General features: G+C 41.5%; 4 protein-coding genes, 1 non-coding gene and 1 pseudogene across 10 annotated transcripts in view; 2 read left to right on the top strand and 4 right to left on the bottom strand.

Moving 5' to 3' along the window:
* LOC133054761 (zinc finger protein 577-like) overlaps positions 1 to 3,232 on the bottom strand; it is an 11,505-nt pseudogene extending 8,273 nt beyond the window's left edge.
* Positions 3,233 to 5,599: 2,367 nt separating this feature from the next.
* On the bottom strand, positions 5,600 to 11,330 carry LOC133055149 (zinc finger protein 350-like). The gene is given in 2 exon segments (XM_061140601.1): positions 5,600 to 8,923; positions 11,304 to 11,330. Coding segments are annotated over 2 exon segments (735 nt in total). The 3' UTR covers positions 5,600 to 8,215.
* Positions 11,331 to 16,726: 5,396 nt separating this feature from the next.
* On the bottom strand, positions 16,727 to 16,798 carry TRNAC-GCA (transfer RNA cysteine (anticodon GCA)). Its single transcript has one exon. It is a non-coding gene; the product is annotated as a tRNA-Cys (tRNA).
* A 1,847-nt stretch (positions 16,799 to 18,645) lies between these two features.
* LOC133054756 (zinc finger protein 84-like) lies at positions 18,646 to 20,454 on the bottom strand. The gene has a single exon (XM_061140054.1). The coding sequence runs from the start codon at positions 19,873 to 19,875 to the stop codon at positions 18,790 to 18,792; it is 1,086 nt and encodes a 361-aa protein (XP_060996037.1). The 5' UTR covers positions 19,876 to 20,454; the 3' UTR covers positions 18,646 to 18,789.
* A 10,730-nt stretch (positions 20,455 to 31,184) lies between these two features.
* LOC133054745 (zinc finger protein 432-like) lies at positions 31,185 to 59,447 on the top strand. 5 transcript variants are annotated; one of them, XM_061140020.1, is made up of 6 exons: positions 31,185 to 31,340; positions 31,794 to 31,910; positions 33,629 to 33,849; positions 35,516 to 35,642; positions 35,921 to 36,013; positions 40,727 to 42,827. In XM_061140020.1, the coding sequence occupies exons 3-6, from the start codon at positions 33,835 to 33,837 to the stop codon at positions 42,418 to 42,420; spliced, it is 1,929 nt and encodes a 642-aa protein (XP_060996003.1). In that variant the 5' UTR covers positions 31,185 to 31,340; positions 31,794 to 31,910; positions 33,629 to 33,834; the 3' UTR covers positions 42,421 to 42,827. The 5 variants fall into 5 exon arrangements, with proteins under 5 accessions (XP_060996003.1, XP_060996004.1, XP_060996001.1 ...); XM_061140018.1 differs by lacking the exons at positions 31,185 to 31,340; positions 31,794 to 31,910; positions 33,629 to 33,849; ... (1 more) ...; positions 35,921 to 36,013; positions 40,727 to 42,827 and adding exons at positions 48,243 to 48,290; positions 50,975 to 51,163; positions 52,892 to 53,018; positions 54,964 to 55,059; positions 55,677 to 59,446; XM_061140017.1 differs by lacking the exons at positions 31,185 to 31,340; positions 31,794 to 31,910; positions 33,629 to 33,849; ... (1 more) ...; positions 35,921 to 36,013; positions 40,727 to 42,827 and adding exons at positions 48,266 to 48,393; positions 50,975 to 51,163; positions 52,892 to 53,018; positions 54,964 to 55,059; positions 55,677 to 59,446.
* Positions 59,448 to 63,186: 3,739 nt separating this feature from the next.
* ZNF614 (zinc finger protein 614) overlaps positions 63,187 to 71,512 on the top strand; it is a 20,635-nt gene continuing 12,309 nt past the window's right edge. For both annotated transcript variants that reach the window (XM_061140044.1, XM_061140042.1), the window contains exon 1: positions 63,187 to 63,324. The gene's annotated coding sequence lies outside the window, so the exon portion shown is untranslated. The remainder of the gene's footprint in view (positions 63,325 to 71,512) is intronic.

Raw genomic sequence — 71,512 nt, forward strand, 5'->3', positions numbered from 1 at the left:
CAATCCACGGTCCAGAAAGATTCCACATGCCTTGGGGCAACTAAGCCCAGGCACACCAACTTCTGAGCCCGTGTACCTAGAGTTCATGCTCTGCGACAAGAGAAGCCACCTCAGTGAGAAACCCCGTGCACCACAACTAGAGGGCAGATTCTACTTGCCACACCAGAGAAAGCCCATGTGCAGCAATGAAGACCCAGTGCAGCCATAGATAAACACAATTTTAAAAATTGAAAAAAAAAAAAAAAAAAAAAGAACAGCATAATCAAACTCCACACATCCATCCATCGTGTGACTTCAACAATTATCAACTCAAATCTAATTTGTTTTATCTACACCCCCACCACCACTGGATTATTCTGAAGCAAATCCAAGACACTTTTTGATTTCTAGGTGCAAAAATATTTGGCAAAATATAAGCAAACAGAATTCAGTCCCATGTTAAAAGAACAAATCATTATGAACAGGTATGGTTTCTTCCAGGAATATAAAATATTGAGAAATCTTGCAACATAAAGAAAATTTTAAAGAGAGAGAGAAATTATCAATGAAAATAAAATTAAAAAGCCTTTTGAGGGGACTGTAATGTACAGCATGGTGATTATAGTTAAATACTGTATTATAACCTGGATTCGACCCCTGAGTTGGGCAGGACAACCCATTCCAGTATTCTGGCCTGGAGAATCCCCATGGAGAGCAGAGCCTGGTGGGCTACAGTCTATGGGTTCACAAAAAGTCAGACATGACTGAGCAACTAAGCACATACACTTGAAAGTTAACAAAAAAAAAAGTAGATTTTCAGTGTTCTCACCACTAAGAAGAAATGGTAATTATGTCACATGATGCAGATGTTGGCTAACTTATGGTGGTGATCATTTTGTAATACGTAAGTGTATTAAATAAACACAACTGTACACCTTTAAACTTACAGAATGTTCTATGTCAATAACATCTCAATAAAGTGGGTGGGAAGGCTTTAGGAAAGATTAATAACTTGATAAAGTGCAGGTACCATTTATTCAGACTATTAAATACTACGCTTTGTACTCAAAGAACTTTTGCTCATTTCATCTTTCTAACAGCTATGAAAATGGGAATTATGACAGCTTTTTTCACAATTGATGAAGCCTGACTCAGAGATTAACCTACCCAAGTCAGAGGGAGAAGCAGGTTTTTCTTACTCCAGTCCATAAACTTGCCACCTGGCCAACTCTATTTGCAGATGACAAAGATGCTCAACTAGAAAACATAAAGAAATCAATTTGAAGGAATCAATTAGTAATATCATGAGTGGAATGAGGTGACAAAATAAGTATATCTTTTATATTTTTACTCTTGTGCATTACATAAAATTAGAAGACACAAAAAAGAGGGAGCGGGGTCATACGGGAAAAAAATGACACTATTTACAGTTACAACAAAAGTATAACCCGTTTACAAACAAACATAATAAAACATGTCCAAAACACATATAGAAAAATCACAGCTCGTCAAAGAAACAAAAAAACTTGAGTTAAAAGGAATCCATTTATACGTTCCTAAAAGTGTAGTACCTACATCTGTATCGCTTCTTCTCAAATTAAAATACCCACTTGATGGAACATAACTGCAATAGTTTTTTGTTTTTTGGCTTTTTTTAAGTTTTTTAAAAGGAAATAAAACTTTCAAATGGTTATGATAGGACATTAGATTAAAAGGTATAAAATCATACCAATACCTACACACCTGATCCCAACGCCAAAAATGAAATATACTAAACTTTAACAAGAGTTGTTTTCTGGAGGAGTGTTTAAAGCGTGTTAGTTGCTCAGTTGTGTCTGACTCTTTGCCAACCCATGGACTGTAGCCTGCCAGGCTCCTCTGTCCATGGGAGTTGCCAAGCAAGAATACTGGAAAGTGAAAGTTGCTCAGTTGTGCCGAACTCTTTGCGACAGTCCATGGAATTCTCCAGGCCAGAATACTGGAGTGGGTAGCCTTCCCCTTCTCCAGGGGATCTTCCCAACCCAGGGATCGAACCCAGGTCTCCCATATTGCAGGCGGATTCTTTACCAGCTGACCCATAAGGGAAGCCCAAGAATACTGGAGTGGGTTGCCGTTCCCTTCTCCAAGGGATTTTTCCCACCCAGGAATCGAACCTCGGTCTCCTGCATTGGCAGGTAGACACTTTACTGCTGAGTACCAGGGAAGCCCTGATTTTAGGATGAACCTGAAAACGTATTTTCAACAGGAATATATAATAAACATGGATGCAAGACCAGAAACTCCACATCTAAAATTAAACATGCAATAAGCTCCCCAAACGCTGTCCCTAACGCGGACACGAGTTCCAATCCCCCAACCAGACACCCCAAATGTTACTCTCCAGAAAAGACCTCCCAATTTGTCCTGCTGTTAATCATGTTCAAGACACAGCAAAGCCAAACAAACTGAAAGGTTGGAGTCTGGAACAGAGAAAGGTTTATATCAAGGCCTTGCAATGAGACAAGACGGCTCTTGCCCTAAAAAGCCCTTAACTCCCTGAAGGGATCTGGCAAAGCACTTTTAAAAGCCAGGTGAGGGATGGGGTTCTCAGGATCTAAGATCAGCTTGTGCACAATTCTTTAATTGGCTAATAGTGAGGTAGCAGGGTGGTTTTACAGGGGTTAATGGTATCAGTCCTTAGGCTGCAGGAGGCCTGGGGTTCTGTGCTCTACCTCACTGAATAGCTTATTAATATCTTTTCTTTGTTGGAGAGGGGTAGGTTTTTTTCTTTTTAACCTCTGCAAAACAACTCATGAAACGTACATTAAATACTACTATCTAGGTACTTCAGAGAGGAACTGAAGCAGAGGATATGAGGGAAGGCCTCTGCCAGGAAGGCCTGGTGGCGTCCAGCTAGGTTACAGATCCAACACAGTAACCCGTGTGCTCCCCCACCAGGGAAAACTCTCAACACGAATCCCCGGGTTGGTCCACAAACACAAAAGGCAGCAGGCTGCAAGACCACTCGCTTCACCCCAACGCCTACCCCTACGCAATCTGGAACAACAACAACAAACACCCTAAGCCGCTCTCCCTGGCCCTGAAACACGCCCAGAACTCAACACTGACCTGATGGATGCCTTCTGTCTTCACCGCTGGAGGCAAATCACGGAACAGCTGTTTTAAAACCAGGCGACCACCCTCTGAAGCAGACACGACCCCGCGAAGATGAAAGGATGGCGGCCGACGAGGTTCACAAGCAGAGGTTCCAGAGACCCGGATCCTGGCTTCTCGCGAGCCTTCGATGACGCAATATTTCCGCGCCGGGTTCGCGGCTCTTTACCTGTAGTAGCCGTTTTTCCATCTAGTTCGGTTTGACAGATGAGGGCTTCGTTTTTCTTCCTTTCGTGGGAAGGTGTAAAATGGTGAGAAGCTATCGAAAAGGACTTATTTCACCCTATTTTCATCCCACCTGACCCATTGGGCCATGACTTTGCAAAAGTCACTTTTGCTATTCGCCAGGGGCGCTGCACAAACGCTTAGCTTCTCAGAAACTCAAGGGTACCTGGATCTCTGCAGGCTGGACAGGGATGTTCGCGGACTTGAAGGCCATTTGATTTAAAAGATAAGGAGAAGCTAAGAAGCGCGACCGTCTCAAAGAAATCCAACAGGGAGGGATCCCAAACCAAACCTAGCAACAATTGAAGGAGAACCGAGTAGTGTTCTAGGAATGCGGACTGGAGAGGGTGTTGTAGGGTTTAGAGAACCGTTCAGGAGGGCACAGATCTGAGAGTGGGTAAAACGGCGGGATTATACAGCTCTTCTTCTTCTTCTTCTTCTTTTTTAATACAGCTCTAATAATGAGTGGTGTGGAGGGAAATGGGGAACACTTTTGATCAGGGGCAAAGCCAGCGGAGAAGCGTGGTTCCCCCTTCCACGGTGGGACTAGCCAAAGATGGGGTAAGATTTTACTTGCACAAAGGTGAGAAATACTTGAATCAAAAGCTCTGAGGGAAGTTATTCTGTTGAGTATTGTGACGCAACTGATGAAGCACCGCTCCCAAAGTCAGGAAGGTCAGAAAAGGAAATGGCAACCCCCTCCAGGATTCTTGCCTGTGAAATCCCATGGACAGAGGCACCTGGAGGGCTACAGTCCGTGGGGTCGCGAAAGTCGGACACGACGTAGGGACTAAACAACAACCCTGTAATCATACAACTTGGTTCAGAGAACGTTCGAGCTAAAGGGGTTACTTATTTATTTATTGACCCAGCAGATGTTTATAAAATGCATACTCGGTGGCAAACAGGGATCTGGGGTGCTGGAAATATAAAAGGTATAAATGCAGGAAAAATAGCATGGTTCTTTTGAGCTGTACATTCTGTTACTGACCAGGGTCCTTGGACTCTAACCAATAGAAATTGGTAAGAGGCCAGATAAATTCAGGCAAGGCTAAAAAAAAAAAAAAAAAAAAATTCAGGCAAGGCTTTATTGGGCCCAGTGCTGTAGCAGGAGGACGTGAAAACAAGTAACAAGTACCCTTTCTTGCTAGGGAACAGTGGTGAGCTGGTGCATTAAATGGTGTGAGGGTAGGGCAGGTCCAGGGGAGGGGTGGCTTGGGTGATCTGCCCATTCCTTTTAGGGCTGTTTGCAGGGAGCACACATAGGATCCTGCTTTTGCTCACAGTACCTCAGAAGTAGCGGTTGGGTTTGGGTCTTTGTGTGTCTTGTTCATAATTTGCCCCTATTGCCTATGCCAGGCAGTTATTTTTAGTCTCTTATAGTTCCTCTGTATTCTGGATGGGCCCTTTGTCCAGGTGCAGGCACTGTAGCAAAGTGTCCTGGGTCCCAGCCTGTCTCAGTACTGGTGTGCAGAATGTAAAAGGAAAGTTGTTGGTTTGTCTTCCTCATTATAGTGAGAGTTTTGATTCTCACCTACAACATGATCTACAGTGCCTGGAGGGCAGAGCAGTGAACCAAAGACATTAGCCTTAAGATTTAATGGAATTTGTTTCTCTAGCTTTTGGACTTGCTTGGGACCAGTCACTCGTTTTTCCTTATGATTTATCTGTCTTATGATGGAAGTATGTTTTGTACCTCTGTCCCACCATTGTATTTTTGAAGAACATAACTTACCTGGTTTCACGGGTCCAAAGATGGAGAGGAACTTTTCCTCAGGGTGAATAGTACATCATGTCTCACCTATATTTGGCTGAGATGAGACTTTGGATATAGACTTTTTTTAGGGTATTTGTTTTTGGCTGTGTTGGGTCTTCCTGGCTGGGCAGGGGCTTTATCTAGTTGCAGTATGTGGGCTCAGTAGTTGTGGCACACAGGCTTAGTTGCCATAGGCATGTGGAATCTTCCTGGACCAAGGGTCAAACCCATTTCCCTTGCATTGGCAGGTGGATTCTTAACCACTGAACCACAAGGGAAGTCCTGGATTAGAGTTAATCCAGGGGGCTATTGGGATGCTATTGGGATGAAATGTATGTATTTTGCATGCAAGAGGGGCGTGAATGGAGGGGACAGGGCCAATGGTGGAATTTTAAGGACTAAATGTTTGTGTCCCCTCAGATTCACATGCTGAAGCCCTGAAACCCACTGTGGCTCTATTTGGAGATGGGACTCCTAACGTAAGTAATTCAGGTTAAATGAAGTTGTAAGGGTAGGGCTCTGCTCTAGTTGTATCTGCTGGAACTTTGACCTTGGACTTTTAGTCTCTGGAACTATGAGAAAATTAACTTCTGTTTAAGCCACCTACGCTGGTATTTCAGTATGGCAGCCAGAGCAGTGTAATACAGGAATGTTTATGTATGACCTAAGATCTTCATATATTCCACATTAAAACCCTTAAGAAAACAATTGAGATGTTCACTCCAAGTGAGTCTTAATTTTTCACATCATGTGTTAGTTTTCAAAAAACATTTACAGTGCCATTAAGATATCTCATCTACTTACATGCCTCTACTGCTGGCTTCTCCCTAAGGGACCTGACATAATGCCCTTCCTCAAACCCAGTTTTCTAGCAGTAGACTTGGCCTGAGCCTTACGCCAGTCACTACTAACATTACTTCTAGCTACAGCTCAATGATTATAGAGATTCGGAAAACATTTGCCAGATTGGTTAAAGGCCTGTAGTATTCTAGTCTAGAACCAGATTCAGCCCACTCTTGCAGGGCTCCTCAACTCATTCCCAATCTGATTCAGTCTCTCCAGCTCTGTGGAGAATGAGGTAACAGGCCAAAGTTGATTCTATGAAATCTACTTCTTTCTTCCTTGTGTGACTCCCAAACATGTTAGACTCAAGAGTGCCTGAGTTAGGAGGAAATGGAACCATCCACCTTTTTTCCTGACATCTGTTTCCATCCCATCAGTGAGGCAAAAGATAGGGTTAGGAAACTATGTCCAGAAGGAAGAATGCAGCTGAGTTAACCAGTGTAGACTTTCATACTCCCAGGATTCGAGAATAATCTGGATAATCAGAGAAGGGGAGAGCTAGGAGAGAAGCAATCTTAATTTGTGTTCAGATTGCCCATCTTTTCATGTTTTAAGGAAAAAAAACCCAACAAACCAAGGTCTGTGTTGCAGTGTATTTTATTATCTAATTTATAGGTTTAAATTACTAATTGGCTTTGGGCTTTCAGTTCACCTTGCAAACCTTCATTTCACTACCTTTTCAAGTCTAGAAAATCTTAAAAATCACATTTAAGGTGACCTTTGTTGTATAATGCTTGGTCTTAGTTGAAGTTAAGCTCGTCCAAGGACATTAAATTGCATTTATGACCTTAATATTCATTTTTCTTATTAGAGAATTCAATTGCCTGAAATATTTAAATAAATTTAGAGTCAAAGAAATGTAGCAGCTAATTATCATATACTGGGTGGGTGTTGAAGATAATTTTTTTTTCAGTTGGGAGAAATGAATGAATATAAGAAATGAATATAACCTGTGATGTGAGGTAGATTATCTCCTTAAAATTTTGGAAACATAAGCATAGTAACCAGGCTCCCTGGTTGCTCAGACAGGAAAGAATCTGCCAGCAATACAGGAGACCCTAATTCGATCCCTGGGTCAAACCCGTGGCAAATGGAATGGCAACCTACTCCAGTATTCTTGCCTGGAGAATTCCATGGGCAGAGGAGCCTGACAGGTACAGTCCATGGGGTCACAAAGAGTCAGACATGACTGAGTGACTAACATTTTCACTTTTAAGCATAGTAACTAAGAATATGGTTCCAGGTTTCCTGTCCAAAAATGTACATCAGGTATATTATGTAATGCATTAAAGTGGGAAATGGTACATAAAGCTCTCAAATACCCCTCATTTTCACAGGCTTTGCCTCACAAGAACTAATTAAGATATTTGTCAAGTAGTATGCTCACAGTGTTTTGTGTATGATTTCACCAGCTGATGGATGAGGCAGAATGTACCACTGAAAACCTTGCCATGTTCACTGCCTTCCAACAGTTTCTCTCTAGTATGTAATGATATCTATTGAGGGCAAGGGTTTTACCACTGTCATATTTTTTACCCACTATAAGCTCACCTATGACAAATGGTAATCACTGATGATAGGGTCATTCTTCCCAAACACAGCTTTTCTAACTTCTGCATTCACAGGCTTCCTGTTTACATATAACCATGCAATCAGCTATACATTATGGCCCAAGGCTTTTCCAAATAGAAGGTACCACTTTTTTCCTATGTATTTTCATGACATAAAATAAGATGTAATTGACCACTCAAGGCATAACCACATTCATGGCATCCATAAACCTTTCTCTCCTGCACAAGCTCTCTGTTATGTCCTGAGGGTGCACATCTGGCAGCTGGCTGTTCCATCAGGACTACATTCCTACCTGCTGGGAGTCCACTGATGTGTAATGATGTCTGAAGGGTCACAGAAGGCATCTGCACAGTCACTATATTAACAGGGTTTTTCCCCTGCAAGAGTTCTCTAGTATCTAAGAAGCTGTGACCCTTTGTGAAAGGGTATTCCACCTTCACGGAATCTACTTGTTTCTCTCTTGTGTATGTCCTTTTGTGTTTAACCAGACATGACATGTGGGAGAAAGCTCTCCCACACTCGTTGCATCCATAGGGCCTCTCTCCCATGTGAGTTCTCCAATGGACAATGAGCATTGTCTTTGTGGTGAAGGCTTTCCTACAGTCACTGCACACATAAGGTTTCTCTCTTGTGTGAATTTTCTGGGGTTTAATGAGTCCTGATTTCTGCGAACAAGATTTTCCATGGTCAGTACATACAAAGGAAGTCTTTCCTGTATGGAATCGCTGATGTGCTGAGGCATGTCTTCTGGCTGAAGGCCTTACCACATTCAGTGCATCCATAGGGTTTCTCCCCAGTGTGAGTTAGTTGATGTATGAGGAGATTGCCGTTCTGTATGAAACCTTTCCCACACTCACTGCATATATAAGATTTTGCTCCTGTATGGATATTCTGATGCAGAATGAGCTGTGATTTTCTGGAGGTAGCTTTCCCACACTCACTGCGTACATGGGGTTTTTCTCCTCTTTTGTGTTGTTGGTGTGTAGTGAGCTCTGCCTTCCCAAAGACAGCTTTGCCACATTCAGTACATTGGTAGGCCTTCTCTCCTGTATGAGTTCTCTGGTGCTCAGTTAGCCTGAACTTTCAGTAGAATGCATTCCCACATATACTGCATATAGGGGGTTTATTTCCTGTATGTGTCTTCTGATGTTCAGTAAGCTGAAATTTACTGAGGAAGGCTCTTCCACACTCACAACACTCACGGGGTTTCTTTCCTTTGTAAGTTCAAGGATGTTCAGTGAACTTGAACTTCTTAAAGAATGTTTTCCCACACAGACTACATCCATGGGGTTTCTTTCCTGTGTGAATTCTTTTATGTTCATTGAGCTGAGACTTCTTGAGGAAGACTTTCCCGTATTCAGTACATTCATGGGCATTCTCTGTTTTGTGTATTTCCTATTGTTCAATTTCAGTATGAGTTTGTTCATGATGAGCATGGAGCAAGGATCTCCCACCCCCATTAAATTCAGCAGGTTCCTTTTTGTTGCAGCTTCTATTCTGGTTAGTTACGTCTAAATATGATTTCAGAGTTTTCCTGTGTAAATCAAATACATCATGATTTGGCCTTAAAGGAAAACAACTTCTGCTCTGATGAATAATATTCCCAAATACATTCTCTTCTTAACACCAGCATATTTTGGTTTTGCCATTGCAACTGCACATGATCCACTTCCTTAATGTCTAGGAAAGAGAACGATGAACACTTTACGAGCATCAGATGGAATAAAACTATTTCAAAAATATCTTGGGGTGAGCTGGCTCTTTAATGAAAAACCCAAGATATGAAATATAAAAGAAATTCCAAGTATAACAGTACCTTATCTTTAAAAAACTTTTCAAAATTAGAGTTAAATATATTTAAGATATATTTTACTGTTTTAATGGTTTTGGGGGGGGCTGGGCCATGCAGGATCTTAGTTCCCTGACCAGGGGTTGAACCCATGCTCCCTGCAGTGGGAGCAGAGTCCTACCACTGGACCACTAGGGAAGTCCCTTAACCATTTTTAAGTGTACTGTTCTGTGGCATTAAGTATAATCACAATGTTGTACAACTGTCAGCAATTTTCATTGCTAGTTTTTTGGGGTTTTTTTCCATCTTCCCCAACTGAAAAACTCTGCATCCATTAAGCACTAATTCCTATCTCTTGGAAATGGTTAAAAACACAATAATATAAAACACCAAACGACCCAAAAGATGTCAGCCATCAGTGTAAAATAGAGTAAATTCACCATGAATAAATATAGATTTGTCTGCTTTATAAATAAGGCCCTGGGGACAGTTAAATACCATCATTGTTAGCATCACCTCACAGAGGCTGGTGGGACACCCAATTTCAAAATGGTGAAAGACATTCATTCAACACATCCTTATTAAATGGCTACTCCATAAACCAGACATGGTGCTGGTGTTGTAGAAACACAAAAAAATTCTTTACTTAAACTGAAGCCATATTCTGCAGGTAGAAAGGGAAAGAGAATAAACAAGATAAGGAATAAAGTAGGCAGTTCAAACATGACAGTGGTTTGAAGAAGCAAAGGAAGTAACAAGATGTAGAAGAAGTGATTTATTTGGAAGGATAAGACTCACTAATGAGATTTAATGATTTTGTTTAGGCTCCCTAGCCTAATGAACTGAGAATGAGAAATTTTAGACAGATCTTCTCTAATGAAACAAAGAACAGGAACAGCAAAGGTGTTAAACACAGGAGCACAGAGGGTAAAGAGGGGCTTTCCAGGTGGTGCTTGTGGTAAAGAACCTGTCTGCCAATGCAGGAGATGCAGGAGATGCACGTTCGATCCCTGGGTCAGGAAGATGCCCTGGAGAAGGAAATGGCACCCCACTCCAGTATTCTTGCCTGGAGAATCTCATGGACAGAAGGGGCTGGCAAGCTACAGTCCATAGGTTTGCAAAGAGCTGGAAATGACTGAAGTGACACATGCACACACACAGAAGGTAAGGAAGAGTCAAGGTAATGTCAGGATTTAAGATGTACAGAAGTACAACAGAATCTCAACTTCAGAAAGGATGTTAGGGATTTTCTTGGAGGGAAGATGGTTCTAGTGTCTCACACAAAAAGTGTGAACTTATTGGGAGTTGCCATGGAGACAGGTAAAATATATGGTAGCAGCAGGTGTATTAGACATTGTTACGGGACATGTCAACTGGGAGCCTCCACAGAGAACAAGGGCTTAACACATTTAAATAAAGTAAGGTTTTATAGTCTATGAGAGCAGAGGATGACAACAGAACCTTTGAAGCAGCTCAGAGTGGGAAAAAAGAAAAACAAACATAAATACATGTTAAGAGACCATGTCACCATGAGAAGAAAGGCTTCTGAGGTGTGGCTGGATGTCATAAGGGGAAATATTTTCCAGTGGGGCAGGAACATGTATGAGTCAAAAGATAATGATGAATTCAAAGTTTCATCTTAGAAGCGAGATGCAGAAGAAGGAGTTTCATAGCAAGAGACATGAAAGGAACATAAACTCACACTCTGACAAACAATAAAGTATGGGAAGATTTGAAAATCCAAGCAAGACTGTGGGGGGTGACGGGGGAATGTTGACATCTAAGGAGAAATAAACAGGGATTCTTTCCAAGAAGAGATAAAGGGGTATATTTTCCTTTAAATTCCCACACAGAAAAAGAGCTCTCATATGGAGAGAGGGATAAATGGAGGCTGTTTCTGTGTCCTCCCCACTGGGATGCCTTCTCTAAAGAACTGGAAGGTGATTTCCACAGCCTTGCCTGTCTTGCTTCTTCTCTCTCACCTACCTGGATGGGGGTGACTGGGAACTTCATTGTCTAAGGTCCATGGTGGTTCTTCTCATTCCAACTTGGAGAGTCCATCAGGTTTGCTAACTTGATAGCCTGTTCATGGGAAATGGCAGAAGACTCAGGCTCATCAGATGTCACCATGGATCTGTGATGCTGAGAACAGTACACTTTTTAGGGACTACACAATTTGTATGTTTGTAAATTAAAGGCTTTTCTCTAAAATGAGAAGAGAGTATACCTTCTCATCTGGGACAAGAGAAGAGACCAAAAATCTACCACTTCAGAGCACAACAGACACAACAAAGCTTTCAGAAGCCAAAGAAAGAAAAGGCACTGTCCAAGGGACCCAGGGCAGCCATCCTCACCCACGGACACAAGGTTGCCGTAGTTCTCCAGTGTCACATCCCAGTACAGGGCCTTCTGAGCAGGGGCCAGGAGCTGCCACTCTTCCCACGTGAAGGCCACGGCCACATCCTCCAGCGTCAGCTATCTCTGTAACAACACAGTTCTCTGTAATATGAGTGTTTCTCTTACTACTAAAATGGAGGGTGTGAAATAATAGAGGTCTCTGTCCTTGGTTGTTGGCTCCGAGATCCTAAAACCCTTGTAGTCTCCTAAGTGGTAAAAGCACTAGGAACATCTTTTGTTCTAATATTTGTTCTTCAACTTCAGCCCTAATCTGACACTGACAACTCAGTTAGCATCAGGCTCCACAGACTAAAGGGCTCAGTCTCACAAGACTGCCTTCAGTTCAGACACCAGTCCAAAGTCCCAGGGTCCCTGCATCTGTGTCCAGCTTGGATACAATTCAGGGGTTCCCATAATTTCCCTGCTAAGGTTGGATAAATTGCTAGAACAACTGACAGAACTGAGGACAATGTTATGCTTATCTTTATAGTTTATTATCAAGGATATAGGGCTTCCCGTGTGTGGCTCAGCTGGTAAAGAATCCGCCTGCAATGTGGGAGACCTGGGTTCAATCCCTGGGTTGGTAAGATCCCCTGGAAAAGGGAAAGGCTACCCACTCCAGGATTCTAGCCTGGAGAATTCCATGGACTGTATAGTTCATGGGGTTGCAAAGAGTTGGACATGACTGAGCAACTTTGACTTTCACTTTCATCAAGGATATAAATGAACACCTACATGAAAAGGTACAGACAGCCAAGTGTAAAAGGGCCCTGAGTGCAAGAACCTCTTTCCCCATCAAGTTGGGATGAGTCACCCTCCCAGCATGGGGATCGGCCCACCTCCTTGGAAGCTTTCTGAACCGTGTTGGATTTTTATGGTGGTTCCATTACACAGGAATGATTGATTAAACCCCTGCCTACTAGTGACAGAGCTCAGTCTCCAGTTCCTTTCCTGTCTACTGAGATCAGAGGGTAGAGCTGAACATTCCAGTCAAGGCTTGGTCTTTCTGGAATCAGCTCCCATCTTAAAGTTGTCTAGGGACCTGTCCTGAATCACCTCATTAGCATACACTCACAGATGGTTCAGAAGGGCTTGTTATAAATTAAAAAAAGGACACTCCTCTATTTCTCAGGAAATTCCAGATGTTTTAGAAACTCTCCCAAGAACCAGAGACAAAGACCAAGTATGTACAAAGACTGAATTTGTGACAGTAAGTCCTTTTTGTAATTAAAGGCAATACAGGGGCTTCCCTCATGGCTGAACAGGTAAAGAATCCACCTGCAATGCAGGAGACACAGGTTGTTGACTGCAAGTTCATGTGCCAGATATAGAGTGAGGCCAGACAAACCAAAATGTTGGAATTTGGAGCAGAGAGAGCTTTACTGCAGGGCCAAGGAAGGAGAATGGTGGCTTGTGCTAAAAAAAAAAACCAAAAAACCTGAACTCCCTGATGGTTTTGAGGGGAGAGTTTTTGTCCCCCCCCCCCCCCTTTTAAAGTATTTATTTAATTTGGGTGCGTCAGGCTTTAGTTGAGGCACGTGGGATCTTCATTGCAGCATGGGAGCTTAGTCACCACGCTTAGTTGAAGCATGTGGCCTCTTAGTTCCCTGACCAGGGATTGAACTTGCATCCCCCACGTTGGAAGGGAGACTCTTAACCACTGGCCCACCAGTGATGTCCCTGTTTGTTTTTAATTAATTAAGTAATTTTGGGCTGCACTGGGCCCTTGTTGCTATGTGCCGGCCTTCTCTAGTTGCAGAGTGAGGGCAGCTCTTCACTGCAGTGCACCAGCTTCTCATTACGGTGGCTTCTCTTGTTGCGGAGCACCGGCTCTAGGCGCAAGGGCTTCAGTAGTTGAAGCTTGCCGGCTCAGTAGTCGCGGCATGTAGGTATGTGGAGATCCTCCCAGACCAAGGATTGAACCTGTGTTCAGGCAGGAGGATTCTTATCCACTAGACCACCAGCGAACTCTGGGGAAGAGTTTTTAAAAGCAAAATTCGGGACGGGGGTCGGGGCGGGGAGCTACAGGATATGTGACTTTCTTCTGTTGGGTTGATGGTGAGGTAATGGATAGTGTTCCAGGAAAGTTGTGCTCAGCCAAAAGCTGAAAGGTATATTGTTATGTATATCCTTGGAGGAAGAACCAGGACCCCGCTTTATTGCTGCAATATTATTTCTTGACTGCTTTTCTGTTGTTACTGAGTTCCCTTACTTCCTTAATTAGAAAAACTATTTGAATCTGCCCTTTTAAACTCATGGAAAGTCAAGGAGCCCGAAGCATTTTTCCTATGAACAGGAGGCTCCACAGGGTTCTGGTAGGTCTCAAAATACACACAACCATTCTTTCTGGGACAACATCATTAAGGCCTTAGCACTTCTGCTTTCATCTAAGATTATTGGGGGACAATTCTGAGGCATCTTTGTTCTGTTTTGTCATTTTTAATGTTCAGGCCCTTCTCTCTGTTCACCCCTCACCCTATCTCTGCATCTTAGTCCAAGCTTCTTCCAGCTGTAGCAGCAGTGGGCTGTGGTTGCCCGAGAAGGGGGGAGCAGCAGATTGGTCACATCCCGGGTCCTGGGAGCGAGTGAGCCATAGTAAGGTGAAAGTGAGTTTATTCAGAGAAATACACATGCCCTAGGCAAGTGAGAGCAGCCTGGGGGTAGAGGGTTGTTAGTTTTTATGGGCTGAATAATTTCATAAGCTAACAAGTGGGAGGATTATTTAAACTATTTGTGGAGAAAAGCAGTTTTCAGGAATTGGGCCACCACCCACTTTTTGGTCTTTTATGGTCAACCTTGAAACTGTCCTGGCACTGGTGGGTGTGTTATTTAGCATGTTAATGTACTACAATGAGTGTATAATGAGGGTCAAGGTCTATGGGAAGTCGCATAGGCTAGTTGAAGCCTTGTAGGTTCTAACCTGTTTATGTCATATCTTCAATGGCTGTTGTCATTCTTGTAATGGCTGTGTTGTAGGAAGGGGGACCCCTTCCAGGGCCCGAAATTGGGCTCTTGTCTAGCCCAGTTTCGGAAGTGAATTGTCCGAGGAGACACATGTGCTGACAAAGCAAGAGATTTTATTGGAAAGGGCACCCCGGGGGAGAGCAGGAGGGTCAGGGAACCCAGGAGAACTGCCCTGCTGCGTGGCTTGCAGTCTCAGTTTTATGGTGATGGGATTAGTTTCCGGGTGGTCTTTGGCCAATCATTCTAATTCAGAGTCTTTCCTGGTGGTGCACGCATCGCTCAGGCAAGATGGATGCTAGCGAGAGGGATTCTGGGAAGTGGACGGACACGCAGTGTCTTCTTTCGACCGTTCCCGAACTCTTCCGGTTAGTGGTGGCTTATTAGTTCCGTATTCCTTATTAGGATCTCCTGTCATAAAACAACTCATGCAAATTGTTACTATGGTGCCTGGTCAGGATGGGTGGTTTCAATCAGCATGCTTCCCCTAACAGCTGTGCCTTGCCGCCTTCCATCCTGTCACACTTTGGCAGAGACAAATCAAGTGTTCCTTACAAATTTTTAGGACACTGTAAGTCAGTCAGCTGTCACTTTACAGATATGTCCCCCAAAGCTATTAAAACTATCCTATCCAGCAGGAATTGCTATAATTTTTAAGATTAAGAAGTAAAATCTGAGAATTGGCTGTCCAAAAAATGGGCCTGCTTTCAGTTAAAAATGCAGTTTAGTGTCTTTTCATGTTAATTGGCTATTCAGAATCATGTCTTCTGTGGATATTTACCTATTGATTTTTACTCTGTTGTCATTTTCCTATTGATCTGTTGACTGAAAGGCACACAAAATAACAGTTGTGAGCTTAAAGTTTTATTCAGGTTCTTGCTAAGGACCACAGCCACCCAGTTAGTGTAAGCATATGGGTTAGGGAGAGTCCTCAAAGAAAGAGAACCAGGTGTGGCTTTCTTGACATGAGAGAACCCATTTTAGCCTAAGCTGTTTTGTCATCTAAGCCTGGCCATAATTCTTGCCCTTAAAGAGTCTCTGTAATCAATGATCTTAAGGGAAGAAAGGGGCTTCCCAGGTAACTCAGTGGTAAAGAATCCACCTGCCAATGCAGGAGCCACAGGAGATGTGGGTTCGATCCCTGAGTCAGGAAGATCACCTGGAGAAGGGAATGGCAGCCCACTCCATTGTTCTTGCCTGGAGAATTCGATGTAGCCTGGTGGGCTACAGCCCGTGGAGTCGCAGAGAACTGGATGCCACTAAGCAGCTAAACTTTCACTTTCACCAGGTGAAGGACCAAATTGACGATCTTGACCCTCTGACTTCAATCTACTAAAGCTGGACACTCAACTTTTGCCCAGTTTTATATTGAATTCTCTGTTCAAGCCCCTTCATGAACATGCATGTGCCCTTAGCTTAAAACTTCTTCACTTTTGCGGTTCCCAGGAGGCACTGCTTTGGGAAAGATCCCTGGTGTTCTTACTTGCTGCAAGTAATAAACCCTTCCTTCTTCCATTCTTTGGCTTGGTTGTGCCTATTGGCTTGACACCCACCAAGAGGTGAACCCAATTTTGGGATGACATTAGCTCTGAGGAAATTGCTTTGAAAAGGTAAGGGGGAAGCCCATTTATATATGCTTTCTGGATAGGAAATACATGCAGTTAGGCATACATCTTGGTAAAAGATTTACTGCTAATCATAAAAGAAAAAAAAATGTCTCAAGTTAATCTTTTTAAGGCTTATCTCTGTATGCGAAGATGCTAGAATCCAGTGTCACTAAAAAATTCTTCCTGAGATATACATCTAACTGTCTGTAAGGCTGTCTATTCACTTGCATTCTAAGCACAGAATGCCTGTTGTTTTCTATTTAAATTCCTCTCAGTGCACTGTCAGTAACTGCAGTGGGTTACAACCTAAGTGTAAGTGTTAGTTGCTCAGTCATGCCCGACTCTTTGCGACCCCATGGACTGCAGCCCACCAGGCTCCTCTGTCCATGAGATGTTCCAGGCAAGGATACTGGAGTGGGTTGCCATTTCCTTCTCCAGGGGATCTTCCCAACCCAGGGATTGAACCTGGGTCTCCTGCACTGCAGGCAGATGCTTTACCAACTGAGCTACAAGGGAAAAGAAAAGAAAAGTGAAGTCGCTCAGTCTTGTCCAACTCTTTGCGACCCTGTGGACTGTAGCCTACAAGGCTCCTCCGTCCATGGGATTCTCCAGGCAAGAATACTGGAGTGGGTTGCCATTTCCTTCTCCAGGGGATCTTCCCAAACCAGGGATCGAACTGGAGTCTCCTGCATTGCAGGCAGATGCTTTACCCTCTGAGCCACCAGGGAAGCCCCCTGTCAAAACTGGACAATGAGCAACCCTCTTTGTCTTAATGATCCTAATTTTTCTGTACCCACAGATTCATAAGAGGTTTTTATATACTCTAAGTTTTCATCTTTTTCAGTTAAGTATTGAGACATAGTTTCCCAGTCTGTGTATTGTTCTTTAAGGTTTGTGTTTTTTGTGTGTGTGTTTTTTTTTGTGTGTGTGTGTGTTTTATTTTAATGTAAAATGTGCTTGAAAAGGAAACCAGAGTCAAGCTCCTTGTAACTTAAGAGTTTAATTCCCATTTAAGAAAAAAAAATTGAGATTTTGCATTACATTCTAGAAAGGGATTAATAAAAACATCTCTAAAGTTTGGTTTATGCTCTTTCAAAAGGAAGTGCATCTTGTGCTGTATGGGGGAAATAGGAAATATTTTATTTGTCCTTAGGAACAAACCACACATCCAATCAGGCAATACCGGGACTCAAGCTAATATTTAATTTTATCTTATGACACCAGGGACTTTATCTCAAACTGTTCAGAATTCAAAGAGGGTATATAAAACCTATGAATAGTCATCATCTTCAAACCCTAAATATCTGGCTGGTTTAGAAGAATATTATAAAGATGATGATTTCTACTGTATTTCATCCAATTTAAGATACCTTTGGTTGTATGATACACTAATATTTTATGTACCCAGTTCTCCATTTAAATATGTCAAGCAATCAACTTTGTGCTGCATTTTAACTTAAGCGTTATTAATACACAGGACAATTTTTCCATCTTCGGATCAATGCAAACAAAAGTTTTACTCAAGAAAGACTCAGAAATTTCCAGGCCCACTTACTAATAAAGCATACAGTGGGGCATGGTAGAGGTGGCAAGATATTGAGTCAAAAGATTTTTTTACTAAAATAATGAACCATGTAGTTCAGTTATAATTCATGTAGCATTATGATGATACAAAGACTCAGTGCAGATATTCTGTGGTAAAATTTTGTGACATTTAAGCACATGAACTAGGGAGTCACAATCGTTAATGCTCACACACACAATTCCCAAATACAAAAATCATGTTATTATTAAAATAGGTACACAACACTTACATATTTTCACATGGTTCTAATATAATTTTTGCTTTGTTTTCTAACTACTGTATTTATTTACATATTTAATAATTTCTATAATGCTGTGTATTATGTCAAAATTACAGGAAATTAATTCCCTCATAAATGATACCAAGAAAGCATGACTTGTGCCCTAAATGTCAATTCTCTGTAGCTGAATTTCATACTGACAACATCCCCACCATTAATACATACACAGAAGTTCCTATTTGTTCCTTCTAGCCTACATTCAATTGACATTTATCGGGAAAGGTATTTCCTCCTGTCTAGCGTTCTATGCAATACCATTGTCTGATAAAAGTAACATAGTATGAATCTGAAAAGCGCCCAAATCTGCTTCAGTTTTAAGGTTTCACTCCTACACGTAGGAGTGAAATTACTCTGGAGTATAATGAGCTATTTCCTTTTAGTGACAACTTTTGGATATTGACTTTCTTCATGACTTCTCTCAATGAGTTTCCTGATGTAAAACGAGGCTAAATTTGTGGGAGAAAGTTTTCCAGCACTCACTGCATCTGTAAGGTTTCTCACCGTGTGAGTTCTTTGATGTATAATAAGATGTGACTTCTGGGCAAAAGATTTCTGACACTCATGGCATTCGTGGGTTTTTCTCCCATATGTGTTTTCTGATGTAAAACAAGGTTAAACTTCATAGGGAAAGTTTTCCCACATTCACTGCATCCATAGGGTTTCTCTCTTGTATGGATTCTGATGAATGATGAGGCTAAACTTGTGAGAGAAAGTTTTCCCACATTCGTGGCATTGATAAGGCTTCTCTCCAGAGTGAATTCTCTGGTGAATAAGGAGATACGACTTCCGGCTGAAGGCTTTGTGGCATTCACTGCACTCGTAGGGTTTCTCTCCTGTGTGAGACCTCTGATGAATAGTGAGATGTGACTTCTGGGTGAAAGCTTTCTGACACAGATGGCATTCATAGGGTTTCTCACCTGTATGAGTTCTTTGGTGCAGGATGAGACTAAATTTGATGGAGAATGTTTTTCCACATTCATTGCATCCATAGGGCTTCTCTCCTGTATGAGTTCTCCAGTGAGTGTTGAGGAATGACTTTACACTAAAGCCTTTTCCACATTCACTGCAATTATAAGGTTTCTCTCCTGTGTGAGTTCTCTGATGTCTGATGAGCCCAGATCTCTGGATGAAGGCTTTCCCACATTCACTGCATCCATAAGGTTCTCCCCCTGTATGTGTTTTTTGATGTAAAATGAGGCTAAATTTAAGGGGAAATGTCTTTCCGCATTCATGGCAACCATAGGGTTTCTCTCCCGTGTGAGATCTCTGATGAATAATGAGCTGTGACTTATTGATGAAGCTTTTCTGACATTCATCACATCTGTAGGACTTCTCTCCTGTATGTGTTCTTCGATGTAATGTGACTTGTGACTTATCACTGAAGCCTTTCTGACATACGCAGCACTCAAACCATTTCTCTCCTGTGTGAGTTCTCTGGTGCTTATTAAGGCATGACTTATCAGTAAAAGCTTTCCCGCATTTGTTGCACTCATAGGGCTTCTCTCTTCTGTGGGTTCTCTGGTGTAAAATGAGATGGGACTTCCGGCTGAAGGCTTTCTGACACCTACTGCACCCATAGGGTTTCTCTCCAGTGTGTGTTCTCTGATGCTTAATGAGGTCTGACTTCTGGGAAAAGGCTTTCACACAGTCAATGCAGCTGTAGTGTTTCTCTGCCATTTGAGTTTTCCAGTGTTTAATAAGCTGTGACTTATGGCTGAAAGCTTTCATGTGTTCACTATATTTGTCGTATTTTTGTCTATTAAGAATTTTCTCATGCTTAGTATAAAGAAATAACTTGTCATATTGATTAAATACAACTTCATTTCTTGCATAGCTTTTATTCTGAGTAATACACTTTAGATTAGGTTTCAAGTATTTCCCAAGTATGTCAGGTGTATGAGATACTTGTGCTAAAGAAACTTCAAGGTTTAAGCTCAGAGAAGATACTTTTCCAAATGCATTATCTCTGTGGTGACTCTCTGTAGCTTCCAGGTTGCCATGGTTTACTTCATGTCAGTCTCTGTAATTATCAACTTGCCAGGTGTCTTCTAGAAACAGACCAATGAATCCACAATAACCATGTAACAGAAGGAAGAGAATCTCAGCAAAGGCCAAAGAGAAAAAAGGAAGGGAGACTGTGAGTATATACCTAAAGTCTGTGACATTTATAAGTAAAAGGAGATTTAAAGATGAAAAGAAAAAAGGAATAAACTACAAGTATCTTCCCAGGTGGTGATAGTGGTACAGAACTTGCCTGCCAATGCAGGAGCTGCAGGTTCGATCCCTGGGTCCGGGAGATCCCCTGGAGAAGGGCATGGCGACCAACTTCAGTATTCTTGCCTGGAGAATCCCATGGACAGAGGGGCCTGGCGGGCTACAGTTCATAGGGTCACAAAGAGTTGGACATGACTGAAGCAACTTAGCATGCACGCACAAGAGGCATGAGAGATACACAGAAGGAGAAGAATGGAGAATTTATGCATGCTTGAATATATAAGAAAAGAGAGCTATTAATACAAACATGGATTAAGGAGATGGAGACAAGGAGAAGGCAAGTACACTGAGGATAACAGAGAGAAAGATTAATTAGGAAAGCAAGTTCCAAGATGGACTAGAGAGGGATCTGATCAGAATATCTAAAATAAAGAAATATGTGTTGGTTTTTTTTTAAACCAGGTAAAAGAGACCTAATACAGGTTTCCCAGTTGGCTCAGTGGTGAAGAATCTGCCTGCCAATGCAGGAGACCTAATATGAGAGAGATTAAAATGTGAAATCACAGCACTTTCACTGCCAAGGGCCCGGGTTGGATCCCTGGTGGTCAGGGAACTAAGATTCTGCAAGCCATGCTGCATGGCCAAAAAAAAAAAGAAAAAAGGAGTCAATGTTCATGTTACATGGGAACTCAGGTCAGCTGTTCTGAGTCATATTGAGAGCTTAAAAATTTCAAGATTTCTCCAGATATTTTTGAGGTGCCTCCCTCTCTCTGGCCAACAAAGATTGATACTTTCATTTATCCCATGGGGCTGGTTTTTCACTCACCGGGATGAATCTGACTCTGGATTTTTTCCTGTTATCCATGGTGCTTCTTGTTGCAACTGGTAGAATGCATGTGCTTTGGTAACATGATACCCTACTCAAGAGGAATTACAGAGGACCCACAGACCCAAATACAAGTCCTCTGTAGGATAGGGTTATATTTAAGGGGTTGAACAAATTCCAACTTGGCCAAGTAAAGGACTTTTGCTTTGGAAGTGGGAAAGGAAACTAAGAGGCCAGAAGGTACTAAAATCTATCATGTATGAAACTCAAGTCTAGAAAAGTAAGACAGTTGTAAGACTCCGCCCCTTTCATCCCGGAGAAAGAAAAGGCAATCCACTGCCTACAGTACTCAGAATGCTCTTCTTACCCACTGATTCTAAGTTGATATAATTTTCCAGCATCACATCTTGATACAAGTTCTTCTGAAGGGGGTCCAGTAGCTGCCACTCCTCCCAGGTGAAAACCACAGCCACATCCTTGAATGACACCAAGCCCTGTAATAGAACATTCCTATTCATTCTAAAAGAATTATCATTGGTTACTACTATGAAGATAAATAGGAATGTCTCATAAGTTTTCCTGTAAGTTTTCCCATGATGAGCTATTTGACTGCTTTCTGTGTAACAAGTTCTGCATTTTACTTTGTAGGAAAAGCCAATTTTTTTAAAATTTAAAATAGCCTATTTTTTGTGCTTCTATTCAATCATTCTGAGACTCACAGGTTCATCCATTCACAAAAGAGGAAGAGAACATCCTTAAATCTTTAATCTGGAAACCACCTACAGCCTATGTGTATGCACCTACGACAGACAATGTTTTAAGCATTCCTTTGTAAGGAAGACTCTCCTTTACTCTGAAGGAACACACTAGCTTACAGAGAGAATATAACACATTGCTCTCTTGAGTCCTGTGAGGTCTTCTAGAGAATCACTGAGTTTGAGTCATGGACCCTCAACTCAAATTCATACAAATACACATTTACATATGTGAATACTGATACAGGAAGTCAGAAGAATATACATAAAAGTTTTTGGATTATTTATCTTGCAGGTAAAGAAAAAGGACTGATGGGGAACATATGGGTTTAACTCTACAAACTTTTGGACTATATGAAACTTTGAGAATATCTTAAGCTTCACTAATATTATCAATGTGACTTATGTTAGAGGTCTTGGGCCACATTGCAGCAACTTGACTTCTGAAGCTGTCCACGGGCTGGACACCAATGTCAGCCATTGATGTAGTCAGCCTTGCCTATGTGACCCACAGCAAATAAAAAGCCTCAATACTAATTAGCAATACCGGAGATGTGTTGTTGGGCTTCCCAGGTGGCGCTAGTGGTAAAGAACCAAAGAACCCGCCTGCCAATGAAGGATATGTAAGAGGTGCGGGTTCGATCCCCAGGTCAGGAAGATCCCCTGGAGAAGGGCACAGCCCACTCCAGTATTCTTGCCTGGAGAATCCGATGGACAGAGGAGTCTGGCGGGCTATAGCCCATGGGGTTGTAAGGAGTCGGACACAACTGAAGCGACTGGGCACACACACAAGATGTGTTCTTACACATCACCGCTGGGAAAAGGAAACAAAATCCACAGGGGTTCCTTGAGACAACAGGAAGCTTCTGCCAGGTGTCTCCTAGACCTGGCCTTACGCACCTTTCTCTGTTGCTGATTTTATCTGTATCCTTTTATTGTAATAAATCATAACCATGAGAATAAACGCATTGCTGAGTACTGTTGAGCTCTTATAGCAAATCACTGAACCTGAGGATGGTCTTTGAAACCCAAAAAGATACACACCATCACCATAGGGCCCATAGGGCCCATATGGCCCACTGAACTGTTCATTAGATCTAAAATTTTATATATATATATATATAAAATCTTTCTGCATTTTTGAAGCATAAAGTAGTACATTGTACATATCTGTAAGCTAGTATATTTGCATCACCATTTGTAATATTTAAGAAATTCTCACTCTTTATAGAACAAATGTATTATGTATCCAAAAAGCACTCCAGGATACTTAATTTTTTTTTTCAAAATGTGTAATGTGTTGCTCCTACATAAGCTCTCTAGAAACATCCATAACTCATGGGACACATGTAAACACTCAGAGATCCATCCTAGAATTCAGTGTCCCACAAAAACAGTGTGTGGACAGAATATTTATACCCACTGAATCCATGAGGATTATAAATGTGTACCACTAGATTTTGGGCTAACAAGACAACAATAGATAATTGGAAAAACGGGATACCACAGACGTTTGCACTTTTTTTTTTTTGGTGCACTGTGAGGAATGGTGGGATGTTAGTTCACCAACCAGGGGTCAAACCCATGCCCCCTGCAGTGGAAGCACAGTCTTAACCACTGGACTGCCAGGACTGGAGCACAGAACTCCCATGTGCTCGATTTTACTAAACATTTAGAGCCTCACATGGAGAAGAAAATGGCAACCCACTCCAGTATTCTTGCCTGGAGAATCCCGTGGAGCCTGGTGGGCTGCTGCCCATGGGGTCACACAAGGTCAGACATGACTGAAGTGACTTAGCATGCATGCATGCATTGGAGAAGGAAATGGCAACCCACTGAAGTATTCTTGCCTGGAGAATCCCAGGGACAGAGAAGCCTGGTGGGCTGCCATCTATGGGGTCGCACAGAGTCGGACATGACTGAAGCGACTTAGCAGCAGCAGCAGAGCCTCACAGGCTATAATCTATGTTCTAACTTCAAATAATTTGTATAAACATGATTTATAAATTCTTGTTGTAACCTTACTATGAAGTTGATCTTTTGTCTCAGTACTTTTTTCTGAAATCAGACATTCATCTTTTCATGCTGTGTCTGGTATAGAGTAGCCTTCATAAATACTGAATAAACATTTTCTCTTAATATATGTATTATTTAACCTCCTAAAATCCACTAGAAAGCCAAAAAGAAAATAAATCTGCAGAAAACTACTCACTTGGGACTTGGGCATTTTCTGGAGCCCTAGGTTCAGCCAGCAACTCTAACATCTGCTCTGTTGTTGATTCTGCCCACCTCCCTGCAGCTCCAGTACAAAGTCTCTGGTGAAGGATGTCAGGTTGTTCCTGGCACCTTCAGTTCCTTCCCTCACTGGAACTATTTCATCCCAGGAAATTCCTGGGGGATTACAGAAATTCACTCCTGTGACAAACTGTAACTGGGAGCATAACATTTTTCTGAGCTGTATGAGTTTTTATTTGAATGTGGTGGTGGGTTAACGTGATAGTTTAAAGAGAAAAAAAGTACCATATACTACCTGATGGTCTGTTTTACAAGAAAGAAACACAAGCAACAAAGCTATCTTCATTAAATTATGTAATTGTGCTAAAACTTTATTCAAAACTAAATTTACATTTAGAGAAGGGTGATTATAAAGAAATTTTTTTAAAACTAAATTTTTAAAAGGCTAAAATTCAGAGAAACAGTATATATATGTGTATATGTGTGTGTGTGCTAAGTTGCTTCAGTCATGTCCAACTCTTTGTGACCCTATGGACTATCGCCTGTCAGGCTGCTCTGTCCATGGAATTCTCTAGGCAAGAATACTGGAGTGGGTTGCCATGCCCTCCTCCAGGGGATCTTCCTGGCCCAGGGATCAAACCCAAGTCTCTTATGTCTCCTGCATTGGAAGGTGAGTTCTTTATCACTAGAGCCATCTGGGAAGCATGTGTGCGTGTAAGCGTGTGTGTGTGTAAGCATGTATGTGTGTACTGGAATAGTGCTTGCTAACCTCTCTTGGGTACTTACGATGTGCTAGGTATTCTAAGTATTTGAATAGTTAGTACTGGTAGTTTTTTAACCAAATGGGAAAAGTATCATAGGTTGAGAAATGCCCAAGTTCGCATAGTAAGTGGCAGAATATGGATAACAACCTAGGTCTGCCCAAATCTGAAGTCTGTATTCTTTCCTCTGAGTTAAACTTATCTGCAGGTGTTCTGCCTGCTCACCTGGAAAACCTAAAAGGATCAGTTTAAACACATTAGTAATAAAAGGAGTTCAGTAAGGCTATGGAAGAGAAAAAAAAGTTAATTACTTTTATACCTATAAAATAAAAATAACTGAAGGTTCAAAAGAAAAGAGAAGCTATTTGCAATGGCAGCAAACATAGATAAGATCTAGGCATAAACTTAACAAGCAGTGTCCAGACTTTTGTAAGAATATTTCAAAGTCATGTCTATCCAAATTATTGCAAAGAATATAACTTCAGTCAACACTGCAAGGAGATTCACATTGTAGAATACTACGCAGTTATCAATAAGACTTTGTACCAAAGTCAGTAATCTGGAACAATTTTACCATATAAGGTTAATTTTCTTTTTTTGAAGGTTTTGAAGTTTCTTTAGAAAGGCAAATTATAAGCTATTTATGCACTGTTATCACATTTTTGTAATGAGTCCTAAAAAAATTGCAAAAGGAAACATATCAAAATTTTAACAATGTGTATTTCTGGTTACCAAGATTTTGGATGTAGGAAAGTCCTCTCAAGCATCAGAAGGATGAAAAAAGGGAGGATCCCAGAGAAATATGCAGTAAGTTTGAAAATTAGAGGGGCAGATACCACATCCTTCAGAATAAGCATTTTACCTTAGATTTTATGTAAATCTTGGTCATTACAAAGCACTGTGAAGACAGCGAGAGGAGAAGGTGATTTACAGGACAGAGGAAAGCAGGTTTTTATGAAGGCAGTAATGTAGTTTACGAGAAGTCAATGGGCTTTAAAACACCAAAGTCCTCTAAAATGCAGAGACCTCTCAAGTTCCAGCTCCCATAAATTTCTTAGGTATCAGTGCCTAACAACATCATCCCCAAAGTATGGACCACATGGCTATTTCATAGTTCATGACTGCTAATAGATTATCATTCATTTATCCAGACTCAAACACCTATATCCCCATGACTCTCAGTGACCACTTGGGGACGCAAAGACAGGAAACAGAGCTGCCCCAAGCACTAACCTCCTTCCAAGGCCACCCAGAAGGAAGCGCCGACCGCTGAGCCCCCGGCTACGCACATCCCACATATTCACCAAGCCAGGACACCAAAAACACTCAACTGCCAACTAAGGACGTCGGAATCACAGACCTGCCATTGTGGACACATCCATTAGTGAACCTCCCAAAAGACATCTCAATCACTGACTTATGCCCAAAGACTCCCCAGTCCCTGACCTTCCTCCAGGAAAGCTCCAATCGCTGACATCCCTCTAAGGCTGTCCTAAGAACCGATCTTCCTCCAGAAGACGTTTTCAGGCTCTGACACACTCTCAAAGAAACCTCAATTCCTGACTTCCTTCAACACCTCCTGTCATTCACCCCCAATCAATAACATTCCCCCAAAGGATGCCCCAAATCACCGACCTATCCCCTAAGTGCATCCCAATCGGTGACTACCCCCTAAACCATGCCAAACACTCGTTTGCCTCCAAGACCGCACAGTCACTGACCTCTCCCATAAATGCTAACCCCAAGCCACCCCAAATCTGACTCCACGCCACTCCAATACCCTGACCCTTCCCCAGGGCTGTCTCATTCCTGACCATTCTGATCCCTCATTAACGGAATACATCCCCTGCCCAACAGGGCTTGCTCCTCCTAAAGACTCCCCATAGGCCGCCCTTACCTCTAAGTTCATATCTCCACAAAGCTCAACCTGATTCTGCTCCCAGAAAGCGAAACTGAGACCCCTTAATAGATTCTTCACGCACCGCTGGGTGGGTAGAAATAGGCACAGTCCATCACTTTCTTCAGAGTCACAAGCCCGGCTGCCCCACCTCGCAGGTCAAGTTTATCCTCTGTAGCACCCGAGTCTGCAGGCTGACAACCGTCACCCCGGGCCGTCCTTCCACCAACGAAAATTCCGTTTAGCTTTCGCGTCCTTTAGACAAAGATACTATGACAAGAGTATGGCGGCGCCCTGATAGCTACGATATATGGGACCCGCCATCTTGGAAGGCCATCCGTACAACCAGTTTACCTGCCCTACAAAATTTGCGTTACGCCAATCGCTAGCGTTGCAAAGGGGAATGCGCGTGCTCTAGTCCATCTCAGCGGGATACTGGTGTCCTTCTGGTAAGGCACACTAAACCCAAACATGTACGCCTTCGCTTTGCCGCTGCTACGTGCGAGTTACAAACGTCACAGTGGGCGCAGCCATATTTAAAAAGGTGCGCATTTTCGTACCGCAAAAGGAGTCTTGCTTTAGGGAGCTGGGTGCAGGTGGAGCGATTTCGGGGAACGGTACCGGGTTTGGAAGAAGCCAAGGTGGTAGAGGAAAGCAGCATGCCTCTGTGGACACACAGGAAACACATTTAGTTGAAGGAAAAGGTCTTCAGTCAAAGTTGGGGGTGGAAGTTTGATGACATCGCTAGGGTGAATGGTGAAAGGGTTGCTGGGAGGGTTGAGCTAATAGGGAGGGGTTTTGTTCTGACTAAGATGGAAGGTAGTGAAATGGGAAGGAATAGAAGATCAGAAACTGTGGGTAGAGAATCCGTCTGCAATGCAGGAGACCGCGTTCGATCCCCGGTTCGACCCCTGGAAAAGAGAATGACTACCCACTCCAGTATTCTTGCCCGGAGAATCCCATGGATAGAGGAGCGAGAGTGGGGCACTACTGAGTGACTAACGCTTACACTTTTTTTTCAGACCAGAAATTGTTGGTAGCAATTTCTGTGCAGGCTTTATCTCAGTTGAAATGTTTCCACATAATTTATCTAGTGAAGAAGAGTTGGAGTTGTTGAAAGAGTCAGAGAGAATGAAAACTTTGAATTGGATTGATTATTCCAGGTTGTTGTCCAAAACTGTTCTATTAGTTGAGTCCCCTTACTAATCTGTCCTCCCCCAAGAACTCCAGCTGAAAAGTAAGAGCTAATTTTTATTAAGTGTATGCACATTTTTTGACTAGGGGAGTATTTCAAACATAGTAATTTTCTTATTTAACTTAATATTATGAAAGCTGTCAATGGTGGACAGAAATATTATCCTCATTTTAGATATGGGGGAAAAAAGGTCTAATTCTATCAGAGTGCCTGGTTTCTAAATATCTCATCCATCTTTTAGTCTTTGCCTGTTCTAAAGAGTGAAAAAATATCATTTTAATTTTGCTTATTTATTTTACTTGATAACATTTAATAAGTCTTTTGTTGTTTTCTTCGTGTGGTGGAGGTTTTGGGAACCTTGGTCCCCAACCTGGGATTTAACCCTGGCCCCCTTCAGTGGACCACTGGACTACAAGGGAATTGTTTCATTTCTTATTTTATAAATTATTTATTTTCTTATGCCATTATTGCTTTTTTGTTTTAGGTTGATTATCTTTTTATTAATCATATTGTGGATATTTATAACTATCAATTCAGCCTCCATTCTCCCCATCTTTTAGTTCAATTCAGTTCAGTCCTTAAGTCATGTCCGACTCTTTGCAACCCCATGGGCTGCAGCATGCTAGGCTTACCTGTCCTGATGGACAGGTCCATGTCCAACTCCCACAGCCTACCCAAACTCGTGTCCATCGCGTTGGTGATGCCATCCAACCATCTCATCCTCTGTCGTCCCCTTCTCCTCCTGCCCTCAATCTTTCCCAGCACCAGGGTCTTTTCCAATGATTTGGTTCTGCGCATCAGTTGGCCAGGGTATTGGAGTTTCAGCTTCAGCATCAGTCCTTCCAATGAATATCCAGGACTGATTTCCTTTAGGATTGGCTGGTTGAATCTCCTTGTTGTCCAAAGAACTCTCAAGAGTCCTCTCCAAGACCACAGTTCAAAAACATCAGTTCTTCGGTGCTCAGCTTTCTTTATTGTCCAACTCTCACATCCATACATGACTACTGGAAAAACCATACCTTTGACTAGATGGACCATTGTTGGTAAAGTAATGTCTCTGCCTTTTAATAAGCTGTCTAGGTTGGTCATAGCTTTTCTTCCAAGGAGTAAGTGTCTTTTAATTTCATGGCTGCAGTCACCATCTGCAGTGATTTTGAAGCCCCCCCAAAATAAAGTCTGTTACTGTTTCCATTGTTTCCCCATCTATATGCCATGAAGTGATGGTACTGGATACCATGCTCCCCATCTCTAAGCAACCACTAATATACTTTCTGTCTCTAGATTTACCTACTCTGGACATAAATTTGATCATATAATATGTAGTCTTTGTAACTGGCTTCCTTCACTTAGCATAAACTTTCAAGGTACATCCATGTTGTGGCATGTTTCTGTACTTACTCCTTTTTATACCTGAATAATACAGTCTAGAAGGTTGCCAAGACTCAGACGCTACTGAGCATATGCAAACACAAGATTCTGTTATATGGATATAGCACATTTTTATTTTTTCAGTTGATTATTTGAGTTGTTTCCACTTTTGGCTGTTACAAATAATGCTGCTGTAAACATTTATGTACCAGTTTTTGTCTGGACATCTGCCTTCATTTCTCTTGGATATAAACCTTGGAGTGAAATTGTTGGGTCATATGGTAAATTTGTTTACTGTTTGGGGAACTGTGAGACTGTTTCCAAAGCAGCTGTGCAAAAGGAATACTGACTAAAGGAAAACTGTTTTTTCTACTCTAGGATACTTCAGATACCAAATATTTGGTGGAGTCCAGCCTCCCAAGTCCATTTTTCAAATGAGGTTCTATTTGTTAATTTTTACATGATGATTTTTTTAAAAAAAGTGAAAGTCGCATAGTCGTGTCTGACTCTTTGTGACCCCCATGGACTGTGGCCTGCCTGGCTGCACTCTCTATGGAATTTTCCAGGCAAGAATTCTGGAATGGGTTGCCATTTTCTTCTCCAGGGGATCTTCCCGACCCAGGGATGGAACCCAGGTCTCCTGCATTGCAGGCAGATTCTTTACCAACTGAGCCATAATGGAGCTTTAATTTGAGGGTATTGTCTCTCTTCTATTTGTAGGAGGCTTCAAAACACCTCTCTTACAAACACAAACAGCTCTCTTCACACAAGCATTTCCTTTCCCTCATTCTTCCAATAGAGTTATATTATGGGTTGGCCAAAAAGTTCTTAATTATGATTGGATCAGATTTGGTGTTTACATTATGTTGTGTGTGCGCGCATGCCCTCAGTCACTTCAGTCGTGTCCAGCTCTTTGATCCTGTGGACGGTAGCCCACCAAGCTCCTCTGTCCAGGGATTCTCCAGGCAAGAATACTGGAACGGGTTGCCATGCCCTTCTCCAGGGGATATACCCGACCCAGGGATGGAACTCGCGTCTCCTGTGTCTCCCGCATTGAGGCCGTAGTTTTAATTTTAACTCACTGAGCCACCTGGGAACTACAAGTAGTATTTATATATGACTATATAATACTATATACTACTGTATACTGTATACTACTGCAGTTCAACCACTAGTACACTATGATTACTTTTCCTTTCTTTTACGACTTTTTATTCTGCTCGGAGTTATCTTATTTTTTCCTTACAAAATTTCTGGACTCTCGTTTTCAGAAAGCCCGGCCCTTGATACTGGCTCAAGCTTAGTCGGGTATCAGGGGCAAAAAGCTTCCCCGGACGTTGGATTCCCTCTTCCCGTTGGCTCGTGACTACTCTCCTCCCCTTTTCTGGGTGGTAATCAATGTAGTTTGCGGAGGACCGTGCAAATCACTGCTGGCTCAGTGGGTGAAGAATCCTCCTGTAATCCAGGAGACGCGAGTTCCATCCCTGGGTTGGGAAGATTCTCCTGGAGAATGAAGTGGCAACCCATTCCAGTACTCTTGCCTGAAAAAAAAAAAAAAAAAAAAATCCCATGGACACAGGAGCCTGTCGGGCTACAGTCGGACTCGAATGAGCAAAGAGGAGCCGAGAAGTGTGGGTGGTTTGGCTTTTGTCCCTTCTGTGCTTGTGCCTGGCTTTCTGTACGGTATTTCCTAAAAGATGGCAGCCTCAGCTTCCGTGGCGAACAGGGCGCAGACATTAGCTCCCTGAAAAAGCCGGGGGAAAAAAAAATGTGTGCGTGCTCCGTACAAATGCCGCAGCCCCTAGTCGGCCGCCGTAGTCCAGCTAGGGCGCAGTAGTAAACAGAATTCTCGGAAGTGAGGGTTCGAGGAGGTCGCGGTGGGATCAGGAGAAAATCAGGATAGCGTGTGGATCTCTGCGTGGAATAGGATGAGAGGACTGAGGTGTCGTTCGCGTCCGGGTGGGGTGGAGCCATGCTGTCCATAGAGGGAGAGGAAGCCAGCGGGAGTTGGTGACAACTCTTTATGGTTGGCGTGACGTTGGAGTCAGTTCTGAAGGATTCTGGTGTTTAGTCCAGTCGAGATCAAGGATTGAAAATCCGTAATCAGGGTTTTGTATGTCTCTGCCGTGCTTGGTGATTGAGGACTGCGTCAGGGAATGATATTTGTCAAAGTGGTGTCTGGTTTGGATTCGGGATTTAGTAGGCGGTTTAATGACAGGATCGGGGGACTCCTGGTCAGCGAACCTGGGTGTCTACTGCAGGTTTGGGGGTGAATCCAATGTTTGCGGGGTGGGGGGGGGGGGCGGTGGTGTCCAGGTGTGTCAGTCATTGAGAGGTTTGTGAAAGCTGAAGCTGGTGGGTGGGTGGGTGTTTCAAACGTTACTTTCTCCTTCAGTTTCTCAAGTCCAAGGCTTCGTTTGTAAAATCGCCTTTTACTTCTTGTATCTTTTCCTCTCGGACCGGTAGAAATGAGAGCGTTGTTGGAGACCGAAGACTAAGCACATCTAAAGTGGTAAGGTTTCTACTAAAAATGAGGATTTTGCCTTTCCTGCTTGTTTACTGTGTGTGTGCATACACACACTTGTAAATATTTCCTTTCAGAGTTGTTCTAACAAGAGTACAATAACATCTGTTACCCCATTTCTGTTCTCCAATGGTCACATTTTTTAAAAGTTTTCATAAGTTTACTTTTTAGTCTTCATTTTTCTATGCTTGGTTTTCACAGTTCCAGTAAACTGTGGAAATATTGGTATAATTAACCTCATTATTTAATTTCCTATCATAAATATTCATAATGAATGTATCATACAATTTTTTTTTTCTGTGAAAATTCTTTTTTAAAAATTCCTAACAACATACCAAGAGACAAACCTATGCCATTAATGACTGGCATCACTCAATATGTATATTCATTTAGATAGAATTTAAATGCTTAAATAGTCAGCACTTTTGAGAACAGGTTATGATTCTGCATTTACACAAGAGTGTGGTTCCCTGTCCCTCATCTCCATCTTGATTTTTAACTTTTTTGCCATTGTGAATGGTGTCTTTTTACTTTGGATCTTTTTACTGACTTTTAATTTTCTATTGCATAGAAGAGCAATTATATTGAAAAGATTTGTTTTTTGCTCACCCTGCCTCATTATTACAGGCTTCCCCATCCCCCATGATTTTATTATGAAAATTTTCAAATGTATATCAAGGATTACAGAATTATACATTTGAATTCCTGTGCACCTGTCACCTAGATTTTATCATCATGATTTTTTTGTGTTTCCTTTATTGTATGTGTATCCATGTATCACTCTTCTATTCATCATCAACCCACCTTTTTACTTTTTGGGGGGTATATTTCACTGTGAGTTGCAGAGACTTATGCATTTCCCTGTAAATATTTTAGTAAGCAAATAATTAGAGCTCTACTCATAGTTTTTTCCTAATAACTTTTTTATTCAAACATCATACAGTTCATCTGCTTTAAGTGTACAATTTAGTGATTTTTATTGTAATCACATTTCTTGAGCTTGTTTTTATACTTTTACTAAATGGGTTATTGTTGTTTTGTTGCCAAGTCATGTTTGACTCTTTTGCTGCTCCATGGACTGTATGCCACCAGGCTCCTCTGTCCATGGGATTCTCCAGGCAGGAATACTGGAGCAGGTTGCTATTTCTTTCTGCAGGGGATCTTCCCAACCCAGGGATTGAACCCTTGTCTTCTGTGTCTCCTACTTGGCAGATGAATTCTTTACTACTGAGCCACCTGAGAAGCCCACTAAATGGGTATATCCACAAATAATAATCTTGATCTATACACTTTAATTTTTTCCCCTTGGTTTTCCTTTGTTTGTTTATTTCACACTATGGACTAGTTCAGCAGGTCCACGAACACACATGGTTTCCAGGGCAAAGCTGTCCAGGTCGTCATGTCTATATGTTCTCTTTCTGGAAACTGGCCTGTGATAACTCCCCTGCTGCGGGAGCTTTGTGTTATGCTGGTTCTCCTTTCCCATCTCCCGTTTCACAGTCACCCCACTGCCACCTCACAGAAGGAAGAAGTACTATCCACACATTTACAATCATCTATTTTATTGCTCTAGCATGTAATAGCCTCTGGGTCCCCAAATAAAGGGACAAGTGACCTTGAAATTAGGTCAGTGACAATGTCAATGAGAAACATCTGGGCCCTGAGGAAATGGACACTCAAAAGTGAATTTACTTTTCACCCCACAGGTCCTGGCTCCCTGATACATCAAGATACAAGATACATCAAGATACAAGGTACATCAAGTGACTAGGGGGTTTCCCTTCCTGGACATCATCACTTGCGGGGACGTCACTCTCTTGGGACTAAGATTTCTAACCCAAAATTGAGGACAGTCCAAGAAGAGACTCAGGACACATCCTAGTCTTTGGCTAGTTCTCAATATCAGAAGAAAATGATCAAGGACCAGGTAACTTTTTGGCTTGTCTTATTCCTTCCATCATTCTGTAATTGGGTTTTTGGGGGATTGTAAAACACAATTGAATTCAATAGAAAATAACAAATTGGAAAAGCAGGACTTGTGCAGAAATAAATTTAGATTTAAATTCAGCATCAAGGGAAAGTAGCATCAGGAATATATTGTTAGCGGGATCTACACTGAAGGACTAATGTTGGAACAACGTGTGTGATTGGAATATCCTATGGGTTACATCTGTTGTCAACTTATGTTTAACATTTCTTTTTTTTCTTTATAATTTTATTTATTTTTGGCTGCGCTGGGTCTTCATTGTGGTGCAGGCTTTTCTGTAGTTGCAGCGAACAAGGGCTGCTGTCTTAATCGCAGTGCGAGAACTCATTGCAGTGGCTTCTATTGTTGCAGAGCACAGACTCTCAAGTACAGGTTCAGTGGTTGTGCACACAGGCTTAGTTGCTCTGAGGCATGGGGGGGTCTTCCCAGACCAGGGATCAAACCCACGTCCCCCGCATTGGCAGGCGTATTCTTTACCGCTGAGCCAGCAGGGAAGCCCAGGAGTTCACAAGCCACAAGTAAATGATCCTGCAGCATTGAAGACCCGGTGTAGCCTAATAAATAATAATAATAAAAAAAACCTCCAGTGATTACAAAGTACATCTAGCAAAAAAATAAGAATCCTCTTCACAGCCTTCTTTCCTAATTCCCTGGTATCACTTAACAAACAGGCAGGAATATGTACTTCCTGTCACTGAGTTTGTCTACCTCTGTGTCTGTGCAGACGTTTGTGGGTGGATCTTGCTCAGCCCTTAGGTCTTTGGATAGTGCCCTTCTATGACTGTATTTACAGTTTCATAAACTGAGTTGGGAAATGTGAGATCTCTCTCAATCCTCTCTATTTATTGTTCTGGTTTATATATATAGTCCGTCATTATATGTTTGTGCTGCATTTTGAGTAATTTCTTCAGATCTTACCATTCATTTTATTATCTCTTCAATGTATCTGATATGCTGTGATCTGACTGGTAATGTAAATATAATGTACATAGGTACATAAGTATTTGTGTGTTTTTTGAAGGATGCTGTTTATTTTCTTAGTTTGCATAATGTGCTTTCCTAGTCTCTCACTGTTTGGACATGTTTTAGAAAGATGTCTTTATTCCTCCTAACATGCATATTTAGTATGTAGTATCTTGTAATTACAAGATGTGGCGTTTCTTCATAATTGATTCTGGTAATGGTTACAAAGATTCATGGTGAATATAGGAATGTGTTATGTTCATCCTGGTGTCACTAGAATATACTTAGTGCCTGGCACATAATGTACTTGCTTCAGAAAAAGAGTTACATATGTAGCAAATGGTTCAACTCTATATTGCAAATGTTTCTTGTTTAGCAAAAGGATTTAATAACGACTTTTTATAGAAACTTCTGATTTGTTGAATGCTGGTTGACTGTACAGTTACAGAGTATTTGGGGAGACAGGTCTGAACATGGTTAGACTTTGCTTCTGTGACAATGTAGTTAAAAAAAAAAAAATCAAAACACCTCCGTATATAGATGTAGCCTAAATGGTAAAAAGAAAGAGAGCAGAACAACTTCCGTCACATGCCTTCCGTTACGGTAACCAGAGAAACACTCTAGCAGGACTGTGTTGTTACAGGGATCACTGACACTGGAGGATGTGGCCGTGGACTTCACGTGGGAAGAGTGGCAGCTCCTGGCCCCTGCTCAGAAGGCCCTGTACCGGGACGTGATGCTGGAGAACTATAGCAACCTGGTGTCCGTGGGTGAGGACGGCTCCTCCGGGTCCCTCAGAGAGTCCCCAGTCAGTGGCCTTTCTCATTTCAGCTTCTGAAAGCTCTGCAGTGTCCATGGTGCCCTGAAGTGGTATCTGAGTCTCAGTTTCCTCTCTGGTCCAAGCCTAGAGAGTATGATGTGCCCTTTCCTGAGAGATGAGCCTTCTCTTGGCTGAGCTACACACTGCATACTTCCTAAAATAGAACTCCACGCTGGCAGACCACAACCCAGGTCAAGAGCCTGTCTATCTCTCATTTCCCATGAACAGGGTATCAAGCCAGCAAGCCGGCTGCTCTCTCCAGATTGGAGCGAGGAGAACCATGGCCTGTGGAAGACGAAGTCCACAGTCGACTCTGTCCAGGTGAGTGAGAGCCCCAGTGCTGGGTTGGTCGCAGGACTTAAATTCTCATCATTCACAGATGTCACAGCCATGAGCGTCTGACAACATGGAAGCCAGGCTTCCACGATGCTCTGATAGAGAGCTCTTTTTCTTTTACGTGTGTTGAAGAGTGTCTCTCTTCTTGGATTTCATTCCTGTTTATTTCCTCTTGGTCTTGATTTTTTTTTTTTTTCTCTCAAGTTTCTTTTTAGAATTCTCAAATCTTCCTGTCCTGCCCCCAGCACTGTATCGCTGACTGTTCCTTCTGATTTCCTTGCTATGAAATTATACCTTCCATGCCTGTCTCTGATGAGGGATGTTTAATACTTTTAAAAAAATTTTGGCCACACAGTTTTTTAGTCAGAACTTGTTTTAGGGAAGTTTTTTAGTTCCCTGACGAGGGATCGAACCTGGGGCCCCTGCACTGGAAGCATGGAGTCTTAACCACTGGACCACCAAGGAAGTCCCAAGATATTTAGCACTGTCTTCTGACAACTGCACCTTCTTGCCCCTTTGGATAATATTTATTTCCAGTCCTAACATTCACATCATCTTTGATTGGCAGATAGGGTTTCAACATATAAATTGTGGAGGGAGGAAAGATAAACCCTTAAGGCAGTCTCTGGAACCTTCCATTTTTTCTTCATAAATCTGTTGGGAAAGCCTTGGTCTTCCTGTGTTTCTCCTGTGTTCTCACACCACTGCTACACTCACAGCACTTCTGACACCAGATGTATGTTGGGTTTTTCCCCATAATAAGCAGTTCTCTGTGACACCAGCTGTATGTTTGTGTGCTCAGTTGTGTCCGACTCTGCGACCCCATGTACTGTAGCCCAGCAGGCTCCTCTGTCCATAGGATTTCCCAGGCAAGAATACTGGAGTGGGTTACCATTTCCCACTCCAAGGGATTTTCCCGACCCAGCCATCTACCCTGCGTCTCTTGCATCTCCTGCATTTGTAAGTGGAATCTTTACCACTAGCACCCTCTGGGAAGCCTGACACCAGCAGAATGTTCTACAATTTAACTCAGTTCTGACACTGTCTGCCTGGAGAAAGCATCGGATCCCACAGGTTAAGGGCTCCATCACACCAGACACCCGCCTTCAACTCCACTTCCAAACACAAGTCGAGGTTGTGCCCTGTGCTTCTGACTCACTTGCTCTAGACCAGGTCTTCCCAAGACTCCCTCCCCGCTCAGGTTCAATTCATTTGTTAGAGCAGCTCACAAAACTCAGAGAACCGTGGCACTTACTAGATCACCAGTTTGTTATGAAAGGATCTAAGTCAGGAACAGCTAGATGAAGGAGGTGCCCAGGGCAGGGTGTGGGGAAGGGGCGGGGACTTCCACGTGTCTGGGCATAATGCTCTCCCATCACCACCATGTGTTCAGCCACCCAGAAGCCCTCTAAATCCTGTAATTTTGTTATTTTTATGGGGACTTCATCCCCCTAGGCATGATTGATCACTGACTTTGTCTCCAGCCCTTCTCCCCTCTCTGGAGAATGGAGGTGGGGGTGAGACTGAAAATTCCAAGCATCTGATCAAGGTTTGGTCTTTCTGGTGACCAGCCCTACCCAGCATCCCCCACCCTAAAATATAGGGGAAATAGAGCTTACAAGACCTAGAATGAGAACACAGTGGCCTGATATATAGAAGGCATAACTGGGATTTGAGTAAAGATGATGGAGAGCAAAGAATGAAAGTGTGAAGTTGGAAACATGCTAGTCTTGAGGGAACTGTCGAAAGATTAGCCTGAAGCTCCTTGAAGGCCGGTTTTAGGAGGTAGTTGTACAGGAACAAGTAGAATGTGTACATGGATAAGTAAAGTAAATGTTGGTCATATAACTTTTATTTCCAGACTAACTGTTCTGGTCTTTGTTAGTAGAGTTGACCCTGAATAACACAGGTTTGAATGGGTCCACTTATATGTGGAATTTTTTTCCATAAATACATAATGGAGTGCTACACTATCTGAGGTTGCTTAAATCCTTGACTACAGAGGGACGTCTACAAAGTTGATCTTTATAAAGTTAAACTGGATCTTGACTTTGAGGAGGGTCTGTACCCCTAACCCCATGTCGTTCAAGGGTCAGCTGTAACTGAGGTATAGTGGTGGCATTGTGAGCTTGGTTTATATTATCCTTGGATACGTAGTCTTACTTTTTAATTGGGTGGCAGTAGTGTGAGCTGTAGTTAAGTACATCCAGTAGTTCTGAGACAAATGGAAGGTGAACTGTCAAGAGTCCTGAGATCAGTAGTGTGATCCTTTAGGATTCCTTAAATGATGGAAACCAGGATGAATATGTAGGCTGTTGAAAGAAAATGCTGTTAGTAGCAAGAGGTGGGCTTAGGGATTGTTACAATGAAATGGGAACAATTTGGATATTACATGTGTATGTGTACAAAGGGTAAAAGAAAAAGATGCCAGTTCCCTAGTATGAAATTATGATATAAGATACATATATATCTTGGTCTTTGACCCTGGTTTAGAGTTCCTAAAACCCTTGTAGTTTCCTAAGTACAGGACTGCTTATTTCCTTTATCAGTGTCGGTATAGTCAATGTTGACTGCTCCTCACTGGGCTTTTTAAAACTCAAAGTCCTGAGACTTTCCTGTTGGTCCAGTGGCTGGGTCTCTGAGCTCCCAATGCAGGAAGCCTGGGTCTGATCCCTGGTCAGGGAACTAGATCCCACATGCTGCAACTTAAAAAAAAAAGTTCTGTCTGCTGCAACTAAGACACAGCGCAGCCAAATAAATAAATAAATACATATTTAAAAAAAAACCCAAAGTCTTAATGTTACAAAAACTATAAACTTTGACCCATGCCTTCATCTACTTTCAGTCTACACTTTTTTCCAAATATCTCATCCTATCCCCTATCCTTATATAATATTAATATACAAGTGTTTCCCACAGTGTTGTCTTCAGTGAGGACCTTTATCAGGATCTGTATATTCAGTTGAATTCTTCATGTCTGCTTTGAATATCCAGAACCTACCTGAATGTTGATATGCTTTGAAATGCACACTTGATTTAGCAACATTGTGAACCTCAATGATAGTCCCCATCTCATTAGAAACCACTACTCATCTATCCAGTGGCCTAGGTCAGGTAATCAGGAGTAACACTTGATTCCTTATGTTTATCATAACAACCATGAATGAACCTTGTTTTTTCTCTCTCTAGATTTTTTTTTTCTCTCTCTCTAGATTATATCCTAATTTTTTCCACCTGGTTCTCTATTGCTTCCTCAAACCACTTTTCACAATTTGCTCCTGCCTTCTTAATTGTTGCTTTAATATTCAGTTTTACCCTAACTGGAATTTATGCTCAGTGACAATAAGGACTTTGTTTCTACTTCTTCATCACTGGCATAATGCTTGATACATAGCCATAATTTAATAAAGATTTATGGATGTATGAAAGTGTGCCACATCATTTGGAAACAAATAGCCCTCTATCTTTGTTCATAATAAAAGTGAAGGTGTTAGTCACTCAGTTATGTCTGACTCTTTGTGACCCCATGGACTGCAGCCCTCCAGGCTCCTCCGTCCATGGAATTCTCCAGGCAAGAATACTGGAGTGGGTTGCCACTTCTTTGTCCAGGAGATCTTCCTGACCCAGGGATTGAACCGGGGTCTCTTGTGTTTCAGGCAGACTCTTTACTGTCTGAGCCTCATAAGAACTTGATTTTATTTTACTATCTCAGCATAATTTATAAGTTCACAATTACAAAGCAGCCAAATCTCTATTTGCTCATTTTGAATGCTCTAATTTCATTTATGCCCTATTTTACCCTTTATTATATTACTGTGTTGTACCCTTGTCCAGGTAATAACAAACATATTTACTTGAAGTTTCTTTTTTTTTAAGTTAAGGTATAGTTGATTTACAGTTTTGTGTTAATTTCTACTATAAAGTGTTTCATTCTTTTTCACATTCTTTTCCGTTATAATTTCTCACAGTATATTGAATATACTTCCCTCTGCTATATAGGAGGACATTGTTGTTTATCCATCCTGTTTATAATAGTTTACATCTGCTCATCCCAAACTCCCAATCCATCCCTCCCCATCCACCGCTTCCCTTTTGGCAACTACAAGTCTGTTCTCTATGTCTGTAAGTCTTTCTGTTTCATAGACAAATTCATTTGTGTCATATTTTAGATTCCACATATAAGTGATATCATATCTTTCTCTTTCTGACTTACTTCACTTAGTTTGATAATTTCTAGGTCCATCCATGTTGCTACAAATAGCATTATTTCATTCTTTTGTTATGTCTGGGTAGTATTCCTTTATGTACTACATCTTCTTTATCCATTCATATGCTGATGGACATTTAGGTTATTCCATGTTTTGGCTATTGTGAATTCTGCTGCTGTGAACATAGGGGTGCATGTATCTTTTCAAATTATAGTTTTTTCAGATATGTGCCCAAGAGTGGGATTGCTGGATTGTATGGCAGCTCTATTTTTAGTTTTTTAAAACCTCCATACTGTTTTCCAGAGTGGCTACACCAATTTAATTTACATTCCCACCAACAATGTAGGAGGGTTCTCTTTTCTACTTGGAGTTTCTTTAAACTGAGGTCATAGTGTTGTCTGTAAAGAGCCCACCTACCCAAAGGCATTTGTTAAGCAGTTTCACTCTGTACCAAGTTCATGGGAAGGTTCATTCTTCTCTTCTTTCCTAGAAATGAGGAAAGATGACTGTCTTCTACAGGAGGACTTGCAAAATCAAAGTTGTCCAAAAAGAATGGAACGATGTCACGAACATAATGCACTTGGAAACGTTGTTTATCAGAGCAAAAGTCATTGTCCTTTAAGGCAAAATCATGATATACTTTACTTACATGGGAAAACACTGAAATCAAACTTAAGTTCAATCAGCCAGAACAGAAACTATGAAGTAAAGAACCCCGGTAAGGCTAATGTAGTTGGGAAATTCTTCCTCCATGCAAAGCATGAGGAGTTTCACAATGAAAGTAAGCTTCCTGAATGTGGAATTCCTATGAACACAAATTCTCAGATCATTACGTGTCTAGGAACTCAACAGATAAATAAACATCATGTTTGCACTGTATGTGGGAAAGCCTTCATCAAGAAGTCCCGCCTCATCGATCATCAGAGAGTTCACACAGGAGAAAAACCCCACGGATGCAGTGTATGTGGGAAAGCTTTCTCTAGAAAGTCTAGACTCACTGAACACCAGAAAACCCACATAGGAGAGAAACGGTATGCATGCATTGAGTGCGACAAAGTCTTCCCTAAGAAGTCACGGCTGCTTATCCATCAAAAAACTCATACAGGTGAGAAGCCCTACGTATGTGACGATTGTGGAAAAGGCTTTGTCAAGAAGTCTCGGCTCATTAATCATCAGAGAGTTCATACAGGAGAGAAACCTCATGGGTGCAGCCTGTGTGACAAAGCATTCTCCAGGAAGTCCAGGCTCATGGAACACCAGAGAACTCACACGGGAGAAAAACCTTATGAATGCACGGAATGTGACAAAGCCTTCCGCTGGAAATCGCAGCTCAACGCACACCAGAAAACTCACACAGGGGAGAAATCATATATATGTAGCGATTGTGGAAAGGGCTTCATTCAGAAGGGCAATCTCATTGTACATCAGCGAACTCACACTGGAGAGAAACCCTATGTATGCACTGAATGTGGGAAAGGCTTCATCCAGAAGGGCAATCTCCTGATACATCAGCGAACTCACACTGGAGAGAAACCCTATGTATGCACTGAATGTGGGAAAGGCTTCAGCCAGAAAACCTGCCTCATCTCACATCAGAGATTTCACACTGGAAAGACTCCCTTTGTATGTACCGAATGTGGAAAATCCTGTTCACACAAGTCGGGTCTCATTAACCACCGGAGAATTCACACAGGAGAGAAACCCTACACGTGTAATGACTGTGGGAAAGCGTTCAGGGATAAGTCATGTCTCAACAGACACCGGAGAATTCACACAGGAGAGAGACCCTATGGCTGCAATGACTGCGGGAAAGCTTTCTCCCACTTGTCATGCCTTGTGTATCACAAGGGGATGCTACATGCCAGAGAGAAACGTGGTGACTCAGTCAAGTTGGAAAATCCTTTTTCAAAGCATCCCAGCCCTTCACGTCCAAGTGATATGGTACAGAGAAAAAACCCCGTTAGTGCGGTGACTGTGCAGATGCCTTCTGTGGCAACTCAGACTCCATCCCACAGTGATAAGTCCCTAGAAGATGAAAACATAACCCTTGTGGGACAGCCAGGGGGAAGATATGCACCCTCAGCAGATAATAGAATTTGCACAGAAGAGAAACCTAGTGAATGTGGTAGCACCCTCAGTGGTCAATTACATCATATTTTTGTCACAAAAGACACACAGGAATAAACTCATTCAATCAAGCTGGAAAACCCTTGAATAAAACCTTCTAGCTGTTTGTATGGCTGGCGAGTGTATACTGAGACAAATAGTATAAACGCAGAAACTGGGAAAGCCTCTCATGGAAAGATAGACCCTAACAGGGCTTTCATAGGTCACAGATGTCGTGAGGTCATAGTTGGCAGAAATGTAATGACTGTGGAGAAGTCCTTCCCCAGAAATAAGACTTCAGTAGGTGTCAGAGTTCACACTGGAGAGAAACTGTTGGACCTCTGAAGGCAATAAATGGGTCAGTGGTATGTTCCTCCTCATCAGTTGTCAGAGGAAATCATGTAGAAATAAAACTCTGAACACACCAACTATGGCACGTCTTCAGCAAAATATCAGAAAGTGCATGAAGCAAATAACAAATAAACCCTGTGAAAATGAATCTTTTAGAGATTTCTGTCACAATTTTAACATGATATATCAAATTGTATACATAGTGTACAGTCTAGGACAGTACACCTGGAATCAAACGCCTAGTTTTGATGTCAGTGACTAATTGAAAGGAAGGCGTCTCTGTTGCACTTCATCTCTGAAAGTTATAATGTGGTGCATTCCCCTCTGGGCTTCCCTAGTAGCTCAGATGGTAAAGAATCTGCCTGCAATGCAGGAGACCTGGCTTCGATCCCTGGGTCGGGAACATCCCCTGGAGAAGGAAATGGCAACCCACTCCAGTATTTTTGCCTGGAGAATCCTATGGATAGATCATGGGGTCACAAAGAGTCAGACATGACTGAGCAGGTAACACTAACATACACTCCCCTCTGTGAAGGGACATGAGTCTTCTTTTCCCACTCAGGATCACTATATGGTTAGCTCTTGCATTTCTTCAGTTCTAACTTTACTCAGTTTGTTATTTCAGCTTATCACAGTCCTTCAAAAGGAAACAAAATACATTTAATCTGATAATGTAACACAGCATGTTTGGATGTGCTTAACTTTATATATCTCACTTGGAGGAACAGAGCTCAAAATTCATGAATAATCTATCAGCCAAGCTGTGGCTCTAGAAGACAGTTCCTTTCCTATACACACACCATCCAGAAAAAAACTTTTTAACAACTGTTTCCCTTGACTTGGTCCTGTCCTAGGACCTAGAAATGAAGACAGTGATGAACTTAAGAGGAAATCCTTTCCACCTTTGAGCTGGCAATTTTTTAAGGCTAGATTTCATGCCTATGGTAATTTTACCCTCAGTCAAAGATAATCAAAGTATGTGTACACCTACATGAGTTGAAAAGGATATTTAAGGAATGAAGTATTTCTGATAATTTTCTTTTCAAGGTGAAAGGTTGTTGGGTGAAAGACACCGGGATTCTTGGCCTCTGGAGGAGAGGAATTCAATCCAGGGCCAGTGATGAGGCTTGATCACGCAGAGCTTTTGTGTGACAAAGTTTTATTAAAGTATAAAAATGATAGACAAAGCTTCTGACACTGATATCAGAAGGGGGCAGAAAGAGTGCCCCCTTGCTAGTTTTTCGCAAGCTGTTTTATGTCTGTTAGAAAGCTATTAATCAGATAAGAGAGACACCTCAAGACTGAGGGAGTTTCACCAGGCCACTCTCCCACAGTATACATTTTTGAGATAGGATGGAATGAGGCGTGTCATCCCCCAGCCATAAAACAATTAATAGAATACTGGTTTGTTGAGCTATTATCAGCCCAAGGTTTGAGAAAAGAAAAAAAGTTAGTCTTAGGTAGAACCATTTTGAAAAAAGGCAAATTCCAAGGCAAATACATAGTTTCATTAACCTAGCTTAAGTAAAACATTTCCATAAGGAAAATGCATTGGTTAGCTCAAAATTTGAGAAAAGTTCAGTTCAGGTGGACCCAGGTATTGTCATGGCAACACAGAATTTTAAGAGAAACCTCCTTTTAGTTTTGTATAGAGAAGGAAAAAAATCTGACACTTGTAGTTTTTTTTTCCCTGCTGCTTAAGCGGGAGATAAAAAAATTCTGACGCTTGCAGCCTATTTCCTCCCTTTGGAGATCCATGGCCTTCATACCTGTTACCTTCTCAAAGGGACATATTAGAAGAGAAAGGGGAAATAATTCATTTAAGTTTACATAGAAAAGGGTATGGATACTTTAAAAAAAAATGTTCACATTGTTCCACCTAGATTATAAATTCTTTGTTAGTTTATACATAATGGTATAGTCCCCATTTCGTAGCAAAATAGGAAATGAATTATATGTAGATTTGAAAAATTAATGACCCCAGGAACTAACCAATCAAAGTTATTTTGTCGCTGAAGGAAAGGACCTACTGGAAAGTGATTCTCAGGATCAGAATTATTGCAAGAAACCTTTTTGAATTGAGCCTCCTGTCAGAATATAAGATGTGCAGATCAGAGAAGGAATAGTGAGGTATTTAATCCTAATGTCTTAGTGTGACATAATGATGAATGTATTTGGTCACTGCTCTTGGTTCCTGACACAAAGGTCATGAAACCCTTGTAATTTCCTGAGTAATGGGAGTGACAGGAACATCTTACACAGAGCTGTTAAACCCCTTGAAATTTCCTGGGTGATAGGAATGTCTGCTCTTATAAGGTGACTCTGGGTGGGCTTCTGCCTATCTCCTAAGTGAGGCTGGTCACCAGAAAGACCAAACCATGATTAGAAGCTTGGCACTTTCTACTTTATGCTCATATACTATGGGGATGGGAGAGGGGCTAGAAATTGAGTTAATAATTATTCATTTAAATATATATATGCCATCATTTGAATTTCCTATCTTTAAAATGTAGCCATGAGTCAAGTATATCATTTTTTTAAAGGAAAGGCAACATATATATGTATATATTTAATAATATGTGTAATGATATATACATGTTTGTCAAAAAAGGACCTTCCATGTTGTGTTGGGGGGCTTCCCTGGTAGCTCAGCTGGTAAAGAATCCACCTGCAATGTGGGAGACCTGGGTTCAATCCTTGGGTTGGGAAGATCCCCTGGAAAAGGGAATGGCTACTCATTTAAGTATTCTTGCCTGAAGAATTCCATGGACAGAGGAGCCTGGCAGGCTACAGTCCATGGGGTCACAAAGAGTTGGGCACAACTAAGTGACTTTCACTTTCACTTTGTGTTGGGGGGTCCCCAAGACCACCCTCAGGTCTGATAATCTGCTAGAAAGACTGATAGAACTCAGAAAACTTGTTATCCTCAAGGTTACATGTATAATAGAAAGGACAGACACTAAAATCAGCAAGGGAAAAAGGAAAAACCACACCCACACTGATATAGGGTGGAAGCTATAGATCCCATGGTGTCAGTGGACCTCTGCAGGGACTAGAAACTAAAATCAGGCCTGAGGGTTTCCTTCCAGGCTGCTGGGATCCAGCCCCAGATAAAGACTGGACATTGGGGTTCAGGGGAGCTTCCCTGGTTGGTGATACCCCCTGCCTGCCTGCTGTCACACATTTATGTCAGGAAAGTAACCCTCACTGTTATATATAAAATAGATAACCATGGGAATTCTCTGGCAGTCCTGTGGTTAGGACTCTGCCCTTCTACTGCAGGGGACACGGATTCCATCCTTGGTTGGGGAACTACTATCCTGCAAGCCTCAAGGTGTGGCCAAATAAAAAATATAATCAACAAGAGCCTATAGTATAGGACAGAGAACTAAATATTTTGTAGTAACCTATTAAGGAAAAGAATCTGAAAAAGAATATATATTCACGTGTGTGCATGCTAAGTCACTTCAGTCATGTCTACTCTTTCTGACTCTATGGACTATAGGCTGTCAGGCTCTTCTATCCATGGGATTCTCCAGGCAAGAATACTGGAGTAGGTTGCTATGCCCTCCTCCAGATCTTCCCAACCTGGGGATCGAACCTGTGTCTCATGTCTCCTGTGTTGGCAGGTGGGTTCTCTACCACTAGCACCACCTGGGAAGCCCAATATATATGAATAATTGAATTATTTTGCTATATATCTGAAACTAACACAACATAAATCAACTATACTTCAATTTTTTAAATTTAACATTTTTTAAATTAAAGGGCTTTATTATGTATATGTCAAACTCTGGCTTCCTTGGTGGCTCAGATGGTACAGAATCTGCCTGCAATTCTGGAGACCTGGGTTTGATCCCTGGGTTGAGAAGATCTGGAGAAGGGAATGGCAAACCACTCCAGTATTCTTGCCTGGAGAATCCCATGGACACAGGAACCTAGCTGGCTGCAGTCCACAGCGTTGCAAAGAGTCAGACACTACTCAGCGACTAACACCATGTAAAACTGAATCACTTTGCTGTGCATCTGAAACTAACACAACATTGTAAATCAACTGTACTTCAATTAAAAAATAAGGGGGGAAAAGTCACACTGCCCATGATTCCATTGTTGGAAAGGGAGCTGGAAGCTCCATTTGGAACTTCCCCAGACTCTGCCCTTCCACTCTCTTCCCTTGCCTGACGTTAATCCTTTAGCTGTTATGAACCCTCACTCTGAGTAGAACAGCTTTCAGTGACTCCTGAGCCCCTCTTGCAAATTATAGTCATCTTAGGGAATATTGGAAAATGGAACTAACTTCTTGCTATGACCTTTGGTTCCATGACTGTCAGTCACTTTCTGAGAATTGTTTATGGCATTGGCGTATAGGGTTAAACATTGAAGCCAACGGATGAACCTGAGGTCTGTGCCACAGCCTGTGTTCTCAAGATCTGTCTCCTCAGGGTGAGTGAGTCTTCGAGCTTAGGGCTGGGGTGATGGGAGGAATATGAGCTGGAGCAGGGCGCAAAATGGGTAGTATCCCTGTAAATGACTGGCAAAGACTTCTTGGGGAGGTGACGAAGATGCACAGGACTGTGGGAAAACCAGTTCTTTGAGGTCATTTTTGTACACGGATGTTCATAGTTCTATTTGCAGTATCCAAAAAACTGGAACCAATTCCAAGGTCCACCCATTGGTGAATGATTAAATTTTGGAATATCCAACAATGAATACTAAAGCAACAAAAAGGAACGAACTATTGATACTTTATTAAAGATGAATTTCAAAACAATTATGCTATGTGAAAGAAGCCAGAGCATACAGTACTAATTTTATGAAAAGAATGCAGACTAATGTATAGTGACAGAAGGCTGTCCTGTGCTGCCTAGGATATGCCAAGTTTTGTATTTCGGCCGTGTAATTAGCTCACTTGAGAAGTGGCTCACAACGTCCACTGTTTCTGCTCACGTCGTGATCGCTATACTAATCAGTTTCCCAAACCTCGGTTTTCCTCAAACACTTAACCTGACAATTCCACGCCTAGCCCCGCCCCGCACATAGCACTTGCTCTGCGTACGGACACCGAACCTCTTTTAAGATGGCTGCTTCCACGGTGCTCCTGCCCAATGGCTACAGAGCGCCTCCAGTTTTTGTTTTTTTCCAAGTACGCTTAAATTTTCATACGGTCTTTAGATCTTTTCGGGGTTAAATCAGTGATCGAGATGTCCAGAAGTAATTTTAATTTCCCACAGAGCTGAGACGCCACAGCCATTAACAGCCGTTTAGAATGTATGCCTGCGCCCTTCTGGTCTTGATGGGCTCCGACCTTAGAAAGTGGGCCCTGTCCATTCATACGAATTTACCCTCACGTCATGATTGCTTTGTATGAGCTCGAACCTCTTAAAATCGCCCCATTTTCCTTGGGTCAGGAAATAGAATATCAACCGTGGTTTCTCAGCAGACCCGTACGCCGTCTGTACGTCAGATGCGCAAAGATGGCGGCCCCCAAGGGGCCGAGGCGGAAGTGGTGGCGCGGATATATTAGCTCATAAGGAAATGCCGGAAATGCCCTATCGTTCACCATAGAAACGCTGTAGAAACGCCGCTGATCCTTGACGGTTGGTGTCGGTAGAGGGGGCTGGGCAAGGGGACCAGAAGTGAAAGAAGCTTAGGGAAGAAAGTTAGGCCATGAAGAGGTGGCTGCAGGTTCAGGAGGTTCAGGTGGGTTTGTGGGTCTGGCTGTAAGAAGGGCGGGGATGTGGGCGGTCTGTCGGCCTTTAGGTGGGTTGTGGCTCCTTCCAGTCTTTGAAGGTAGCACGAGGGCGGGTGGCGGTTTGATTTTGTTTTTGAGGGGAGCGTGTACTGAACGTCCGTGATCAGGGTGTCTTTGGGGTCAGTCATGGGCTCTGGTGATTACCGATTAAGTCTGAACAGATCAACTACTGAGAGTCGTGAGGTCAGGGTTTAGCGTCTTGGTGGATGACAACTAGTGCGGTGGGGATTGTCAGTGAATGCGGCGTCTTGTTCGGGTTCGAATAATTCGGAGCTCAAAGTCGAGGAACCATTAAGGGAGGTCAGTATACGTGTGTATCTGACCTATTTGGTATTAGTCAGGTGGGCGGGGGGAGGGTAACGGTCACTGTCTTTCGTGCAGGAATGCGTGACGCAGAAGGCTTGGAGGCTCAGGAGCCCTGGTAGTTTCGTGTGTTTAGCTCAGACTTTGGCTAATGAACTTGACATTCCCTGAAAACTTCAGGTCCGAGTCCCTGACCCACCAGTTTTCTAGTCCCTTTAAGTTTTGTCTTTATTCTTCTTCCTGCAAGTTGACTGCCTTATTCATTTCCCCAGTATTTATATTTTTGAATTGGTTTTTGTATTTATAGCTCGTATTCTTTTTTTTTTTTTTTTTTAGTTTTGTCGGTTTTTTTTTTTTTTTAATTTTAATTGGAGGCTAATTACAATACATTTTGCCATACATTCACATGAGTCAGCCATGGGTGTACATGTGTTCCCCATCCTGACCCTCCTCCCACCTCCCTCCCCATACCATCTCTCAGGGTCGTCCCAGTGCACCACCCCTGAGCACCCTGTCTAATGCATCAACCTGGACTGGCCATCTATTGCACATATGATAATATACATGTTTCAATGCTATTCTCTCAAATCATTCCACCCTCGCCTTCTCCTACAGGGTCCAAGAGTCTGTTCTTTACATCTGTGTCTCTTTTGCTGTCTCTCATATAGGGTCATCGTTAACCATCTTTCTAAATTTCTTTTTAATAGCTGAGTAATATTCCATTGTGTATATGTACCACAGCTTTCTTATCCATTCATCTGCTGATGGACATCTAGGTTGCTTCCATGTCCTGCCTATTGTAAACAGTGCTGTGATGAACATTGGGGTACGTGTGTGTCTCTTTCATTTCTGGTTTCCTCACTGTGTATGCCCAGCAATGGGATTGCTGGGTCATATGGCAGTTCTATTTACAGTTTTTTAAGGAATCTCCACACTGTTCTCCATAATGGCTGTACTAGTTTGCATTCCCACCAACAGTGTAAGAGGGTTTCTTTTTCTCCACACCCTCTCCAGCATTTATTGTTTATAGACTTTTTGATAGCAGCCATTCTGACCGGTGTGAGATGGTACTTCATTGTGGTTTTGATTTGCATTTCTCTGATAATGAGTGATGTTGAGCATCTTTTCATGTGTTTGTTAGCTATCTGTATGTCTTCTTTGGAGAAATGTCTATTTAGTTCTTTGGCCTATTTTTTGATTGGGTCGTTTATTTTTCTGGAATTGAGCTGCAGGAGTTGCTTGTATATTTTTGAGATTAATTCTTTGTCAATTGCTTCATTTACTTTTATTTTCTCCCATTCTGAAGGCTGTCTTTTCACCTTGCTTATAGTTTCCTTCATTGTGCAAAAGCTTTTAAGTTTAAGTAGGTCCTGTTTGTTTATTTTTGCTTCTATTTCCATTACTCTGGGAGGTGGGTCATAGAGCATCCTGCTGTGATTTATGTTAGAGAGTGTTTTGCCTATGTTTTCCTCTAGGAGTTTTATAGTTTCTGATCTTACATTTAGATTTTAATCCATTTTGAGTTTGTTTTTGTGTATGATGTTAGGAAGTAGTCTAGTTTTATTCTTTTACAAGTGGTTGACAAGTTTTCCCAGCCCCACTTGTTAAAGAGATTGTCTTTTTTTTCTCCATTGTATATTCTTGCCTCCTTTGTCAAAGATAAGGTGTCCATAGGTGCGTGGATTTATCTCTGGGCTTTCTATTTTGTTCCATTGATCTATGTTTCTGTCTTGTGCCAGTACCATACTGTCTTGATGACTGTAGCTTTGTAGTATAGCCTGAAGTCAGGCAGGTTGATTCCTCCAGTTCCATTCTTCTTTCTCAAGATTGTATAGCTTATATTCTTTTTCTGATTTGCTCATTGGCCCTCGTGTTGAACATGTATTTAAACAAGGGATATGAAGACTTTTAAAGAGGTGTGAGGGCAACAAAATTTAAAGGAAGAATTTTACAGTTTCTCAATGCTTGGACGGCTTCGTATATATAACTGTTCTGAAAATTACCTGCCACTGAAATGTAGTGCTGTGCTAATTCTCCTTGGCCATGTCCCCCATCAAATTCATGCTTCTCCAACATATTCAGGGAATTAGGTTTCACTGGCCCAAGGTGTGAAATTCTCTGGGAAACTAAATGGAGAGACAGAAATAATGGGGACTGTAGTGTTAAGGTGAGTGCACAGAAAGTAGGAATATAATCCTAAAAGTAATTTTGCTTTTCAACCCACAGGTTTAAACAACAGACAAGATATGAATGAAGAAAGAGGAGGTTCCAGGACCTAGATATTGTTATTTCTGGGGACACTCTGGCAGCTGTGATATCTAAGTAGAAATTAACAGGAATATCCAGAAGAGACAGAGACAGAACCTCTGTGTTGCCAACTGTTTTCAGAGAACAGAGAATATGATCCAGGCACAGGTGACTCATGTCTTATTTTATTCTCTCCTTTATTCCTTAATGGATTTGTAGAGCCTGTTAAGAAAAAAAAATCCAGTTCAGTAGAGAGAAATAAACTGAATCTAACCCCAACACCATGGCAAAGTGGGATTAAGAATGTAGTGTTTATGTGATTCCTGTGAAACTAGTGTTAGAACATCATGTGTATCTGTCACTGACTCTGTGTGCGCACCTGTAGATGTGTGTCCATTTACAAATGTATGTGGGTTCGTGCACATATCTGTGTACATAAACACATCTGTTAGGATGTTTTGTGCAACAAAAAATTACACTCTTAAAGAAAATCCTGTTGCCCTAAGATAATATCATTTAAACATCCAAACGAATAATGACTGCAATTGTTCAGTGAATGTTAGCTGTATAAAATTCCATTTGTCTATTTGCTGTGCTGTGCTTAGTCACTCAGTCGTGTCCGACTCTTTGTGACTCCATGGGCTTTAACCTGACAAGTTCCTCTGTCCATGGAATTCTCCAGGCAAGAATACTGGAGTGGGTTGCTATTTCCTCCTCCAGGGGATCTTCCCAATCCAGGGGTTGAACCAACGTCTCCTGTGTCTCCTGCATTGCAGACAGATTCTTTACCCACTGAGCCATTTGTCTATAGTCATACTCAAAAAACTGTGTTAAACTATGTAAAGCGTTTAGAGGAGTGCCTGCCACGTGGTAAGGGCTGTGTGAGGTCATCCATACCTTTAGTCTTTGACAGCACTTAATACTAGGATATTATCAAATTGTATAATTTTCATCAATCTTTTTTTTTTTGCCATATTTTGCATTTACCTCATCACAGACGAGGTTGAAATCTGTCTTGTATATTAATTGGTCAGCTGCATTTTTTTCTCTTGAGAAATATCTGTCCTTTTCATTTTTACATTAACAAGATTATCTTTGTCTTCTGATTAATAAGTCATTCCTATCCACTATATATTGATTCTTTCTCTCTCTTTTAATGTGGCATGTGGGACCTTCTTTCCCTGACCAGGGATTGAACCTGCACTCCCTGCAGTGGAAACATGGATTCTAAGCTCTGGACTCCTAGGGAAGTCCTCTTTCTTTTGTTTATAAAAAATATTTTCCCGGCTTGTCACTTTTCTTTCAGCTTTGCCCATGATATCTTATTTAAAATCTTTTTAAAATTAAAGTATAGTTGATTTACAATATTGTGTTAATTTCTGCTGTATACCAAAGTGATTCTGTTTATACATATATATATACATTCTTTTTTCATACTATTTTCCATTATGGCTTGTCACAGTATATTGAATATAGTTCTCTGTGCTGAACATTAGAACTTTATTTATCCATTCTATATATATAATAGTTTGCATCTGCTAATCCCAACCTCCCAACCCATTTCTCCTCTAATCCCCACTTTGGCAACCATAAGTCTATTCTCTGTGTGAGTCTGTCTCTATTTTGTAGCTAGGTTCCTTTGTGTCATATTTTAGACATGGGACTGAGCCCTTACCCATTGCCACATGATCCTCTCTTCAGGTTGATCATGTCAGAATTGAACAGTTGGACACACAGCTGGTGTCAGACAATTGCTTGGTGGTGTGTTTAAAAAAACATACACACGAGAATTGGTATAAACATCATACTTAATATGAGCAGGATAGCTTCCTTTATATTCTTTGTGAATGAATTGAAGAGAAACACTTGTATTAAACCAGGAATCTGTTACTCCAGGAAACCCTGTCATTCAACGATGTGGCTGTGGACTTCACATGGGAAGAGTGGCAGCTCCTGGCCCCTGCTCAGAAGACCCTGTACCGGGATGTGATGCTGGAGAACTATAGCAACCTGGTGTCCGTGGGTGAGGACAGCTCCGTTGGGTCCTTCAGAGGGTCCCCAGTCAGTTGCCTTTATTTTCTCAGCTGCTTAAACTTTGAAATCACTGCAGTGCCCTATGGAAGATTCTCATTGCCTCTTCTAGCTCCTGATAAAAGGGTATATACAATATGCCATGAACTGTTTTTATGCCCAACACGACTGACACCAAATGTCAGGGTTTTTTCTATACTAGTAACCAATTCTCCTACTTTCCAGGTACAGCCTGGGTGTCCCGCAATTCAACCCTTTTTTGACACTAACCACCCAAATTCAGCATCATACCCCAGAGGCTTACGGGTTCACTTCAGATGTAAGTTGAACATATTAGGTGTCCAAGGTACCCACACTTCTGTCTGACTTGACTATAAACGGAGCCTTTGTGACTTCCCTGGTGGTCCAGTGGTTAAGACTTCACACTTCCAATGCAGGAAGCACAAGTTTGATCCCTGGTTGGGAAACTGAGGTCCCACATGCCACGGGGCATGGCCAAAAATTTTTTAAAATTACATTAAAAAAAAAAATCAAGCATCCCCATGCCCCACCCCTCAGCACTTGACAATCTGTTAGAATGGCTCACAGAACTCAGGAAAGCACTTTACTTACCATTACCAGTTTATTATAAAGGATAAAACTCAGGAATAGCCAAATGGAAGAGATGCCAGGGGCAGAGTTAAGGGGGAGGGATCGTGGTCCTTCCATGAGTGCCCCAAGTGTGTCACCTTGATGTGGTCATCAACCCAGAAGCTCCCCCAACCTGTCTGTGTAGGGTTTTTTATGCCGATTTCATTGTGTAGGCATGTTTTTTAAAATCACTGGCTGTGGGTGGTTAACTCAGTCTCCAGTCCCCTCTCTCTGTGTGGCAGGGATGAAAAGTGAAAGAAAGTGAAAGTTGCTCAGTTATGTCCAACTGTTTGTAACCTCATGGGCTATACAGTCCACAGAATTTTCCAGGCCAGAATACTGGAGTGGTTAGCTGATAGCTTCTCTAGCAGATCTTCCTGACCTAGGAATTGAACTGGTGTCTCCTGCATTGCAGGTGGATTCTTTTTTTTTTTTTTTGCAGGTGGATTCTTTACCAACTGAGCTATCAGGGAAGCTTATGGCAGGGGTAGGAGGAGCTGAAATTTCTAACCTTCTGTTCATGCCTTGGTTTTTCTGGCAGCCAGTCTCCACTCTTAAACTTCCTAGGGCCCCTAGCCACCAGTCATCTTATCAGCACACAGAAGACACTTGTGCCAAGAACTGGAATTTAAACCAAATGCTGTAACAAAAGAGGTTTCTGCCATGCCTCTCACATAGGAAATTACAAGGGCTTCATTTTTATTTTAACTTTAAAAGTATTTATTCAGCTGTGCCAGGTCTTCCCAGGTGGCGCTAGTGGTGAAGAACCAGCCTGCCAATGTAGGAGATACAAAAGACTAAGGTTTGATCCCTGGGTCAGAAGATCCCCTGGAGAAGGTCATGGCAACCCACTCCAGTATTCTTGCTGAAGAATCCCATGGACAGAGAACCTGGCAGGCTAGAGTCCATAGGGTCACAAAGAGTCGGACATGACTGAAGTGACTTAGTACGCACACCAGGTCTTAGTTGTGGCAAAAAGGATCTTCAAGCTCTATTGTGCCATGTGGGATCTTTAGTTGCAGCATATGGGATCTAGTTCCATGACCATGGATCAAACCTAGGCCCTTTGCATTGGGAGCTTGGAGTCTAAGCCACTGAACCACCAGGGCTGCAGAAGCTCTCTGCCAGAAACCAGGGGTGGAGACCAAAGATATCATCATATCATAACATCCCATGAGTCTCTCTTGAGTGCAAAGCCTGTGCTTGGCATATGTGAAAACCAATCCCTCAAATGTAAAATTCTCCTGTCTTGACCAGCCCCAGCCCAATTCAGTGGGACTAAGTCTTCTATCATTTCCCATGATCAGGGTATCGAGTCAGCAAATCAGATGTGCTGTCCAAGTTGGAACAAGGGGAAGAACGATGGATGACAGAAGATGAAATCCACAGTCACACCTGGCCAGGTGAGTGAGAACTGGTTGGTAACTGCAGATGTCCTGAGCTAGACAGGGAGAAGAGGCTGGGGAGTGTCTGAAAATGCAGAAACTGTGCCTCTGCATAGTTTTCTCCCATAAAAGAATTTTTAGGCCTTGAGAGGGAAATATACCCGTTTTTGCTCCTGAGATCTGATCCTTGATTTCACATCTTGATTTTTGTTTGCCTTGTTTTCTCCTTCCTTGGATTTTATAACTCACTCCTTTGAACCCTGTCACAAATCCCTTTCACTTCCCTGGCTGTGGAATCCCACCTTCCAGGCCTCAGCTCAAGAAGAAATCTTTGTGTGTTTTTTTTGTGTGTGTGTTTTTTTAAATTTTTGGCCATACTGCATGTGGGATCAAACCTATGTGCCCTACAGTAGAAGTACAGAGTCTTGAACATGGGCCCATCAGGGAAGTCCCTGTATTACTTTGGTTTTACCAATGTGTAAGAAATAAGGAACATTTAAACAGGGGGTATTTGTTTCATACTGTTATCATAAGGTTGCCACTAAAGTATGATTTTTAAAAAACACCAAGGAATTTTTTAACCAATTTTATTCCAAACAGGAATAAAAAGGACTCATTATTTTCTTCTTTCCTAGAAACTGGCAACGTTGGTAATCATCTGCAGGTTGACTGGGAAAATAAAAAAATGCTGAAAGGTATTGAACAATACCAGGAACGTAATACATTTGGAAATCCTGTTCCTCAAAGCCAAAGTTATTTCTCTTCCAGGCAAAATCATGATATGTTTGAGTTCTATATAAAAACTTTGAAGTCAAATTTAAGTTTAGTCATCCAGAGCCAAAGCTATGAAATTAAAAACTCTACTAAATGTAATAGAGATGGGAAATCATTTCTGTTTGGTAAACATGAAAAATGTCATTCTCCAGTTAAATGCCCTGTAAGTGCAAAACCCATCAGCACGAAGTCCCAAGTCATTAAGCACAAAATAACTTACAACATAGAGAAAGCCCATATATGCAGTGAATGTGGGAAAGCCTTTGTTAAGAAGTCTCAGCTCACTGATCATCAGAGAGTTCATACAGGAGAGAAACCTTATGGATGCAGTCTGTGTGCAAAAGTATTCTCCCGGAAGTCCAGGCTCAATGAACATCAGAGAATTCACGAGAGAGAGAAATCTTTTATATGCAGTGATTGTGGAAAAGTCTTCACCACGAAGAGCCGTCTGATTGAACACCAGCGAACTCACACAGGAGAGAAACCTTACGTATGCAGTGACTGTGGAAAAGGCTTCCCAGGGAAACGTAATCTCATCTTACATCAGCGAAATCATACTGGAGAGAAATGCTATGTATGTAGTGAATGTGGAAAAGGCTTCACTGGAAAGAGCATGCTCACTATACACCAGCGAACTCACACCGGAGAGAAACCCTACATCTGCAGTGAATGTGGGAAAGGCTTTACCACAAAGCACTATGTCATCATCCACCAACGGAATCATACAGGAGAGAAACCCTACATATGCAATGAATGTGGGAAGGGTTTCATCATGAAGAGCCGTCTGACTGAACATCAGCGAATTCATACAGGAGAGAAGCCGTATGTGTGCAATGAATGTGGAAAAGGCTTTCCCAGAAAGGGTAATCTGATTGTACATCAGAAGACTCATACAGTAGAGAAATCCTATGTATGTAGTGAATGTGGAAAAGGCTTCACTGTGAAGAGCATGCTTACCATACACCAACGAACTCACACTGGAGAGAAACCCTACATCTGCAGTGAGTGTGGGAAAGGCTTCCCATTAAAGAGTCGGCTGGTCGTGCATCAGCGAACACATACTGGTGAAAAACCTTACCGATGCAGTGAATGTGGGAAAGGCTTCATTGTGAACAGTGGACTGATGTTACATCAGCGAACTCACACTGGAGAGAAACCCTATAAATGCAATAAATGTGGAAAAGAGTTTGCCTTTAAGAGCAATCTTGTGGTACATCAGCGAACGCATACCGGAGAGAAACCCTTTACATGCAGTGAGTGTGGAAAAGGTTTCACCATGAAGCGCTATCTCATCGTACATCAACAAATTCATATGGGAGAGAAGTCCTGTATATGCAGTGAATGTGGAATAGGTTTTGTCATGGAAACAGAGCTCATTTTACATCAGCAGATTCATACTGGAGAGAAACCTTATGCCTGCAGTGAATGTGGCAAAGGCTTCACTGTGAAAAGCCGTCTAGTGGTTCATCAGCGGACTCATACAGGAGAGAAACCTTTTGTATGCAGTGATTGTGGAAAAGGCTTCTCCTCAAAAAGGAATCTCCTTGTACATCAAAGAACTCATAATGGAAACAAACCATAAAAGTGACGACTATGATCACAACTACAGGAAGAAAATATGCTTTGTCCAACATCAGAGATTTCTAACCTTTATATATACTGACTGTGGAAAATCCTATTCAGCATTGGTATTGGTCTCATTACCCACCAGAAAATTTACACAGGAGACAAACTGTATGTATGCAATTAACGTGAGAAAGCATTCAACACAAATTCAACACTCACTGTACCTCAAAAGAACTCATACAAGAGATAGACTATGAAACCAGTGATTGGGGGTAATCTTTTGTCAACCCTTGTTAATACACATGAGAAACATATAGGTCAAAGTACATAATTCTTTGTAGAAACTCTGAACTCATTATATACAAGTGAATTTGTTTAGGATGAAAAAGATGATAGTTCAGTGACCTCATTAAACATTGTGTGCTCCTAGCACACTTGACTATTGTCAGTGTAGATTAGCCTGCTGCTAGACTTCACCCTTAAGAAATATGAAATTTGCAGAGGGGTGAAGTTTAATGAATGAAGAGAATGTGCTAGTGCCTTCAGTGATCAGTTACCTCACATTTTATGTCTAAATTTACATGTAGGAAAAGCTCTGATACATTCAATGCAGAAAAAGCTCGAGAAAGCATTTTTAGGTACTAATTATATGTCTGAAAAGTATATGCTAAGATAAATCCTATGAATGGAGAGACTAGGAAAGCCTTCTATGGAAATAAAAACCCTGTCTCATCAGTGATCATAATAGATCACCAATGAGCTCATACATCTTAACAATATGATGATCGTGGGAAAGCCTTTGCCTGGAAATAAAACCTCAGTAAGTTGCCTGATACGCATGCTGCAGAAAAATTTTCAGATGGCAATGAAAATGGCAGGATTTCAGTGATACATTCTGCCTCATTGCTTTTCATGAATTCACACAGAAATAAAATGGTTATGGACCCACTAAATATGGAGTAACTCTAGCAAAATATCAGAATTCTGAAGGAAAGAAACCTCACGAAAATGACATATACTTGAATTTTCTATCAGAAGTCTAAATTTATTATACACCTGATGTCCATTTTGGGGCAGAATACCTTGAACCATATCAATGATTCCATAATTTTAAAGTGGGCTAGTCTCGACACTAATTTGTAATGTTATATACAATACAGGAGTGTTCTGTGCCCACCTTGTATTATTATATGTTTCACTCTTGCATTTCTTAGGTTCTAAATTCAGCTCTGTCTACAGTGTATTTCAAAATAAAAAGGAATATATTCATAAATGTAATCCAACATAACTGGATGTATTTATCTAAGTTTAAAAGTAGCATTAGGTAGTTTACAAACACTTTAAAAATGATTTTTCTAAAATTCATTTTGAAATAGTTTTAGACTCCCAAGTAATTACAAAATATACCAAGTTCCCACATACCCTTACTCAGTTTCTTCAGTGATGTTATGTTACATAACCATAATACATCAACAAACCCAATAAAATGGCATTGGTGCAGTAAACTGGATCTTATTTGGATTTTAGTAGGTTTTTGCATGTACTAATTTGAAGTTTTTTGTTTTTAGTATATATTTTTAAGAAATTTTATCTTATACATAGCATTTCTGTAAAGCCCACCACAATTGGGATGCAGAATTGTGCCAACACAAAGAAACATCTTCCTGCTACCCCTCTGTGGTCACACTCTTCCCCTACCCCTGACCATGGTGACCACTGGTCAGACTCCATCACTCCAACTTGGTTATTTCAACAATGCTGTTAAAATGGAATCATACAGTGTGTAGCCTTTGAGATAGGCTTTGTTTCACTCAGCAAATTGCTGTTAAGATCCATCCAAATTTTTTGGTGTATAAATAGTTTTACTTGTTAATAGTGTTCTTTTGTATGGCTGTACAATGACTTACCTGTTTACTGTTGACAGATGTCTGGGTTGTTTGCCAGTGTTTCATTGTTTTGAATAAAACCCTATGAACATTTGTGGACCCAACTTTATGGGAAAGTAAGTATTTGTTCCTTTGGGGTAAATACCCAGCAGTCATATGTTACATTTGTGTTTAACTTTATAAGAGACTGCCAAATTTTTCTAGAGTGGCTGTACTAATTTACATTCTCACCAGTAGTGTATGAACACCTCGGATGTTCCATGTCTTTTCTAGCAGTTGGCACTGTCATACTTGATTCCTGCCATCCTGTCAAGTATGTGGTAGTAGATAATGATGGCCTTAATTTACAATTCCCTAACAGTGAATATCTCAACACTTCTCCCTACATTGAGAACCATATCAGGCAAAGTTGTCATGTCTGCTTTCAACCACCCAATGTAATTTTAAAAAACTCAAAAGGAGACTAACCTATTATATTTGATGATCTGTTTACCCTTTCCATTCCTTTTTCTTCATTCCTGATGTCACATGTTTCCTTCTGTTATTTTCTTTTTGTCAGTCTCCTTTATCAATTCTTTTTGGGCAGGCCTGCTTGTAACAAATTCTTAGTTTTCCAAGCAATAGATCTCTTCTCTTGTCTCTATCCAGAGTTAATTTCTTTGATATAATAATGATATTTAACCCAGTTTACAAATGATGAGTGTTGCTTTTAGGGGAAAAAGCAAAGGACATTAGCCATACAGTATTGTGGAAGTATTCAGTATCCAACTGCATGGTAATTCATTCCTTTAAAAATATTTGTTAAGCATCTACATTTGGCCAGTCACTGTTTTAGTCACTGGAGACTCATCAGTGAACAAAACAGGCAAAGCCACGGCCTTCATGGAGCATACAGTCTAGTGAAGGCGACTGAGTAAATACACATCAGAATATCAGTTCTGATAAATGTTTTGGAGAAATACTAAACCTAGTACATACGCTGTCATGGGGAAGCTATTTTAGAAAGGGTTTCCAAGGAAGGCTCTTGTGGGCAAATGTAATTTGAATCAACATCTAAATGTACCAGGGGGAGCCAACAAGATCTGTTGTGAGCCAAGAACACTCTAGATGTGTTTCTAAGTGTTTTCTCTGGGCTTCCTGCCTCAGGATTCTCTGAGAGGCTTGTAAAAGATGCAAGCTCTTGAGTCACACTGCAGACCCAAACCAGAACCTGTGAGACTGGGGACCCCAGACTCTGGGTTTATAAAATGACCTTTCTGATCTATACTTAAATTTGAACAGCTCTGCCCTAAACCCCAGATTAGTGCAGCCACTCCCACCCCACATTGTCACAGGATGGATTCTGGGCAGATATTCTACAACAAAGAATCAGACATGAGGGCCCCACCTACCAGGTCCTCAGATGCTTTCTCCTTGTCCTTCTGTGAACCTACATATGCTGCCATGGCAGGGTCACAGCAGCTCATTCCTGAAACTGATCAGTCAGGGTCACAGAATGGGCTGCCCTGAGTTCTCTGGACCACATGTTCAACTCACCTTTCAGAGTTTGACATCTCAGGTGAATAGGGCTGAAATTTAATCTCTGAAGGGAATGTAATACTATTAAATTATGAAAACAAATTCTTAATGTATAAAAATTAAAAAGCATATATAAACAAATTTTGTCACCCATATTGTACCTAAGAGCAAAATACCATTAACAATACATTCTTCTCCAAATTTCAAATGCAGGTAAGTATATTTTTTACAAAAGAAAAATGAGACAAGTCTATATTTACTATATTATGAACATCTACATCATTCAATATTCTAAAACTTTTCTAAAATGGACATGTTTTTATAATAAAACATAATTACTATACAAAGATATTAACAATGAAGAATTGCAAAAACTGGGAATGTGAAAACTTATATTCTCTACTCATAAGCACAAAGTAATCCAAGCTAAATAGTTAACCAATCAGAATTTTCAAAAAGACAAACATTTATGGTTTGTTCTCATAAAAGGATCAAAATATATACACTATCCTGCAGATGCTTTTTATCTTCTGAAGAATACTTCAGTTCAGTTGCTCAGGTGTGTCCAACTCTTTGCAACCCCAAGGACTGCAGCAAGCCAGGCCTCCCTATCCATCCGCAAGTCCCAGAGTTTACTCAAACTCATGTCCATTGAGTCGGTGGTGACATCCAATCATCTCATCCTCTGTTGTCCCCTTCTTCTCCTCCCCTCAATCTTTCCCAGCATCAGGGTCTTTTCAAATGAGTCAGTTCTTTGCATCAGGTGGCCAAAGTATTCGAGTTTCAGCTTCAGCATTAGTCATTCCAATGAATATTCAGGACTGATTTCCTTTAGGATGGTCTGGTTGGATCTCCTTGCAATCCAAGGGACTCTCAAGAGTCTTCAACACCACAGTTCAAAAGCATCAATTCTTCCATGCTCAGCTTTCTTTATAGTCCAACTCTCACATCCATACATGACTACTGGAAAAACCATTTTCCTTATTTATACTAACAATCTTTAAATGTTATACACTGTTATACTGAGTGGATAGCCCATAATTTACCAAAGCATCTATTACTGTACACTTAGGCTGTTCCTTTGTTTATTATGAAAGCCTCTGTGGTTAATAAAACTTTTTACCAAATATATTGTTGGAATTAGAATTGCTGGGTCAAAGAATGAAAAATTTAAATTGGATCTAGGTTGCCTTCTAAAAATCATCTTTAAACCCTCTAGAATTAAACTTCCCATGCCTACATAAAAATAACATTTTAAAGCATTTTTTTTCATGTGTGAACTATGCCAATTATGATAATTGCATTATCTCATAATTTTACATTCTCAAATGCCCACAGTCACTATTTACTTTTGAAAACATACAGTTCACACATTTTCACCTCATCCTCTTACCCACTAGATGTCGCTATGTGTCCATCCCACGCGGATCTTAGCTTTTTTTTTTTTTTTTTTTTTTTTTTTTAAATCGAGATATACCTCTAGCTATTCTGGTGGTTTAGCCGGTGGCAAAGATGCAGACCCGGCTGAGCGACTGAACTGAACTAGAGATAAGCAATCTGCTTGCAATGCAGATGCCCAAGGTTCGATCCCTAGGTCCGAAAGACTCCACCGCAGAAGGGCATGGCAAGCCACTCCAGTACTCTTGCTTGGAGAATCTCATGTATAAAAGAACCTGGCGAGCTACAGCCCAAGGGATCGCAGAGTCGGACACTACTCAAGTGACTTTGCGTGCATACCTCTACAAAAGCTGTTAATTCTTCTAAACTACATAAGCCTTTACCCACTCCACATTTAACTGCTCTCTCCACAAACCTAAGATTATAAGTGACCACTACTTTTGTCAACTCAGTGGCCGCTGCCTCTCCACAGAGAGGTCTCGGCTTCTATTAGACTTTTTTTTTTGGGGGGGGGGGGGGAAGTCAAGTCATTTATTTGTCGTTTACATGAAAACAAAATTGGGGGAGGGAGAACAAGAGGGAAACTGGCCAGCTGCTCAGATTTTTCTGTAGTCGGAATGGGGCAGCCAGCCGTGAGACAGGAAAATCTTCCCAATTAACCGGGCGCCTGAGCCCTTTCCGTCGTACGGACACCTGCCTTCTATAATGGCCGCGCCCGTCGGGGACCAGCTCTAAAGTTCACAAAGGGCGCCACCATCTCTTTTTTCCTCAGCCGGCTGAACTCGCCACTTGACCTTGGAAGGGCATTGACCTCTGAAATCTTAACGCAGTTAGTACAGAATGGTTGGTCATTCCTTGCAACCTGGAGGTAAAAGCATTTAGGGTGCCAGGAATGATTTCAACTTCTTCCCACAGCAGTTACGGCCTGTCTCGTCAGAAACGCCGAGGTGGGTGGGGCCATGTTACGTCATAAAGCGGAGTCCGCTGACGGAATCCGGAAATACGGCAGCGGTCCAAGGTCGTCGGCGGCTAACCTGAACCTGCAGGTCTGCCTCCCGAGGGACTGTGGAAGGCGTCGGTAGAGAAAGTGGGCTGCAGCATTCTGTTGCTGCCAGTGGTGTCTGGAAGGGTTTGGGATCAGGTGAGTCGGGTTCTGGGCTTGTATTCACGGCCTGTGGGGTCTGTGAAACAGGAGCATGCGTGAAGGACCGTAATTGGGATTTTATTTAGATTCGGCCTTAGAGACTTATGGGAGTTAATGATGAGGCCTTTGGCAATCTGTGATTAACAGTCTGAAGAAATCATTGACCGAAGGTCCGACTCTCTCAGGGTTTGGATCGCTCTGCTTGTGGGGCTCCGTGGTTGGGAACTGTGATGAAAGTTTGTATCAGTGAACGCGGTGTCTCGTCCTGGTTAACCTGCGACTCTGTTAGAGACACCCGGGTTAGGGGCTGTCTCTTCTGGTTTCTTGGTCATGTTTGGAGTTTAATCTGGCATTTAGACGGCCTGGTGGGGGCTCTCAGTATTTGAGGAGGTCTGGGGTCCTTGAGAATCCGTAGGCTCAGGGTCGAATGCCGGAAACAGACTTGAAGGCTGCATTTCCCCAGTTAATTCGAGTACAATCCTCTCCTTGTAGTAAGTCCTCAAGGTCCCTACTAAAAACTTTGGCTCCCCGCATCACCACTGTTCTCACCGTCCTCACAAAATTCAGTGTGGTTGATCTAGTTATAAATTTACTGTTTTTAATGTAGTTTAATATAGTTTCCGTTCCTCTTGTCCCAAAGTTTACTATACTTTTGGATATTTCCGCTTAGGGTCATTCTTACTCAAGTAAAAGCTTCTTCCTTACCCTATATTCTGTTCTGCAGTGCGAATTTTTTTAATAGGCGGTTTTATATCAAAGATTTTTTTAAAACATTTGAGATTATCTGTGTAAGCATGATAGGTGACTGTATCACTTAATTTCTCTGTTCTCAACACATTTGCATGTGAGATATTTATACTTTTTAAAAATAGTCCCAGTAGTGTCAACTTAGGTTGGTGAACCACTGGCATGGTATCTGGAATCAAATGTATTCATTAATGGAGGTAGTGTTGACATACAGTATTCAGAAATATTCGATTATAATTTCATTAACCCATTTTGATTTTCTGATTACTTTCTGATTCTACCACTCCACTTAAAAATTTATGGCGCCTTCCCCCCCCCCCCCCCCCCCACACACCCTGAGATTTCTGGCTACTTTTATTTCTTGGTGAACTCTTTTCCTTGACCTTTTTTGGAAATTTCAGTTAATGGGTTCTTTTTTGTTTGTTTGGTTGGTTTGGTTTTTTTTTTTTTTTTTGGTTTGGTTTTTTTTACTGTAGTAAAGGAAGTCTTTTTTTATTGTAGTTTTATTTGCTGTAAAATTCACCAAGTATAAATATACATTTCAGTACTTTGAATTTCTAGAGTTGCATGGTTCAATTTTAAAACATTGCTATCACCCCAGAAATTTTCCTTGATCTCTGTGCACTCAAGTTTCCACTCCTATATACTCATGAAAGTATCAACACCATGAAGACAGTGAACATACCTGTCACCTTGAGAAGTTTCATTGTGTTCCTTTTTAATCTCTGCCTGTCATATTCCGCACACCTCCCCAAGCAACCACCACTCTATTCTACATTACAATAGGTTACTTTATATTTTTAAAAACATTTATGTAAATTGAATCCTACATTGTACATTCATTTTCATTCTAACTTGTTTCATCAGCATTCAGTTCAGTTCAGTTGCACAGTCGTGTCCAACTCTTTGTCACCCCATGGACTGCAGCACGCCAGGCCTTCCTGTCCGTCACCAACTCCCAGAGTTTACTCAAACTCGTGTCCATTGAGTCGGTGATGCCATCCAACCATCTCATCCTCTGTTGTCCCCTTCTGCTCCTGCCTTCAATCTTGCCCGGCATCAGGGTCTTTTCAAATGAGTCAGTTCTTTGCATCAAGTGCCCAAAGCATTGGAGTTTCAGCTTTAGCATCAGTCCTTCCAATGAATATTCAGGACTGATTTCCTCTAGGATAAACGGGTTGGATCCAAGGGACCCTCAAGAGTCTTCTCCAACACCACAGTTCAAAACCATCAATTCTTCCGTGCTCAGCTTTCTTTATAATCCAATTCACATCCATACATAACTACTGGAAAAACCATAGCCTTGACAAGACAGACCTTTGTTGGCAAAGTAATGTCTCTGCTTTTTAATATGCTGTCTAGGTTGGTCATAACTTTTCTTCCAAGGAGTAAGCATCTTTTAATTTCATGGCTGCAGTCACTGCAGTGATTTTGGAGCCCAAAAAATAAAGTCAGCCACTGTTTCCACTGTTTCCCCATCTGTTTGCCATGAAGTGATGGGACCAGATGCCATGATCTTTGTTTTCTGAATGTTGAGCTTTAAGCCAACTTTTTCACTCTCCTCTTTCACTTTCATCAAGAGGCTCTTTAGTTCTTTGCTTTCTGCCATAAGGGTGGTGTCATCTGCATATCTGAGGTTATTGATATTTCTCCCGGCAATCTTGATTCCAGCTTGTGCTTCTTCCAGCCCAGCGTTTCTCATGATGTACTCTGCATATAAGTTAAATAAGCAGGGTGACAGTATACAGCCTTGACATACTCCTTTCCCTATTTGGAACCAGTCTGTTGTCCCATGTCCAGTTCTAACTGTTGCTTCCTGACCTGCATACAGGCTTCTCAAGAGGCAGGTCAGGTGGTCTGGTATTCCCATCTCTTTCAGAATTTTCCACAGTTTATTGTGATCCACATAGTCAAAGGCTTTGGCATAGTCAATAAAGCAGAAATAGATGTTTTTCTCGAACTCTCTTGCTTTTTCGATGATCCAGTGGATGTTGGGAATTTGATCTCTGGTTCCTCTGCCTTTTCTAAAACCAGCTTGAACATCTGGAATTTCACAGTTCACATATTGCTGAAGCCTGGCTTGGAGAATTTTGAGCATTACTTTACTAGCGTGTGAGATGAGTGCAATTGTGCAGTAGTTTGAGCATTCTTTGGCATTGTCTTTCTGTGGGATTGGAATGAAAACGGACCTTTTCCAGTCCTGTGGCCACTGCTGAGTTTTCCAAATTTGCTGGCATATTGAGTGCAGCACTTTCACAGCATCATCTTTCAGGATTTGAAACAGCTCAACTGGAATCTATCACATCCACTAGCTTTGTTCGTAGTGATGCTTTCTAAGGCCCACTTGACTTCACATTCCAGGATGTCTGGCTCTAGGTGAGTGATCACACCATCGTGATTATCTGGGTCGTGAAGATCTTTTTTGTACAGTTCTTCTGTGTATTCTTGCCATCTCTTAATATCTTTTGCTTCTGTTAGGTCCATACCATTTCTGTCCTTTATTGTGCCCATTTTTGCATGAAATGTTCCCTTGGTATCTCTAATTTTCTTGAAGAGATCTCTAGTCTTTCCCATTCTGTTGTTTTCCTCTATTTCTTTCCCATTCTGTTGTTTTCCTCTATTTCTTTGCATTGATCGCCGAGGAAGGCTTTCTTATCTCTCCTGGCTATTCTTTGAAACTCTGCATTCAGATGGAAATATCTTTCCTTTTCTCCTTTGCTTTTAGCTTCTCTTCTTTTCACAGCTATTTGTAAGGCCTCCTCAGACAACCATTTTGCCTTTTTGCATTTCTTTTCCTTGGGGATGGTCTTGATCCCTGTCTCCTGTACAATGTCATGAACCTCTGTCCATAGTTTGTTAGGCTCTCTGTCTATCAGATCTAGTCCCTTAAATTTATTTCTCACTTCCACTGTATATTCATAAGGGATTTGATTTAGGTCATACCTGAATGATCTAGTGGTTATCCCTACCTTTTTCCTACCTTATTGCCAAACTCAGTTTAAGTCTGAGTTTGGCAATAAGGAGTTCATGATCTGAGCCACAGTCAGCTCCTGGTCTTGTTTTTGCTGACTGTATAGAGCTTCTCCATCTTTGGCTGCAAAGAATATAATCAATCTGATTTTGGTGTTGACCATCTGGTGATGTCCGTGTGTAGAGTCTTCTATTGTGTTGTTGAAAGAGGGTGTTTGCTATGACCAGTGCATTCTCTTGGCAAAACTCTATTAGCCTTTGTCCTGCTTCATTCCATACTCCAAGGCCAAATTTGCCTGTTACTCCAGGTGTTTCTGACTTCCTACTTTTGCATTCCAGTCCCCTATAATGAAAAGGAGATCTTTTTTGGGTGTTAGTTCTAAAGGTCTTGTAGGTCTTCATAGAACCCTTCAACTTCGGCTTCTTCGGTGTTATTGGTTGGGGCATAGGCTTGGATTACTGTGATATTGAATGGTTTGCCTTGGAAACAAACAGAGATCATTCTGTCGTTTTTGAGATTGCATCCAAGTACTGCATTTCGGACTCTTTTGTTGACTATGATGGCTACTCCATTTCTTCTAAGGGATCCTGCCCACAGTAGTAGATATAATGGTCATCTGAGTTAAATTCACCCATTCCAGTCCATTTTAGTTCGCTGATTCCTAGAATGTCGACATTCACTCTTGCCGTCTCCTGTTTGACCACTTCCAATTTGCCTTGATTCATGGACCTAACATTCCAGGTTCGTATGCAATATTGCTCTTTACAGCATCAGACCTTGCTTCTATCACCAGTCTCATCCACAACTGGGTGTTATTTTTGCTTTGGCTCCATCCCTTCATTATTTCTGGAGTTATTTCTCCACTGATCTCCAGTAGCATATTGGGCACCTACCAACCTGGGGAGTTCCTCTTTCAGTATCCTATCATTTTGCCTTCTCATACTGTTCATGGGGTTCTCAAGGCAGTAAATCAAAAGAAGGTCTCAAGATTGTAAAGATCTTATCAGACCCACTCTCACAATTTGCATTTTAAGATAATGGGATTAGAACTAACAATAGAAAGGTCTTACCAGACCCACTGCCATAACATACATTTTAAGATGACAGGATCAGTCAGAAGACTCAAGAAGGAGAAACATGTCCTCAAGCAGGATACATTGTTATACTGACTAAGACAAAGCAATATAGAAAAAAACATTTGTCCTTTTCTTCTCCTTCAGAACTCCAGACCCCTCTCTCCTCCTCTGGGACCCTGGACTTCCTATCAACCTACCTAGGAATTGACTCTCTCATATGGATCCAAGTTCTTTTCTTTTTGATATAAATGTCTGCTTGTTCCAGAAAACATTTGTTGAAAAGGCTTTTCTCCACTCTATTGTCTTTGCTCCTTTTTAAAAATGTCAGTTGGCCATGTATATGTGGGTCTTTTCTGAACTCTATTCTGCTCCACCCATTTGTCTACATTGACATGGATATCACCCTGTCTTGATTACTGTAGCTTGATATAAATTCTTGAAGTCAGGTAGTGTCAACCCACCAACTTTATTCTTTTTCACAGGGTTTTTTTTTTTTTTTTTCTGTTCTAGACCTTTTACACTGCTGTTTGTCTTTAAAGATCAGGCTGTCAGTTTCTACAGAAAAACTTCTGAAATTATAAATAGAATTGTATTTTTTAAAACTAAATGACCTCATATAATGAGACAGGAAATATTCTCTGCAATTCTATTCATGAATGACCTATTGAATGTATATAATGCATTTCACATATAAAATCAGTTATTGGAATTGTTTTTCATTTGAGACTATGATGAAGAATGTTGCTACATACATGCAGGTACAAGTTGGAAATGTTTTCATTTCTGTTAGATTCCTCTGAGTAGAATGACTGCTTCCTAAGTTTGTGTTTTACAAAGTTTCAAAGGTGCCTATGCCAGTTTACCATTATTGTATGAGAGTTCTAATTTCTCCTCATTCTCATCAGCATTTACAATTATTAGTCTTTTTATTACCGTCATTCTAGTTGGCATGTAGTAGAATTTCCCCATCATCTTAGTTTCCCTAGTGACAAATAACATTGATCATCTTTTCATGTGTTTATAGACATTCATAGGTCTTCTTTAGTGTAATATCCAAGTCTTTCCCCCTTTTTTTTTTCTATCCAAGAAAATGATTTTATTTTTCCATTTGTCCAAGTCTTCTTTTGTGTCCTTCATTAGTGTGTATTCTAAAGTTTTGTTCCTATTTTTCCACATGTATTACTTAGTATTGGTTAGTGTTTAGTTCAGTCGCTCAGACGTGTCTGACTATTTGCGACCCCATGAATCGCAGCACGCCAGGCCTCCCTGTCCATCACCAACTCCCGGAGTCTACCCAAACCCATATCTGTCAAGTTGGTGATGCCATCCAGCCATCTCATCCTCTGTTGTCCCTTTCTTCTCCTGTCCCCAGTCCTTCCCAGCATTAGGGTCTTTTCCAGTCAGTCAACTCTTCGCATGAAGTGGCCAAAGTATTAGAGTTTCAGCTTCAACATCAGTCCTTCCAGTGAACACCCAGGACTGACCTCCTTTAGGTTGGACCGGTTGGATCTTCTTGCAGTCCAAGGGACTCTCAAAAGACTCTTCTTCAAGGGACTCTTCTCCAACACCACAGTTCAAAAGCATCAGTTCTTCGGGGCTCAGCTTTCTTCACCGTCCAACTCTCACATCCATACATGACTACTGGAAAAACCATAGCCTTGACTAAACGGACCTTTGTTGGCAATGTAATGTCTCTGCTTTTAAATATGCTATCCAGGTTGCATAACTTTCCTTCCTAGGAGTAAGCGTCTTTTAATTTCATGGCTGAAATCACCATCTGTAGTGATTTTGGAGCCCAAAAACATAAAGTCAGCTACTGTTTCCCCATCTATTTGCCATGAAGTGATGGGACCAGATGCCATGATCTTAGTTTTCTGAATGTTGAGCTTTAAGCCAACTTTTTCACTCTCCTCCTTCACTTTCATCAAGAGGCTTTTTACTTCCTCTTCACTTTCTGCCATAAGGGTGGTGTCGTCTGCATATCTGAGCTTATTGATGTTTCTCCTGGCAATCTTGATTCTAGCTTGTGCTTCTTCCAGCCCAGAGTTCTCATGATGTACTCTGCATATAAGTTAAATAAGCAGGGTGACAATATACAGCCTTGATGGACTCCTTTTCCTGTTTGGAATCAGTCTGTTGTTCCATGTCTGTTTTTAACTGTTGCTTCCTGACCTGCATACAGGTTTCTCAAGAGACAGGTCAGGTGGTCTGGTATTCCCATCTCTTTCAGAATTTTCCACAGTTTATTGTGATCCACACAGTCAAAGGCTTTGGCATAGTCAATAAAGCAGAAATAGATGTTTTTCTCGAACTCTCTTGCTTTTTCTATGATCCAGCGGAGGTTGGGAATTTGATCTCTGGTTCCTCTGCCTTTTCTAAAACCAGCTTGAACATCTGGAATTTCACAGTTCACATATTGCTGAAGCCTGGCTTGGAGAATTTTGAGCATTACTTTACTAGCGTGTGAGATGAGTGCAATTGTGCAGTAGTTTGAGCATTCTTTGGCATTGTCTTTCTGTGGGATTGGAATGAAAACGGACCTTTTCCAGTCCTGTGGCCACTGCTGAGTTTTCCAAATTTGCTGGCATATTGAGTGCAGCACTTTCACAGCATCATCTTTTAAGATTTGAAATAGCTCAACTGGAATTCTATCACCTCCACTAGCTTTGTTCCTAGTGATGCTTCCTAAGGCCCACTTGACTTCACATTTCAGGATGTCTGGCTCTAGGTGAGTGATCACACCATTGTGATTATCTGGGTCCTGAAGATCTTTTTTGTACAGTTCTTCTGTGTCTTCTTGCCACCTCTTCTTAATATCTTCTGCTTCTGTTAGGTCCATACCATTTCTGTCCTTTATTGAGCCCATCTTTGCATGAAATGTTCCCTTGGTATCTCTAATTTTCTTGAAGAGATTCTTGATTAGTGTTAGATATTTTTAAATGGCATCATCATCTACTTTACACTCTAATGGTTCAGATCATATACATAACAACATCTACTAATTATTTCTGCGTATTAAGTTTTCTATTCCAATGCCTTACCAAATTATCTCACTTTATAGTAGTTCCTCAGTTGATTTTCTTAGGTTTTCCATATATACAATTTATATCATCTATCAATAGCAATATTTATTATACCCCAATTATTTCTCTTTTATCTAACATAGTCTATGGGTCCCAGAATATAAATTCCATAAATTCAGATACTTTTGTTACTTTGTTATCTGCTTTGTTGCAAAGAAGGACATGAAATAGTGCTTGGCACAGAGTATATGCCCACTAAATATTTGAATTAAATGAACTGCATAGTCTAGCAACTCCAGTATAATGCTCAGTAACAGTACTGAGAGCGGGCACCTGTTCTTGTTCTTGACTTCAGTGGGAATGTCTGA

The sequence above is a fragment of the Dama dama genome, chromosome 4 (assembly GCF_033118175.1).
Source record: "Dama dama isolate Ldn47 chromosome 4, ASM3311817v1, whole genome shotgun sequence".
Taxonomy (NCBI): domain Eukaryota; kingdom Metazoa; phylum Chordata; class Mammalia; order Artiodactyla; family Cervidae; genus Dama; species Dama dama.

What these genes read in the sequence shown, in the direction of transcription:
- LOC133054756 (XM_061140054.1), bottom strand. Translation starts at nt 19,875, where the DNA reads ATGAAAGCTTTCAGCCATAAGTCACAGCTTATTAAACACTGGAAAACT.
- LOC133054745 (XM_061140021.1), top strand. Translation starts at nt 41,044, where the DNA reads ATGAACACAAATTCTCAGATCATTACGTGTCTAGGAACTCAACAGATA. An exon ending in CACAGGAGAGAGACCCTATG is followed by an intron (nt 42,029 to 56,048) that starts GCTGCAATGACT and finishes ACATAGAGAAAG; the next exon opens with CCCATATATGCAGTGAATGT.